This window comes from Manis pentadactyla, chromosome 16, assembly GCF_030020395.1.
Source record: "Manis pentadactyla isolate mManPen7 chromosome 16, mManPen7.hap1, whole genome shotgun sequence".
NCBI classification, from domain to species: domain Eukaryota; kingdom Metazoa; phylum Chordata; class Mammalia; order Pholidota; family Manidae; genus Manis; species Manis pentadactyla.
In genome coordinates this window covers 33755462-33826415 of record NC_080034.1, presented here as the reverse complement: position 1 = coordinate 33826415, position 70954 = coordinate 33755462, and the positions used below count along the sequence as shown (strand labels likewise).

The window sequence follows — 70954 nt, the reverse complement described above, 5'->3', positions numbered from 1 at the left end:
GTTGCTCTTTCACTAATTACATAATTTTCCACACTTGAATGAGGGAGACCTGGTGAGCATAAAAAAGCAAAAGATCAGGGACAAAATGGTTAAGCCAACTGAAGCTGGGAGAGAGGCAAAGTAATTTTTTCCTCCTCGGAATCAGTCCACATATTCTCATTTTGGTCTCGGCAAAACGAGCAATGAGATTTATACTTTCGTTGATTTAAAATGTTATTTTAGTTTGGACTTTGCATAAAAATCAGACCAAAAGAGAAGTGTCTCTAGATACATCTTCTAAATGAGACTGGTCTTGTGGGTGATGTTGTGTGAATGAGATCTCCTCTCTGCTGTTAGAGAGCTCAGATGAATAGGGGACGTACCTATAATACAAGCGCAACTCGGGGCCGTGAATGAAGTTCAAAAAAATGGTTAAAGAAACTCAGAAATGAGGGATGAACTTGGAGACAAGGCAGCATTTCAGTTGGGTCTTGGTCTCCATAGATCACACCAATATGGTACCAAGACAGCAGATGGATGTATTCTAGGGAAGGAGACAGCATGAAAGAGAAAATAGTGTAATGATGGGAAACTGCATGGAATATCCAGATATAGAGGCCAGATCCCATAGCCCCTCCTTCAGTGAGTCCATCACCTGGAATGCTGGCCTGAAATAAAATTGCTGCCTTGTGGCCCACCATCACTCAACACACTCAATGAGGATTATTTGATGTTCCCTGAACACTTTGATCCTCATGTTGTTTCCTCATCAAAGAAAACATCCAGAACAACTGGAACTTTCATATGCTGCTGGAGGCAATGTAAAATGGGGCAGCCATTTTGGAAAGCAGTCGACAGTTTCTTAGTGCTTGAGAAGTTTTCTAAAAGCTAAACTTGCATCCAATAAATGTTGACTAGACCAGCTACCATATGATCCAGGTGTTTCAATCCTAGCTATTTATCCTAGAGAAATAAAAGCATTGTTCATACAAAGACTTACACAGAAATGTTCACAGAAGCTTTGTTTCTAATAGTCAACATACAGAAACAACTCAAATGTCAATCTGTCAATCCACACCTGAATGGATAAACACACCACGGCACCCCCCCATTCAATAGAATACTACTCAGCAACGAAAAGGAACAAACTTTTGATATCATGATGACATGGATGAGTCTCAGAATCATTATGAGTGAAAGTAGCCAGAAAGAAAAAGAGTGCCTACTGAATGGTTCCGCTTATATAAAATTCTAGAAAATGCAAACTCATCTATAGCGGCAACAGATCAGCAGTTGCCTGGTGGGGATGGGGATGGAGGATTTGGAGAAAGAGACTGTGAGGGAGCAGGAGGAACCTTTGGGGGAGTGAGAGATGTGTTCATTCACTTAATTGCAGTAATGGTTTCACAAGTGTCAAATGTACCAAACAGTACACTTTAAATGTGCAGCTTATTGTATTCAGTTATACCTCAACAAAGCTGTAAAGGAAAGTTCTCCCTACACCACGCGGTCCTTTCTTTGCCTTCTGTGAGGACTTCCATGATTCCCGCACCCCTCCAACAGGTAGAATTTATTGCTCCTTTTGCAAACCAAATTTTGGTTGCAACTTAATTTAGCCATTTTAATCCTAGGAATTAATAACTTATGTCTGTCGCCCCACTCTATAGCAAGCTTCTTGAAAGCAGAGCCTGGCTTTTCATCACCCCAGTAAGTGATAAATAAATGAATAGTAAGTAACCCAACTGATTGGTAAGAGGACGGAGAACATGTCAGGTGGGAGCCGTGTGGGAACATCACGGAAGGACAGTGGGGGCCACTGATGGCTCTGGGCTGCCACAGGAATGGAGGTGAGTGATCAGTCAGGGGGCTATTGCTCTGGACCAAACGAGATGAAATGAGGGTTGGAACTAGATGAATAAGCAGGAAGGATTGAAAGATAAAATAGTTTACAGCCTGGAGAGCCCAGCTGGATGTTTCTCCTGTTGTTACACTTTGGGGAAAAGAGCTATTTTCTGAGTCTCTGAAGAAAGACTCCAAGATCTGTGTGTTCCCCATTTCTCACAATGAAGTCTGTGACTTAATAACATAGTGTTACTATATGCCAGGCACTGGTCTAAGCATTTGACTTGGATTAACCTATGCAATCCTTATACCAACCCGGTGAGGTCAGTACTGATATTATGTTCATTTCACAGATGAGGAAACTGAGAGGCTAAATCACTTTCCCAAGATCTCACAGCTTGTAAGTGACAGAGGATTTGAACCCAGGCTGAATGGTTTCCAGTGCATGCTCTGATGAACTTTGCAAGGCAATATTGGGTTTTTTAAAAGCAAGAGTCTAATGGCCTAAACCTCTAAAATTCATAATTGTGCCTAGAAAATAGTACATGTTTTTCTGACTTTTTGAGCCGCTTTCATTTTCTGGATGGAAAGGACAGCATGCATAGAAGAGAGGCTATCTGAAGCAAATATCAATCAGCATTTGTGTGGCATGCAAACAAATGCCCATTTAAAATTCAGGAATTTTGAAGGGAATTAGTAAGTTCATTTAACATGCTCTTTCTGGGCTTTCCTGAACATTTTAGACCAGCAGGTGCATTGTTAACTGGAAGGATCTAGAGAAATTAGCTCTAGATTCCAAGTGAGAAGACATGAGGTCTAGTCCTAGCACACAGTCCCCCTTGCTGGGTGGCTTCCTTATCCACATGCAAAAGAAGGAAAGGTAACTAAGATGTCATTTTTTAAAGAACACAATTCATCAAATGATAAAAGAAAGCAAAATTGTGAAATTTAATTCATTAACCTAAATTTTTTAAAAATCAGGAAACTGTAGAGATACTTCCCATTAAAAAAGCAAAAAGCCACTCACAAAGTAACTGAGTGACTTAATCCTAAGTGTCTAATAGAATCTCCATGTTTTTAAGGTTTTTAAAAAATAATCCTGCTTTAGATATAAAAAGATACCACATGACAACACACTAAGAATAGTTAGGACATAAATCCAGAAACATGCCTAATATTGAATGACTAATGAATCCACCAAACATCACCCAGGGCTGTGTAGACATTGGTTTATGAACCTTTTCTATATATTTGGTAAAAATTGTTCACCCATTAAAAGCACTAAAAATCGTGCCTCTCTCCCTCTCTTAGGTTCTCAGGAAACACACTGAGCTGGAAATCTGTGTTCAGGTTTCCTGGGAAGAGCTCCTGGAACAGCCCTGTGGGGCAGTGAAGGAGGCAGGGGTAGGACAAGGAGGAAGCCGGGCTGAGATTTTGCCTTAAAAAAAATGACTTTTGTACCTCAAGCATGTGAGAAAAAGTCAGCCCCATTGCTTCTTTCCCAGCACTGGGCTTTGGCCACAAGAAGGAACCATATTCTTTGAACATTCAAGTCTTGATTTACATACAACCTTCTGAGATGAATATAATACTTTGAAGTAATGTGCAAGTCATGAAAATGTTTTCAGCATGCCCTGAGTCAATACCGATTCTTTAGAAGCGGTTGGTTTATAGCGGTTTACCCTAACTGTTCCATTCTCCCCAAAAAGAGCCAGAGAGGGAGGGGCTCACAGTTGTTCCTATCCTCTGGGGCTTGTGAAATCACTCTCCTTGAGGATGTGGGGTGTGGCAGGGTGACAGTGTTACAGCTGTTTCTTTATTAACAGTTTTAATTGAACAGGTGTCCTCAGGGAATGGGGATATTCCTCTTGGCTTCACACGTGTTGCACTGGCAGCTCCCTGCCTTCCTGACAGAAGCCACTTCTCTTCACATTCGTACTGAGGCTGTGGCTGATTAATTAAAGCACCTCCTCTCTATTCCAGGCAAAATCCTCATTTGACTTGGTGCAGACATTCGGTGCTCGAGCCTCTAATTTCCTGGCACCTTCACAACAGCTTCAAGATGGTATTTGTGAATGTGGGGGCTCTTTACCAGTCTCCCAACTGACAAATTCAGGGGCATTTCTATCACTGGAGCCCCAGCCTCCCCAGACATGGGATCAGGGGCTTCACCCTGTGTCTGAGGGGACTGCACCCACCTGTTATTTGCTGTTACCAGGTATTTCTACCTGATTATGCAAATCCTCCCGCTTTCTATTGTTCCCCTTCTGTTGTCCCCCCCGAAAGGACACCCAGTGTCCATCATGGTAATAACCTGCCTGAGAGGTTGCCAGACATGTAGAAAATAGTCTTAATCTCTCTTTCCCTCTCTCTCTTTCTCTCTCTCTCCAGAGCTAAGAGCCAACTGTTTGGTGTTTAGCTAGCCCACGTCAGAAGCTTTGTCTCTTATGTGTCATCCCCTCTCCTGGGGGAAGCAGTCACTTTTAGTTTTTTTCCATGTTTATGGAATTCTTTTTAGAGAACAGACTTGCTCTTTCTGCCTGGTCTGCTTTCCCTGGAAGCCTAAGCCAGCCCGTGGCTGCCAGCAGCCAGCTGTGGAGTTCCCTGACGGGTCCCAGAGCCCACACTTCCCTCAGGTCGCTCCCCTGCCCACGGTCCCCTGGGCTGGGGAACAGCTGGCCCAGGGGATGAGCAATGAATCCCCTCACCCGGCTCTGCGCCTCTCATGCCCACTGCCTGCCCTGCCCAGCTCCTTGGAGGGCAGGGACCCGTGTCTGCAGGCGGGAGGCTGTGCCCATGCTTCCTTTGCTCACAGCGCTCTGGGAGCCATGCCAGGGTGCAGTAGGTGGTCGCTTGGGGCGGGAGGCCCTGAAAGCCCCAGAGGGCAGCACTCTCTGTGATGTTTCTCCACTCTCTTCCTCTCCTTTGGAGGAGGGCACAGGTGGGAAGTGGTCAAGGTGCTGACAAGCCTGTCTCCTGACCTCCTCCTAACAGCCACAGAAAGGCTCCAGAGCCAGTGTGGCAAGATGGCCCCAGCCTTCCATACCACGTGTCCCCCAAAACAAAGTGTGTGAGCATTTCCCCTCCTCTGCAGAGAAGTCTAGGCTCTTTTAGAGTTGTCTGGGTTAGAGTTACCTTGCCTCCAGCACCGTCTGGGAAACTGACTTGACTGACACAGAACGCGCAGACATCCACCACCACGTCCAGCCAGGAGAAGCCTGGGCAGCTCCTCACTCTGTCCCTGCTGACGGAAGTGTGTGTATGTGTCTCTAGGTCAATTTATGTATTAATCTGTCACTTGGTGCATAATATTTAGCACTACAATAAAAAACAAATGAGCCAATCCTATAAGGAATTGATTTTCCCTTCCACATCTGTTCACAGAGATATAAATCTAAAGTTTTGCTACTTTAAAAGCCTCCAATGCAAATATAATCTAAAATTGCTAGGCTTTGAAGTTGGACTTTTCTGTCAAAAGATGTTTACAGATCTGTTCCCTGGAGCCTGGCCACTCATCTGCCTCTGGGCCCCAAAGACATTGATTACCTCCTGAGGTCCCTTCTGATTCACTCCAACTTAATATGATGGTGTTGAGCACCTTTTGTGCACAAGCTCCAGGCTAACCCTCAGGTAAGATGCAAGAGTGACCCTGCCAGCAGGCACAGGGGAAGGCAGAGTGTGGAATCCCTCATGTCTAGGTGCAGTTTCCAAAGCTCTTTCTCCCTCGTTATCTCCTTTACTTTTGTAACAATCTTGTGAGCAGACAGTAGCTGGGATTCTTACATAGATGGCAGAACTGAGACTTGGAAACTTGAGGTGATCTGCTTTAGGGGACAAAGGAAAATAGCAGAAGAGCAAGGGTGAGTGCCCAGGTCTTCCCACACTCCGCACTGGGCCATTCCCCTAAGCCAGGTGGGAGTAGGGAGCCTGTAGGAGATCTTACTCCTTGGTACCTGCCATGCCGTATATTTGTGGGATTTTGTTTGTTGGTTTGCTGTCAGGTTTAAGGCACTGATGTTTCTTGTGTGAAAGTACCATGTGGTGGCCACCCCTGGATACTCTGGTGTGGGTCAGTGGATTCCTGATAGGGAGACATGGGGAACAGTCTCTTTCCAGAAGTCAGAGCCGTGGGTCTTGGATGTGACCTTAAAGTGGCACTGGCAAAGATGGCAGAGCTCATGAAGACCTGCAATCAGCAGCAGCTTCCTGGGCTCAGGGGCCGAGACAAAGGCAGGGGGACAGGAATGAGGCCCATTAGCACAGAGCCTTGGTGCTGTGCCACCCTGTGGGGCTTGCTGATATCAGTCCCTGAGTAGTCCCACGGGACTAGAATGATGGAGAGTGCAGCCAGGATGAAGGCCCTGAGGATGGCAGCAAGTACCAGCCTGGGCCACTTGCATCCAGACCGACATGACTGCTGTGGTCCCCAGTAGCTACAGTCACCTTGAATCTGGTCTGCTGGCCAACCTCAGTCTGCTTCTGCAACAGCATGTGCTTCAGAACCTTGTCCTTGAGGGGAATCCCTGGAAAAAGTTATGATCTTAAACCCCCTGATGGGCTGAGAGAAGAAGCAGATTTTCAGGGACCAGATCTTCAGTCCTGGACCTTGTCACCTGGCTTGACGATGGGGACACACTCCTTGTCTTCAATTTGCTGTCCTGAGTTCTAGTTTTGAACACAGCTGAGATTCCCATCCCTGGCTGTTGCTGCCAAAGCCTCCATAGCTTTCCGTTCTAGGACCCCGGGGGCTCCCAGCCCCTCCCACGGTGCCAGAGTTCATCAGCTTTTGTCTCAGAGAAAGACTTTTCATATGGCATTTGTATGTTTGTGCATTTTCATAAGGCAAATTTGCCATGCTTGGAATTAATTCTGTAAGCCCACTCTCCCAGCGCTACCCCCTGAGAGTATCTGGATGGTTGGGGGATGGGGCATCTGAGCCATTAGGTGCTGGGCAGGTTCATCAGCTTTGTTTGCCATCCGTTTGGCAAATGAGCCAGAAACCAGAGCATTGTTGAGTGCACTGGGGGGTTAGTACTTTCAGAAGAGCTCAAGAGTTGGCCTTGTGAGAAGGAAAAATGACACAGATTGGGTCCTTGGAAAATGTCAGCTGTGAAGCATTTCCACCCTAGGCTTATGAGGCCTGTGGCTAACTAAAGGATGCTAAGAGGGGAACAACTAGGGAGAGTCTCAGAGAAGGAGGCTGCTTGCTGGTGGGCCGGTTAGCATGTTAGTCTGAGGACATCTTTTATTTTAGACTCGGGTTGACGCTGGTTTCATTTCTCATTTTGATCACAGTGGGTTTCTCGGCCATGACAGAGGCGCTGAAAGGCAACAGTGAGAAGGCCCATGTGATGCTTCTTTTTCATTTGATTTCCAGTGGTGTGAAATTTGGCACATTTCCTCTTTTCCTACAGAGTCTTAATTCTGTGAGGGGACAGTGGCATGTTTGTCAGTAACCATCCCCTCCCTGGCCCCCTACCTTCTCTCCAGAGAAAAAGGCAGACAGGTGGGAATAGCCAGGCATGGAGGATAGAGAAGACAGACGGATAATAACAAATGGGCTGTAGGTCCAGGAGCCACAGCTACACAGACTCAGAATCCCCTTGCCCGTGTTGCCTTCCACTGACAGAGGAGGAGGAGGTGCGCCCAGGGTAAGAGTCCCATTCACCTAATGGAAGCTACAAAAAGTGGACTTTCAGAAGCCCTCTACTTGGACTAACTAGCCTGCCGCAGACTGATTCAGGGGTGCATGCCGGCTGTGTTTGTCAGGGTAGGCTAGCTGCGTGGCAAACAACTCTCAGATCCCAGTGGTTTAATAATCCAAAGCATGTCAGCAGGCAACTGCTCCACCCAGTCATTCAGGGACCCAGGCTTCTCATGGTTCCATGTCCCCTAGGGTCTTGGAGTTCTCCCCTGGATCATCTGTGTCTAGCTGCGGGGAGGAGAGGGTGTGGAAGATGTGCAGGAGGTTTTATGTGCCAAGCCTGGAGGTTGTCTTTACCACCTTCTTTCACATTCCATCGGCCTGCACTAAATATGAAGAGAGATGAGAGAATAGGCTCTTAATGTGTTATGGGTTGAATTCCCCCAAAAAGATATCTAGATATCCTAACTCTCAGTACCTTAGAATGTGACTTGTTCGGAAACAGGGTTTTACAAACCCTGTTTTTAGTTTATCCAGTTAAAATGAGGTTACTAGGGTGGGTCTTAATCCAGTGTAACTGGGAAATTTGGACCCAGAGAGGCACTCACAGAGGGAAGACCATGGGAAGACATGGGAAGGATGCCATCTACAAGCCAAGGAGTGTCTGAGGCTACCAGAAGCTAGGAGAGAGGCCTGGAAGAGACTCTTGTTCACAGCCCTCAGAAGGAGCCAGCCCTGCCAACACCTTGATTTCAGACTTTACGCCTCTGGAACAGTGAGACAATAAATTTCTGTAGTTGAAGCCACCCAGTTTGTAGTATTTTGTTATGGCAGTCCCAGGAAACTAACACTTGCTCTGTGCCCAGATTTGGGGAGCATAAAGCCAACTTGGCTACCTTCTCATCAGAAGGAAGAGAATTGGTGGCCCCTACAGCACCACCTTCCATCCTCCCTGGTTCTGCCACTCTTACCAAGCCCTTCTCCCCACAATTCCCTCCCTCCTCTGGGGTTTCTCTCACCTTCTCGCCATTGCTGACACTAATCCCTTGCAGGGGAGCCCCAGTCACTGCTGGCCACAGTCCCCATGTGGAGAAGAGAGAGGAACTTTGCTGTTCTCACCTGATTTTTTCTCTTCCTTGGTCCAGAGATGAACAAACCCTGCCAACTCCTTGCTAAGTGACCTCAGGCAAGTCCCCCTGACCCTTGTGGGACTCAGTTTCCCTCCCTGCAAAGTTGGAGGGATCCCACTGGCTTCTCTCTCAACAGAACGCTCAGTTATGAAACGACGCTGTGACACTTTGGAAATACAGTATGCTGCAACCACCCAAGAGAGCAATAATCACTGTAGCTCGAGAGGCTCTAAATCCTCCCCAGCAAACTGCCTGCAGCTGGACAGGACCCAGCACCTGTGAACCTCGGCTGGAAGGTGTGTGGGGAGCAGCGATAGTGGCACCACACAGTGGGGAGGTTCTCTGTCGTCCAGCCAGCCTCCTCCCTCACCCAGACCTGGGGGACTGGGCTGTTGCCACCTGGACTAGGAAGGGATGTACTAAGCTGGAGCCCTGGGCATTAGAAGCTGCCTACGGCCTTGCTGAGACCTGGCACAGCTGGTGCAACGACAGCCCAGAAGATGGAGGGCCACTGGGAAAAACAACCACGTTAATGCCGCCATTTGCCAAGGATGCCCTTGTGCCAGGTTCTAGGTAAGTACTCTTTCTGCAATGGATGAATGTGGGCTATGGAGTCAGTGTGTGTGGTCTGGGGGAGGGGGGCGCACCCAGGCTCTCTGGGGCTGTCTTGAGCCACCATAGGCTAGTTGGTTCACTGCTTTGTGCTTTAGAAATGATCTCACTTAACAACCCAGAATTACTCCCAGAAATGCTAGGTCAAGGGGCAGAGAGCAGGGTCACAGAAGAGAAGCGGGAGGCTAAGGGGAGAGCCCTGATCTGCAGGACCACCTGCCTGTGAGACACTCACTCATCCTGGGAAGCTACTGGCAGCCAGGCTTTCCTGGCTCCTGGCAGGAGACAGATTCCAGGCCCACTCCTGCAGCTGGCTTCCCTTTCTCCCAGCAGCAAATCTTCAGACTCCCCTGTCGAAGACTAGGGTGAGGGTGACAGCGAGCATTAAATGAAGTAACACTCACATGGCTCCCGGAAAAGTGCCAGGCTTGAGGCAAGTGCTCAGACAATGGTGGCCTCTGTTATTATCCCCATTATGCAGATTGTGAGACTGAGGCTCAGAGATGTTCAGTGAATGAGTGAGCTGCAGTTGACCCAGACTGATAGACTAAGATCTCTCTATAGGTGTGTGTGTGCACTATAGTACGCTAAGAGAGATTGGCTCCTTCCTCACCTGGTCCTGCAAAAAGGTCCTGCGAAAAAGTGGTTTTTCTCTTCGGAAAATAAATTTCTTATGGAACTTTTAGCTTGGAAAAGAACTTGAACTATACAGGTAAGAGACACCTGGTTTGGTTTTTTTTTTATTTAGTAGTTCCTTTTTCATTCCTCCAACTCCTCCCTTTTTCTCTCTGCCTGCCCTATCCCTTCCTCCCAACCTTTCCCCAAGTGAAAGATCCTGTCCTGCCCACTGCCAGGTCTCTTCATTAAGAAGAGGGTTTTCCTCAGCCAGAGATTTCAACCTATGAATTTGGTGGGGGAGCAAACATTGCAACCATAGCAAGGCCTGAGCAAGGGGCCCTGATAACAGAGTGGGAGAAGACAGACCTGTCCTCCCCAGTATACATAATCTGCTATCTCTCCCAGCCCATCCTTCTTCTGCTAAGTTTTTGAGCACCTCCTGTATGCCAGACACTTCCCTGCACACTTGAATTGACACATTACAATTGCAACAAACATAGCACCCACTAGGTGCTGGCCTGTGCTGCTGCTGAGTACCCAGAGATGAATGGGGAAGCATCCCTTCCCTCAAGGAGCTCGCAGTCTAATAAAGGGAAGTCATAATAAGGATGCGACAGAATGCGGTAAGCGCCTCAATTTATTCCAGTGGTTATTGTAAACAAGTACTGTGCTGTGCACTGTGGTCACAGAGATGAGCAATACAAGATGCCTGCCTCTGAGGGGCTCAGAGCCCACAGGGAAACCAAGAAATTCCACAGATAACATTTGACAAGGGCACCTATACTGCCTTGAAGGGTCTTTGAGAGTCAGCAGTGAGGAGAGGTTTCTTAGAAAGGGGACTGCCTGAGCTGGGTTCTGAAGCATGGGTAGGAGCTCGGGCAGCTGAGGTAGGTGAAGACAGAGAGAACTGAGTGTGTGAAAGCAGAGAGGTGGGAGGAAGCACTTGCAACAGGTCCAGTTAGGGGGTAAGCTGGGGGCAGTCTGAGCAGGCTTATTAAATGCTAAGAGTTTTGACATTTGGTCCTGAGTGATGGGGAGCCAATAGGTGGGCTCAAGGACAAGGCCAGATTATAGTTCGAGAAGGTTAATCCTCTGGAGATGGATGAGGAGGGAGGGAGAGAAGTCAACTTGTTTAAAAAAAGGAATCAGAACTTGGATCTACTCTGAAACTTACTTCCCTGACAAATTCCCCCGAATGTGCAATGCACTGTCTTGTAGCAGGTGCAAGGCACCTCCATGGAAACACCAGGACACAGCATAGGGTGCCACCATGCAGAGACGGAGCCAGGGAGGGGCTTGGAGCCCTGAGCACCCTCTAGGCAGTGCTGAAATACAGTGGGCAGGCCCTCTCAGAGGTCCGGTCTGATGAGGAGACAGTCACAGCCCAGGGCGGTACCGCAGGGATGCGAGGCCTCGTCAGAGCAAACGCAGAGGACTTGGCCCCCTGGGTGTTCAAAGGCTAGGCTGAGCGATCTGCCACCCAAAATGCTCCCGTCCCTGGGTACTCTTAAATGCCCACTGACTTCAACTGGGGTCTCCCAGGAGCCCATCTTGAGGAAAGGACGTAAGGACAAGCCGGGCTATCCCACTTTCCCACCCTCACTCCTCAAGGGCGTTATGAGGGTTAAGCCAGGGCCCTCTTGTCTCTCCCCCACAGGCTGGCGGTAGGAAGGGAATCCGAGGGTGGCCTGTGCACCCACTGCCCAGCACAGTGTTTGGGGGTGGGACTCCATAAAGCAGGAGACAGATAAAGGAAGCACAGCCAGCCGCGGGCCCGCGTTATCACACCGTCGCGCAGGTTCCCAGACCGCGGATGTGGAGGCCGCAGGAGCGGGGGATCCTCCGGGCTCTCCGGCAGCCAGGCCTCCACTGATACATTAGTCGTTGACCCCCGCCCCCACCCCACTGGAGCCCTCCCCTTAGCCCTCCCAGGGGTGCCTTCGGGACAGAGCCCAGGAATGAGAAGAGGACTTGTGGACGGCAGGTATTTCTTGGGGCTACACTTTCCGGGAGGGGTCTGGGGAGCTGTGTGGTCTTGGACAAGTCCCCTGCGCTCCACCGACCTCAGTTTCCTTTGGGGTACCCCGAACAGGTGGGGATGGCTTGGCTTTCCTGGCTGGGGGAGCCCGGGAGAAGGTTGGCGTGCCGGGGTGGGGGCGGCGCTCGCGGCTGGAGGCCGGGCTCCTGCGCTTTCTAGACCCAAGCGGCGCTCGCCCGGAGCGCAGTGCCCGGTACCTCCCGGCCCAGGACGGGCCCAGAGGCGCCTTCGCCTGCCGGGGCGGAAGACCCGGGACCCCGCCCGCCCTTCCCGCGGGCGGGGCGGCCCCCGCGCCGGCTCCTCCCCCGGCGCCGGCGCCCGCCCGGGACCAGTCGCCGAGCGCGGTGCCGCAGGTGGCAGCGATGGCCCGGTTCTGAGCGCCCCGCCATGGCCGGTGCCCCCGGCCCGCTCCCCCTCGCGCTCCTGCTGCTCGGGGCGGTGGGCAGGGCCGGCCCCCGCCCCCAGGTGAGACCCGTGGACCCGGGGACGGGGTGGCAGGTGCGCTGCGGGATGCAGGTTTAGTGTCCGGGCAGGGGCGGCCCGGACTTCAGCTAAACTCCGCGACCGCAGGCGGAGGAAAGCGAAGCCTCGGGGGAGTAGGGACTGGAGAGTTGGGCGCCCTGGGCTGGGTGGCCGAGGTGGGTGCCTGGATGGGGACGACTGTCCCACCCCGGCGAGGCGCCCGCTTCTCGCCTCCGGGGCCCCTCCACCAGCGCACAGCTGTCCGCGACCGCCCTGTGCCGACTTGTGCGCCACAGCTCACAGGCCACTTTCCCAACTCCTTCTCCTCCTGAACCCGTGCCAGCAGCCCTGGCACAGCGGGGGCTCGCCCCCTACCCCGACCTCATCTCTTCCACTATGGCCCAACCCTGTCCTGCAGTGCCCACCCGCCAACCACCGGGCTTACTCCTCAAAGACCCTGAGAGGCCGGGAGAGGGCCAGGGTATGGGCACCCAGTCCCATCGCCCCTCACCAGCCCCCTAGCACCAGTCACCCAGCCTCTGACTCATAGCCCCAGGGACCCTGCAGTGGCAGCTTGTTGTCCTTCCTCATGACCTCCCAGATGGAACTTGAGTGCCCCCCCAACCCCTGCAGCAAATGCGTAGGAGGCTCCCTGCTCCTCTGGAAGCAGCCAGGCCTGGCTCTTAACAGTCATCCGACCCTCCCTTGGTTGACAACACACACCTCAAGACATACAGGGAGACACATTCACACCTCGGCCCCCTTGATGACACAGGAGAACGGGCCACAGGTGGACCCCTGCGGTCCCATTCTCCAGCCTCACTGACCTCCCTGCCTTTCCTGCCTCCGGGCTCCTGCCCTGGCTGGGGGCTGCGGGTAGCCTGCTTTTGAAGAGGGGAGCTATCCAGAGATGCTGTACCATGCTTGAGCAGAGAGGAAGCACAGGGTGGGTGGCCTGTCTTATGTCAGGGAACTCTCTCCCCATCACCTCCCCCTCCTATTCCCAGACCTAAAGAACTGAGGGTTTTGGGGAGTGGGCCTAGACAGCCCTTGAAATTTGTTCCAGCAAGTGCGTGCAGGTGGGAAGCAGGATGTGAGGCCGTTGCCCTGGTGAGGGCTGACTCTGCCCCTGACTAATAACCCAGATATGGACAGCTGTGCCTCCCAGCTCAGGTGCCAGCCCATTTTCAGCCCCCATACTCTTTTCCAGACTACTTCCTTCCCTCTCTGTGTCCCCCAGACCCTGCCACCTAGTCACAGAAGACACCCTCCCCACCCACAGCACCTTCCCCAGCCCTCAGCCAGGCCTTAGCTTCCTGGTGTCTTTGGACTTCCCAGAGCCAGGGCTGGAGACCCATCACTCACCTCTCTCTCACCTTTACCTCCTCCTCCGGGTCCCTTCCTGCTCCAGTCCAAGTGTGCAGACTCAGTTCGTACCAAGGGAAAAGGAGAGTTTCAGAAACTGCCTGTCTTCTCCCCAGAGGTCTTGAACCTGCGCTTCTAAAATACCCTCATTCCTCAGCCTTGGGCCAGAGCAAAAGCTGAGTATCCTGGGGCCATAACCATAACAGTCCTGGGGCAGCACCGGGCTCTGAGTAGAAAGGGCAGCACTTCTGGGGATGCTGTTGTGGGGGCACTGAGTACCCCTGGGCACTTAGAGATTTGAGCGACAGGAGCTTTGAGTTTAGACTGCACTAATTGTGACACTCCCTCATGCCTGTGTTGAAGACTTCAAAAACAGTGAATATTGCATTTCATTTTCTGTTCATGTGGTCAATAAAGAACAGAGTTAATCCCTCTGTTTAACTGATGGGACAAAGGCTCAGAAAAAGAGTGTTCCCTGCATATGGTAACCCAATGGTTCAGGAAGAGATTGAAGAAAGGGGTGCAGGGCTGGGCTGGTGCCTAATACCTGCCTACTCAGGCAGACTGAAGGAAGAAGAGAATGAGCTGTCTGCCGTCAGGTCCGGCCAGGCTGGAAGAAACCTCCTTGCAGACAGGGGGATGGCCTACTTGACCTCTGAAGAAGGGGACCGAGGCCACTGCTTCATTGTTGCTGGAAAGGAACCCCCATTCCTTATCTCCCCAAGACCTTTTTGAGGGACCTACTGAGGAGACAGGCAAGCCTCTGACACCCAAAATTAGAACCAAACAAACCTGGGTCATATACTGGGTCTGCTATTCGCTGGTGATCTTGGGTAGAAAACTTGACCATCCAAACCTCAGTTTCCTCATCTATGAACAGGGATCACAGGTTCTACTCCATAGGGTTGTGGAGGGGATTGAGCCCCTGGCACCCTGAAACGGCAGCTTTAGTCACCTGGGGGAGCTGACCTGCTGTCGTTGGGTGTCTGGAAGCCTTCCCAGGGCAGCAGAACAAGGCTTGGAGCGGGGCTGCTGGAGGCCCGCACCTTCTGCGCTCCTGTGAAGGGTAGTGGAGTCCCCGGTGCGCAGCGGTCAGCATGGACTTTGTTCTGAGCTGGGCTCCCTCCCGGACATGGACTCCAGGTGGGGGCCAGGGCGGGAACAACCACGAAACCACATCCTGCCCTCTAATACCTTGCTCTGAGGAGACAGGCCCTTCCTTAGCTGCAGCCTCCCCCTAAGCAGATTCCTGTGTGTGTGTGTGTGTGTGTGTGTGTGTGTGTGTGTGTGTGTGTGTGTGTGTGTGAGCGAGACAGAGAGACAGAGAGATAGAGAGACAGAAAAACAGAAAGAGACAGAGAGACAGAGATACAGAGTTAGAGATAGGTGGAGAGAGACAGACCAGGGGGAGAGAGGTGTGGGCTGTGTGAGTCATTTCTGGGTGTATTTGTACGTGGACCTGTGTGTCAATCTGCCTGTGTGTGACTCCGTGTGTGTGAAGCATCTCAGCATGTAATTGTGTGTCCGACAGTGTATATGTCTTTGTGACTCCATGTGTGATGGGAAGGTCTCTGTGCATGTGAGACATCTTAGTGTGTGAATGGGTGTTTTCTAGTACGTGCCCGTGTGTTGGTAGGGAGAATGGGCTCAGGACAGAACGCGTGGCTGTTTCTCTGCATGTACATGTGTGACAGTGGGAGCTGAGTATGTCAGTCAAGGCGTCTGTATGCATGTATGCTTGTGTGTGTTGGCGGGCAGTGTCTCAGCATGTGAGCATGTACCTAACTGTGTGTGTGTGTGAGCTCCATATGGGTCATGTCTCAGTATGTAAGCATGTGCTGTGTGATGAGTGTGGAACTGTATGTGACTGTTTCCATGTGAGTGTTCCTGTTCATGGAGAACGTGTGTGCGGTGTTCCTCTCCCAGCCCTTCTGCTCACATATCTGGGGCCCTTAGGGGAAAAGAAGGGGTCAGAGCCAGGGGTCCAGCAGCCCCACCCCACCAGAGCACAGGGGCAGGTGGTGATGGTTCTGGGAGGGTGCCAGTGGGGAAGGAGGGTGGGGCCTGGAAGGAGCTGCTGGGGAAGAGGAAGGGCCGCATCAGTTGGGAGGCCCCAGAGTTTGTCCTTGGGAGCCCTTCTCCCATTTTTCCCACCTCAGTGGCCCAGAGAGGCCAAGGTCTCTTTCCCCCTTCCCCTTAATCAAAAAGGTTCCCAGAAAGATGAACTTATTCACACTGAAAAATAAACCTGCAGGAGGGATTTTTCAGGCTAGCAGCTGGTCTCTGGAGAGGGATTGCCTTTGCGGGGCGTGGGGAAGCCCCATCACCTTGACAGTGACCACTGCATCCGCATCCTTCTCTGCCTGTGCTGTTCTTCCTTCTAACACTACCCGATTGTATAGGGCTTGATAATCCATAAAGATGCTTCATCTTGCTGGATCTGTTCAATAATTCTTTGGGAAGAATGGGAAGTCCATTTTGCAGATGAGGAAACTGGGGCCCCTGTGAAAGTGTGTCCCATCAGCCCCACATTAAAAGAGCTGGGATATAATCTGAGGGCTTGTGACTCTCTGCCCAGCGTGTTCTCCTGCACACCACTCCTTCCTGGCATCCTTTTTTCACCTGCTTCCTCCCCAAACCGAAGCTGAGAGATGCCCCCTCCATCCCAGGCAGTGTCTACATTTGCCTTCATCCCCTTCAGAGAGAGCCCATGAATCTTGGCAGGTACAAGTTCTAAAACCTGCCAAGCTGCCCTCACCCCAGCCCTGTAGGCCCCCCACCAATGCCCTGCGCCATTGGCTGGCTTTGCTGCCCTGCAAGGGAAGGGCCTCCACCACTGCCTGCTCCCCACCACCCAGCAGCCTCAGCCCCAGCCCTCCAGGCTTGCAGCCCAGCCTCACGCAGAGGAGGATGAGACGGGGTGCGGGTCTGGTGGGCTGGGTCCTGCCCATGGGCACAGAGTCCTCAGAATCCCCACTTGGCTTTGCCACCAGCTATGGCTGCTGATGGAAGATGTCACAAATGAAGCGAAGTGATTGGTCCTTGGTGTGAAAATATGTTCATTTCCTCCTTCTGGGAGCTTTTGGATAACAGAAGTGAGGCGGGATGGGGCCCAGACTTCCCAGGAAGCCAGGCTGCCTGGTCCAGTCTGCCCTGTCCTGTGAGCAGCAGACACCATGAGGACGGCTGCCATTGGCTGCATTCTCCGTGCACCAGCGGCCCTGCTAAGCACTAACTCACTGAATCCTCACAATGCTCCTGGGCTGGTAGGGACTGTTTTTCCACCTGAGGCTAGAAGTTAAAACTCTCATACAATGTCCCAAACCTCATTTACAGGGGATCCAGCCCAAATCCACCCCAGATCTGAGCCCAAAGTCGGGGCTATTCACCCTCACTGTACTACTGTGGCCACCTGAACACCAGGTGCTGATGCACAGGGTGGCCGCCAGCCCCTTCCCAGACCATCCATCCGTCTTGTCTGTCCCAGGTCCTACCCACTGCTGTCCTCCTGCCCCAGAAAATCCTCCTGAACACCGCTCCAGGGCTCTCCTCTGCTCACTGGAGCATCGAGGTCAGCACCTGTGCACCTTTGTCCCTGCTGGGCCCCCTGCTGAAATGCCCACCGTCCACCCTTGCTAGCTCAGGCTCTTGAGTCTCACTGAGCCCTGCCCCACCCACTCCCTGAGCACTGTCACCCACTGCTGCCTCTGTCACATCCTGCAAAGCACTTGACCGCACCACTAGGTAGCCTGGGGACTGTCAGGCCAGAGCTCTGTCCTCATCTCTTTGTTCCCCAAGTCACCCCATCCTCCGCCACCACCCAGAGCCGGCACAATATGGTCTCCATCAACACAGGTCAGGGAGAGGCTGGCGGTCTGGGTAGTGTGTGCTGTGTGTGTTTGGCGAGGCTGCAGTGCACACTATTTGGAGACCCTGAACTGGTACAGGGAGAAGACACAGCACCCCTCTTGCCAGGAAGTCCTGAAGGGAGAGACACAGCCCTGTCCTCAGGCAGCCCCAGTCTAGTTTCATGTGAGAGGCTCTGCTCCCAGCAGGTGACAGCTGCCTTTGTCTTGAAGCTCCTTGGGGTGTTCGTGGCCAGGCTGGCCTTCATAGTGGTGTCCTTAGCCTTTACCCCCACCCCGAGACTCCCTGCCCCAGACGCGCACCTTCTGCCCCAGTTCCTAGGAGTGACCTTGCTTCCTGGCCGTTTACCTCCTGGAGAGCTCAAGAGGGAGTTCTCCCCCGTGTCTCCGCCTTCCCACCCCCAGCAGCTGCCGCTTCAGGGGCAACGAGGAGAAGGAAATGCGGGTCGCGTGGGGTTGATCCCCCAGGACTGGCTCTAGTGCCAGCCCCTCAGTTGTAGCAAAAATCATGACACTGCCTTTGCTGTTGTGTTTGATGTTTTATTCTTTTTATTTATTTTTCAAGCAAGTACAACTTGCCCTTTGTCCTCAGAAGAACTCTGTCCTTCAGAGAGCCCCACCTGTGGCCTCAGCACACTCACTCCAAGAATGTGGCTGGGGTTCAAGCAAGCTCGGGCCCTGCCTGGGGCTTCCTGGTGGGCAGGACTGAGCACAGGACAACCAGTGTCTTTGTGGGAGGTGTCTTATAAACTACAATTCGGCTTACACCGGGGCAGTGCCAGGGAGGAAGAAATCTCCTCTGCCCCTCGAGGTTTTTCCAGCTGGTCTAAGAATCAAATTGATGTAAGACAGATTAACAGGAGGAAAAAAGTAATCATGTATGCCTGGGGAAGCCATAGACAGGAGTTCCGAGAAGGTCCCGGAGAAGGAGGTATGTAATCATCCTGAACCAAGGAGAAGGGGCAGGGGTCTGAGACTTCAAAGGAAAAGGGAAGTAATTCACAGGAATATGGAAAGAGTAAATATTTAGTAAACAAAATACTTGATGGGCCACACAGAAACAATGGGGTACAGAGAGGAATTTTAACACGTCACCTTCCTTTCGAACACCCCTAGTTTACCCTATAATATAGCTTCTATGGTGACAGCTGCCTCCTGGAGCAGTTCCTCCACCTCAGTTATTTTTATGCAGTTGCGGGTGGGAGGTCAAAGCTGCTCTCCGAGTCTTTTGGGGCTTGATTGTTCTCAACTGTGAAATAATCTGCCCGTCACTACGGAACATTCTGGGGTGCCCTGCCTTGGTGCCTACAGCAGGATCACCCAGAAACGAGAGCCAGCATATGCTTAGGACACCACCAGTCAAAGGGACAAGCTTCCAAAAGGAAGTTACTTTAATTTCAGCAAACGTGTATATTTTTGTGGTTTTGAAAAATGAAATTTTGTTTTAAATTATGTATAAGCCCTACATGTTATACAAGGGGCTCTCTGGTCATTTCAGCATCTGCAGCCTCTAAATGAAGAATATTTATAAAACCGTCTCGGAAAAAATACAAATAAAAAAGACACACAGTCCTGAGGCATATCTACAGGAAGTGCACAAAAAAGTTTTGAAGGGAGAGTCCTCACCTGGGTGGGTCTGTTTGGGCCTCTGTGTTAAAAAGGCAGTTCTGTTATCTTATCTGAAAATTAAGGTTCATATCCCCCTACTCACAGATAGGGGGACCCCTTCCATTGTGGGCCTGATTTCTGTGTTCTAGAACTTTCTAGTCCCTTCACCCCATGTCCTCAGGAATTCTCCAGTTGATAGAAGCTGGGCTGAATATTGGATCTGTATTGTGTTATCAGAAGGGTCACTGAGGGATGCCCTTGGCCTTCAGGTACATGATTGCATTCTGAGGAAGGGATGCTAATGGGGTATCCTTCCCAGGCTCTGTAGCATTGAGTCCCACGTGCCACACACCCTCAGTACTCCATCACAGTCTCCGACCTGGGACACTCTGGGTCCTAGCTCTGGTCTTTGGGCTCTGTGCGATCTTGAATGAGCCCCCCTCCCACTCTGGGCCTGCATGTCCTTTTCTAGAATGGTTGAAAGTGTGAGAACCTTGCAGGCAGGCTGACTGGGCATTGGAAAGGAGCAGGGTGAGTGAGTGGCAGTCTCGAAGCCTAGGCCTCAGGTTCTCTCCTAGGTGAGGTCAGATGAGACCATGAATGAGACACACACTCTCCCTTACCCCCTCCTCCACTCGCCCCTTGCAAGGATCACTTCAGTAGACGTTTGCTGGCCACTTGCGACACATCAAGTTACGCACCAGCACTCTGGGAGGGATAAAGATGGGAGAACATCCACTGGAGTCCCTGTCATGTACCCCCCATGGCAGAGACTTGTTCTCTCCCGCTTTCAGAGGTGCTAATGCCCCATGGAGTTTGGGGCTCTAAGATCCCCTGGAGGTCAAGAAACAAAGTATACAGGGTGGGGTGAGGGGTATACGAGAAGTTGGCAGGACCCAAGAGGCCCCATTTCTGCTCCCCTGCAGGGTGCCTCTGTATCCCTCTCAGAGACGGTGCAGAAATGGCGAGAATACCGACGCCAGTGCCAGCGCTTCCTGACTGAGGCTCCACCCCCAGCCACAGGTGAGTCCAGGTGGGACCCTCACCCAACCAACTCCCCAGGGGCTTTTAAGGCACCCCCCCCCCAAGCCATGCTGGGGCATCATTTGCCTCTGTTAAGATGCCGCATCTGCCCGAGGCCTCGGGGTGCATCTTGTTGCTGCTGTATTACCTCCCCTCTCCCCTCCCCCCAGCCTCGGGCTCCTCAGGAGCAGGAACCTGGCCTTTCCATTCTGTGCCCTCCTCAGCTCTTTGGGTCTGTGCAGGGGCTGGAAGAGCGACCAACAAATGTATAGGAATAGATGTTTCAGGGGAGTTCGTGGGGTGGCTTAAAGAGCACAGGGAGCCAGGTAGGCCTGGGTTCAAAATCCTGATCCTGCAGTCCTAACACAGGGACCTTAGGAAACTGTTTCAGCCTCATGAGCTACATCCCCCCCTTCTCTGTGATGTCGAATGTAAGACTAGACCTATAGGGATCACTTACTGAGCACTTCTGTGCTCAGGTATCTATGTAACATACACTGTTTGTCCCCAAGGCTCTGTGGGTCTAGGGTTACCCCCATTTTACAAATGAGGAACAGAGACATTACGGAACTTGCTCTAAGTCCCAGTGCTGGTAAGTGGCTGAGTCCCCTTGATTGGCACCTGGTGGGTAGAGAAGGGCTTGGCATCGAGTAAGTGCTCAGCAGAGGTTAGCAGAGCACAGGTTTCTGCCACACCTGCGCGCGTGGTGGAGAGCGGAGGGCAAGTGCCACTGCCGGGCCAGGCTGGGACTCAGAGACTGCTCCCCTGCACCAGGCCTGTTCTGCAACCGGACCTTTGACGACTATGTCTGCTGGCCAGATGGGCTGCCTGGCTCCTTCGTGAATGTCAGCTGCCCCTGGTACCTGCCCTGGGCCAGCAGTGGTGAGTCTCCTTCCCCAGCACAGACCTCCCTTCCCCCGTGTCCAGATGGCTGGGGTAGGGGTGGAGTTGGCTCAGGGTGCACGCTGCTCCTTTCCAAAGCGCAGCCCACCTGGGAAGGTCTTCAGGCCTCCGAGCGGGGGGTCTGTCTGTCTTTCCTGGGATGGGGGGAGGGTATCAGGTGTAACCTGGGCCTGAGGCCTGTGCTGGCAGGTGACGCGGGTGGGGTGGAGGGTCTGGCGTAAGAGAGAAACATGAGTCCCCCCACCTCACTGAGCACTTGGGGGAGGAGCCAGGGAAGCAGATCCTGGAGACTAGGGGTGTCATTGTTCTGGTGTATGTGTATATGTTCATATGTTCTCATAGATGCCCCTGCCTGGTAGATGCCCCTGGCCACCTCCTGATTCTTCAGGGGTTCACTAGTCAGATGAACCCAGCTGGGAGGAGGGATCAGGGCACTGATGGGGCTGTCCCTCCGGCCCTCCCCAGTTCACTGCTGCCTACAGGGGACACCCTGCCCTCGGAAAGGAGTGATTGGGCAGGAGAGGGGGTCCTGGAGGAGAGGCCGACGGAACCTGTGGGGGTGCTCTGACTGTAAGGGTGGTTAATGCATGCTTCTCCCCCTGTCTGTCCCAGCCATCAGAAAAGCCAACAGGAGACCAGCACCCTTGCCTCAAGGAGATCAGTCTCCATGAGGGGAGAAAAGACACTTTCTTCTAGTCTTTTCTAGAAGCTAGAAGCTTCTATTTTTTCTGAGTACTTACTGTGTGCCAAGTTCTACCCTAAAAGTAGGGTTTTGATTTAATCTTTTCAACTACCCGTTGGTTATGCTTGGGTACAGATGAGGCTGCACAAAATTTAAGCCACTTGCTCCAGATGATGTTGTAAATGGCAGAGCCAGGGTTTGAATCCAGCCTGTGCTCTTAACCACTGTGCCTTGAGACTAAGCAGAATTCAGCCCAGAAGCAAGGATGAGAATGAAGTCATACTGTGGGAAGCCAGGGGTCTTCCTGGAGGAGGTGGTCCCTCAGCAGAACATCAGGGCACCAGGAAGGGTGAGATTCATCTCAGAACTTGGGACTGAGGTCAGATGAAGCCCAGGGTACACCCACCCCACCCTGAGGTGCCCAGGGCGAGCCTGGGCCTGGAAGGAGGCAGACACCTGGGTAAGACACACAGCGGATCAGTGACCCTCCACACAGTGCCTCTACAGCCTGTAGGGTGCACCTGACATACTGTGCTCATTTAACCCTCACAACAACCCAAGGGGCAGTACTCTATTACCCAGCTGTTTTACGGAGGAGGAGACAGCACCCAGATGCTAAGTGACTTTTCCAAACTCACTTAGCTGTGAGTGGCAAACCGAGGAATCAGTCAAGCAGTCTGGTTTAGAGTAAATGTGTTTAACTGCTACGCCAGCCTTTCTTGAGTGTGTGTACACACGTGTGCATACATGCACGTTCCTGTGTGTGTGGCCCTGGGCATGGAGGCAGGTGAGTGGCCAGGGCCTCTGCTGGCTGGGCATGCCTGAGAGACGGCTGCGAGCTGCCTGCCCTCTCCCTGTAGGTGAGAAGGCTGTGAGTCCTACAGTCTAATGGTTCTCCTTGTCGGTGTTCCAAGTGGCCGTGTGTGCATCTCCAGAGTTCTCTGTGCCTCATCTCATTCACCTGGGAGATGGGGTAAAGCCAGGTGGTGGGGGCATTGGAGAGATCGCAGGTTCTTCAGAAATGGTTGCTGTTAATTTTTTCCACTCACCCTGCTTACCTCCCTGACCTCCCACAATGCACACACTTTCCCTGCCTCCCAAAGCTTTGGGACTGGCCACTTAGCCAGCCTGGGCTGGGCCTCTGGACCCCAGGGAGCCAGGCACAAGCCAGAGCCCATCACTCAGCACTAAGCCACCCTCAGCTCTGCCCGCCACTGTGACTCCATCCATCACCTTTAATTTTATTTGAGCAGGAAATAGGTCCTGGTGGTGCCCATTTATGAGCGAACACAGTTTTATTGCTTTCTCCACGAAGATAATGGCTGCTGCACAGGGCCCCCCGCCAGCTTTGCCCCACTGCCCTGACTCCACAAACTAATTTGCTCCCTTTTTTGACACTTGGAATCACCTACTCTGCCTCCCTCTCCTTTCTCCCTGAGTTAGGGACCTGCAGAGACACCCGCCGTGGGCTCCCACAGCACAGCTGCTATCTCTGGCCTGTTCTGGTAGTCCCCGGGCAGAGGCTGGCACTGGGGGCTTCCCTCATCCCCACGCAGGGCACATGGGAACAGGAAGGGGGCAGTTCTGGAGCTTTCTTGGGCTAATCAATGGAGTAGCTTATGGAGAAACTTCATTGTGAGTTAGGGGTGGGGACAAGGAAGAGGTCCTGGCAGAAAACACAATCAGCTGGGAAATCGACAAGGATTTAACGGCGGGGCCACTTACAGAGGCCGGGCAGGAGTAAGGGGCAGTAAGGTATACAAAGCGCCTAGGACTACAAAAGGGGGAAGATTTAGCACCAGTAGACCCACGTGGGGCAGGAATGGGGCCAATGGGACCCCCCATGACAACTGGAGGTCATGGTGATGGAGAGGCTACCAGCAGGACTGTGGCTGCAGAAGAGCAAAGCTACTACCAGAACCTCAGCATCAAGGCAGGAAACGGGCAAAGGATATATACCCCAACCTCTCTCTCTGCCCTTTTGCCCTCTGCTGGTGTCTCCCATTGGCCAAACCCGTAGAGGGCAGACAGCCCAAGTGTTGCTTGGGGTCAGCCTTCTGGGGGGCAGGGCAGGGCAGAGGAATGAGCGACTGGAGAAAGAATTAAATTCTAAACAATTGCCAGACATCTGGGTTAGTTCTGTGTCAGGGCTAGCAGAGCCAGTGAGACCTTAGATGTGAGTGGGTTGTGTGTTAGGGAGAAGGAGTGACCCCTCACCTCGGGGCTGATGAGGTCAGTTCAGCGGCCCAGGACGTGGTGCTGAGGGGGTTCAGGGCCACTTCTTCGGGGGGTGTGGCATCAGGAAGGCTTCCAGAGAGAGGCTACATTGGAGCCCCGCCTGAAAGAACAGGCGGGTGGAGAAGGGGGAGGGAGGACATCCAGGCACCACCTTGGAGGCGGGGCCAGGCCTCGCGCCTCAGGGCTACACACCTCCTCAGGGGAGCCTGCCAGGCCCTTGAATTCTGACCCCTCTAATGCAGAATCCAGGACTCCAGATTGCAGAGAGAGAGAGAGAGAGAGCAGGAGCAGATGAGCCAAGGAAGGAAGGTGCTCAGAGGAGATACCTGGTATCAACAGGACTTCTCTGTAAGCCAGGAGGCTGGAGTGGCTTCAGAGAGCCTGTTGTGCCTGAGGGCCATCCACTTGCCTCGTTTACCCACAAAGAGCCGATTTGTTCATCACAAATCATTCTGGTCTCATTAGCTGCACCCCCTCCTGATCTCTACCTGTTTGTTAGCGTAGTTCTAATTATACAAGAGTCATAAAATGCTTTTAAAATAGTCTGTAATTCACAATTCTCAGGAACTCTGGCAGGTGCCCCCCTTGAGTAATGGTGAGCCTGGGAGCCTTCGTGGCAGGCTGGCACTGCTGGAGGGAGACAGAGGCCCGATTTGGGCCCTGGGAGAGTCTGGCTGAGGCGGTGTGATGAGCTGCAGCCCCAGGCTCAGTAAAGGAGTGCCCTTCTGGGAAACGGGTGGGGACAGCAGCAGGGCTTCTGATCTGACCAGGGTTTGAAGCCTACTATGCACTTCACACTATCTCCTAAAGAAATCTGGGAAGTCATTATGGTTCCCACTTTACAGATAAGGAAAACTGAGACTCACGGAGGTCTGCCCAAGGTCCCATAGCTGGTTGAGGGCAGAACCAGGATTCTGAACTCAAGTCTGCGTAGTGGAGAACCTGAGCTCCTCCTCGTACACCATGAGTGTTCATACCACCCAGGCTGATGCCTTCAGTTAGAGCTCTGCCTTTGACCCTAGTCCACCAGTTTGCAGGAGGGCCTGTGACAGCCCTCTCTGAATCTCCGCTTCCAGGTCTATGAGATAGGCTGGTAGTGCTTGCTGGCCACTGTTGCTGCCAGGGTGCAGGAGCTAATGGATTCATGAGCACCTCAGCCCTGAGTGCCTGCATCTGCGTAGAAGGACGGCTGTTAGCTTGATTACAGAAGCTGTTGCAGTTTCCGGGAGGGGAAGTGTTTAATTGGGGGTTTTATTTCCAGCACCAGGGTCTGACTTATGAAGTATCCCTGGGCCTCCTGGCATGCAGCCCGCTGCCTCCTGGTGTTGACAAGACGGGAGCCAAGCCCCTGGCTGTGATTTACCACAGCTCCTGGGCCTGATAAAGCTAGGCTGATAAGCAGGGCTGTGCTCAGACCCACCCCACCTCCAGCCAAGATGGGCATCTGGGGACCACAGGCCCAGCCAGGAACCAGCCCTGGCTTTTAATATTTGCCACAAATGAAGAATAATTGACAGACACGTTCTCATGGGCTCACAGAGCTTCTCAGGGACGCAGCGATCCTGACACTGTGCCAGTAACATGCACATTTGTGCACACTCCACCCCCCCATCCTCCCATCTGGCCCTGGGAATGATGGGCCTGGGAACCGCACAGGCTGCCAGGGGTCAGCACTGGCAAGAGCACGTGCTGGGAGGACATTGAATGGTTTGTGAATTCAGGGCCAGGCCCAGGGAAAGCAGAGGAAGAAATGGCACATGGCCATTGTTGACTGTTAACTGTTGGCTGCTGACTTTTGGCCTCTGGTGGCAAAGATCCGACAGGTGGAATCTTGACTGTGCTACTTCCTGGCTCAATGATCTTGGGCAAGTCATTTGGCCTCTTAGAGGCTGAGCTTCTTCATCTGTAAAATGGGATTAGCCATGCCTACCTTGTAAGGTGGCTGTGATGTTCAAAGGTGTCACGCATTCAGCAGGTGTTTAAAGAACAATTCTGTGATTGTGCAGTCCACAGAAAAGGTGTGTAAGGGGCATGTAGGGAGTGAATGGGCAATTGTGAGTACCTGTGTACACCAGGCCCTGTACCAGCTATGACAAGGGGGTGTTAACTAGGGTTGCACTGCTGTGGGTAGTAAATGGGTGGCTCAGTAGCTTGTGCCCCATCACCATGGCCTCTCACCTCTCCTGACCCCTGTCTCCTTTTTTCCCCACTTTCACCCACCAAAACGGGCAGCCATAGAAGGCTCCAGCATCAGTCTTCCCCCGTGGAGTCAGCCCAGATCCCCATCACTGCTCAGGGTTATCTGCCACTAGAGACTGGTTTGGCCTCATAGCAGAAGACTTGAGCCCTGGTTAAGCATTCCAGGCATCCGTGCAGCAGATAAGAGAGGCATTCAGGGGCCTGAGAGGAGCTGAGGAGCCCTTCGGTTGCTAACATCAGACCGCATACCCCCCACTTCTCTGCCTTTGTCCTTGCCCGATTTTGCTCATAAATGCATTAGAGGGGTCTTAGGACTAGGCTCTCCCCCCACTGCTGGAAGTCCCACCATTAGATCTTCCAGTATTTGTTTCTCCTGAAGGTAAAATCTCTTATAATTCAGGTTCTTCTAAAAATAGTGATGCTGCAAGTTGATTGACTGCCCCCCTGTATTACCAGATACTTCTGTCTCCTGAGAGGGACTTGGCTCAGGTTTGTTTATGAAAGGGAGGGGGCCAAAGGAGAAGAGCAAGAACTAAGGCAGCACAGGTGACCAGAGGTCAGTGACAAGGAAAACAAGGGTCTGAAGGACAGGCCCTGCAGGTCCCCGACAGTGCTGGAGGAGGGCTGTCACTGCACCCTGAGTTAGAGGTCTCCCTGCACAAAACAACAGCGGGCTCATCGATGGATGGTTTGTGAACTGTAAATAGAGGCCCAGTCTTAGCTGAGTCCCTCTGGGCCCTTGTGGGGCTGGCATTGCTCCTGCCACACACACATTAATGAGCCTCTTCCCATAGACACAGTTCTAACCCCACCTCCACCCGGAAATTTCTTAATAGCCATTGCCAGCCAGGGCCTCGGTGGCTTCTCTATCCCTCCCTCCCTCTCTCACCCTGTGCCTTCCTCCCACAGCTGGGAGAGCTGGTCTTTAAAATCACTTTTGAATTCTAGAGTCTTTCAAAATTTGTCCTGGCTTCAGCTTCCCTCCTTGATCCCCCTGTGCCAACCCTTCCCCACTTTTTGTCCCTGGTTTCCTGGCCCTGGGGTCAGACTTAACATTCTGCAGAGAGATAAGGAGGCATTTCCTCCCAAGGCACAGGGAAGCCACTTTCCCCTCTGGTCACCTCACAGCAAACCTGGGGGTCACAAATCACCTCCCCCCGGGGTAGGCAGGCAGTGGAGCATGGCAGGGGGGCTGCCTCCATGCCCGGATGCCAGACACGAGGTGCACGGGCTCAGGCAGGGGTCCCACCCCAGCTCGGTGGGCCTGTGCTGGGCCCCTCTCGGTTCGCATTTAGGCTGCTCCTTTCTGAGGATGTCTTTGATTCCCTGAAACCAGGAACTGTGCTTCCTCCTCCAGACTGGGGGCTCCCTGGGCGTGGGCTGGGATCTCCCTCTGGTCAGACGAGGGGGTCTCTGTGGGTGGGCCCCATCTCCAGCATCTGACCAGGGGCAACCTGAAGGGAGGAGCAGGGTCTCCCACCTTCTGAAAGGAGGGTCTCCACGGGCTGTGTCTCTTACCAACTGTAAAGTCCTTTTAGGTGAGGTGGTCTTTGAAGACAGGATTGTGTATTTTCCTCAGATTAGGACTTCTTCAGGGCCAGGCTGTGTACCCCCCTCAGACTGGGGCTCCCCAAGGGCAGGGCTGTGTCTCCCCTAAGACTGGGGCTCCCTGAGGGCAGGGCCGTGCTCTGTCTCAGAAGCTCTGCACCCCTTTGTTTCCAAGGTCTGCTCTGCGCAGGGAGGGAGGCGGGTGCCGAGAACTGGAAGTCGCAGCGGGTGGCTATGGAGTGGGCAGGGCCACTGCTGGTCAGCTCCAGACCTTGTCAGTGGTGTGACTGGAGGCTAGAGGCTGGGACATGGAATTGGCTAGAGTCTTCTCGTCTAAGAGGCATGGCTTCGTCGAACTGCATCCCAGTGTGGCCAAGAGAAAAGGCTGAGGGTGGGTCTGGGTGGCCATCACCTCAGTGACCACCTTCCCTGTCCCTGGGCCCAATGGGCAAACAGGAGGAAGTTGTGTATGTGTGTGTGAGAGAGAGGTGTTACTAACCCTGAGGGTCAGATCTGGGGGAGCAGGGGTGGCCCAGGGTGGGAGGCAAGAGGGGCATGCAGCCCTGGGCTTGGCCCTGTGTCTCCGCCCCAGTGCTGCAGGGTCATGTGTACCGGTTCTGCACCGCTGATGGCCTGTGGCTGCACCAGGACAACTCCAGCATGCCCTGGAGGAACCTGTCCGAGTGTGAGGAGTCCAAGCGAGGGGAGAGAGTGAGTTGAAGACAGGGGCTCTGAGCCCGCAAGGGGTAGCAGAGACCCAGCTTTACTGGAGCAGGGATGCTGGGCACCTGGTCTGCAGCCACTTGGTCCATCCCTCTGCCTCTGGGGTCTCTGCACACTATTTCTGGACAGAGGTGGTGTGTGTTCACCTCTCTGGCCTGAGAGCAGGCCCTAGAAGTCCAAGGACCATTACTATAGGTTATTCTCTTTCTTTGTTCTGGGGTTCCCAGTGCAGCCTGACTTGGGACCCTGCTTTTGCCCCAATCGCATGGGAAAGAGGGATGTGGGAGAGGGAGGCACAGGCTGCCCCACATACACAGATTCCTCCCTGTGCACGCAGAGCTTCCCGGAGGAGCAGCTGCTGTCACTGTCCGTCATCTACACGGTGGGCTATGCTCTCTCCTTCTCTGCCCTGGTCATCGCCTCGGCCATCCTCCTGAGCTTCAGGTAAGGGGGCTGGGGCCTGGGAGGGGGCTGCTTAACCCTAACGCCCCACTCTGTCCCCAGATAGAGGAGGGGGCACCAAACCAAAGAACAATGCATCACGCCCTTAATAGATCTCCAGAGAGCCCACGCCGTCGACAGGCTGAGCACACAGGATGCGACGCTGTGTACGTAGTCTAATCGCCACGATATAAATTGCGTGTGTAATATTGCAAAGAAGGAAAAAAACCCACCACACACCCACCTAACCCCAAACCTTAACAAGGGTTGGTAGGCTAAGGGGAAATCCTCTCCAGTGAGCATGTAGGACTGAAGTCATCAGGAACTTGGTACGATTTTAGACAAGATCCCAGGAGTTCAAAGATTCAGCTCTCTTTGGAGCTTCCATCCTTCAGGGGAAAGGTCTCCTTAGGGCTGACTCAACAAGCCTTTCCTCCAACGGACCAGGTCCTTCCCACTCCCTGTGCCCTTGGTGGGAGTGAGCCAGGGGGCTGGGTTCAAGGCTGGGAGGGATCCTAAGGGCAGGGACCTCGGGATACCAGCCAGCAGAAACAGAGAGGCGGCTCTCCTCCTGTTGCCCCCCCGGCAACCAGCACAGTCAGTGCCAGGCCCACAGCCTCTGCTCAGGAAATGCATTCACTCAATGAATGTTCTCTCATTTTCTTATGAAGCATTTCAGAGATGGGAAAATCCAGGGGCTGATACTGTGATCACCTGTGCACACACCCTGCAGTCTAAGAACTAAAGCCTACCACACAGTTACAGGCTCTGGTACCCCTCCCTGCCCCCACCCCCCAGAGGGAACCCCGGAGGGCGCCGCTTGTCATTCGTGTACCTCTCTCTCTCTCCTTGTACTACATTTGTCAGTATCTGTAAAAAATGTATGGCATGGGCTTCGCATATTTTTAACGGTCTATTGTACATACTCTTCTGTGGTGTTCTTCTTGGACCGACATTCTGTTTTTGTTGGATTCATTCATGTTGATGCAGGCAGTTCTGTTTTGTTCATTTTAAATGTCACTCAGTAGTACTATGTGTGATACATCACAGGTTATCTGTTATCTATTTTAATGGACATTCGAGGTGTTTCTTTTCTTTCTTCTCTCAGTGATAAACCTCGCTACCACAAACACTCGTACTGCTCCCCCTGGTGCATTTCTCCAGGGGCACATACCTCCCAGGAGAAACGCCTAGTCTGAGTACCGCATGCTTTTGCGATTTATTAGATGGTGTTAAATTGCTCTCCGAAGTGGTCATACCCGTTTGCCCTCTCACCAGTAATGAATGAGAGTTCCCTTTGCTTAATGTTCTCACCCATATTTAGTATTTTCAAACCTAATTGGTGCTAATCTGAAGTATGTGAAATATCTCATTATGATTTGAATTTGCATATCCCTGACTCAGAGGGAGATCAAGCAATTTTTAATGTTTTAATCTGTGAATTGCTTATTCATATCCTTAGCTTACTGTTTTATTGGCTTATTTAGCTTTTTCTTCTTTGTCTTAGGCATTCATCATATATTCTGTATGCTAATTCAGGATATATCCTCTCATAATCACTTTATGGTGACTTTTATACACTGAAGTCCTTGATTTTAATGGAATGAAATATCATCTTACCTTTTATTGACAATTTGTCAAATGTTAGCAACTGATAAAAATTAATTTTGACAATTGATTTAAAAAATTACCAATTTTTTTGTCCCATAACCAAATTTCTTTATGGTCTTACAAAAACTTTTCTTACCCTTCAGTCTTAATTTTCATGCGCCCATATGATTCTTCAATCCATCTGGGGTTTATTTATTTATTTATTTTTGTATTTAAAAAAATTTTTGTTATTAAGGTATGATTGATACACACTCTTATTAAGGTTTCACATGAAAAAGCAGTGTGGTTACTACATTTACCCATATTATCAAGTCCCCCTACCCATACCCCAATGCAGTCACTGTCCATCAGTGCAGCAAGTTGCCAGAGATCCACTCTGTCCGTTCTCTGTGCTACACTGTTCTCCCCGTGATCCCCCACACCATTGTACTAAACATAATACCCCTCAGTCCCCTTCTCCCTCCCTCCCCACCCACCCTCCCACGGCCCTCCCCTTTGGTAACCACTAGTTCATTCTTGGAGTCTCTGAGTCTGCTGTGTGGTTTATTTTTGTATGTAGTGAAAATAGGAGATTTAATTTGATTTTTCCATATTTATATAACAATTACTGCTTTGGTACCATGTACTGATAGCCCATGCTTTCCCCCTCGATTAGCAGTGCCTAAGGGCTGTGCAGCCAAGGTCTTCTACACCTGGGTTGGTCTCTGTCATCCATATTCTTGTGAGTTGGTATAGTCATCTATCCTTTCACAATGCCATGATGCCTTAACTACTGCAGATTCATTGAAAGTCTTGGTTCTCTTACAGTGACTCCTACTTTGTGGTTCTTTAGGAATGTCTAGACTATTCTAGGACTTGGCCCTTCATAATTTTAAAAGTTCCATGAAAACAAGAAACCCAACACTACTAGAATTTTTCTTATAGGCTATATTGAATTTATTAATGTAGGGAGAATCAACTCCTTCAAAATAGTGAGTCTTTCTATCCATGAACATGGTGTATCTTCCATTAACTTAAGTCTTCTCTAATGATTTTAAGCAAGTTTTCTTATGTTCTCCATAGAGATCTTATCCTTCTTCTGTTAAACTTAGTTCTAGGTAGCCAATTAAAAATACTGTAAGTGAATTTTTAAAACTTGACTTTATAGTTTATAGCTGATATGTAAACATACATATCAGCAACCCTGCTGAACGAACTCTTTTTTATTAGTTCTAGCAATTTATGTGTGAATTCTCTTGGATTTTCTATGAAGATAATCTATTATCTGCAAATTGTGACAATTTTGTTTATTTCCAATTATTACACATTTTTCCCCCTTGCCTTTTTACAATGGCTAGGATCTGTATAGTGCAATGATAAATAGATGTGATGATATTTCTTAAAGCTAGAGGATCCTTATTTTCCTGTTTGCTATTATTTCCTGTTTCCTTGAAAAGGAATCCTTCCTAAATTTCTCACTTAAGAATGCTGTTTGCTCCTGGTTTGGTAGATAGCCCTTATCAGGTAAAGAAATGCCCTCATATTTCCAGTGTGCTATTTGTTTTTATGTGAAAAGGTATTGAAAGTGTATCTGATACTTTTTAAATTTTTCCATGTGCTTAGCCCCAGTCTGCCTCTGTAAGGAAGCCCAGAGGCATGTAAGACATGGCCTTGTCATCAAGAGGCAAAGCAAAAGTTCCCATGGGGAGAGTGCGCCTTACACATAAATCACTTGAGTTATATGTGGCTTTGTAGAAAAGAAGTTGCCACAGAGAGAAGGCTAGGATGTGGATGGGGAGGGGGTCGGGGTGGGCAGTACCCACACAGTTGAAGACTTTGTGGAGAGTCAGGACTTAAGTTGGACACCAAGGATTTTCAAGGTTATGGGAAGGAAGGGTATGCTCAAAGGAAGGAAGTCCAAAGCCTAGTCCGAGCCCCAGAAAAATGTCTGAGGTGTGTGTTAGCCTGAGTACCCGGGTTGTGGAGCAGAACTGTTGGCCATCTCACCAGAGAAGGGCCCTGCTTTCTCCCACAGACACCTGCGCTGCACCCGAAACTACATCCACCTGAACCTGTTTTTATCCTTCATCCTCCGAGCACTGTCGGTCTTCATCAAGGACGCGGCCCTCAAATGGATGTATAGCACGGCCGCCCAGCAGCACCAGTGGGATGGGCTCCTCTCCTACCAGGTGTGTGGTGTGTCCAGGAAGGGCCTGGGGAGGGATGGATGGACAGTAAGGCCGGCCTCCCACCCCACCCAGATCTAGCACAAAGAAAGGCAAGAGGTGCCCAGGCCAGGTCCTCAGGGAGCCCCTGGTCTGATGGGAGAGGCAGTCCTCCGTGGGGAGCCCCCAGTCTAAGGAGACAGACCCAGCCCCTGTCCTTAGGGGGTTCGCAGTAGGACGCAGGTGGTCTTTGGAGACAGACCAGGGTTTGACTCCTGGCTCTGCCATTTACTAGCTGTATAGTTTTGGGCAAGTCATTTAACTTTTCTGAGCCTCAGTTTTCTGCCCTGTATGGGAATAATAACAGTTTCTCCCTTGCAGGATAGTGAGGATTCAGTGAGCTAGAGCAGGTCAGATTCTTAGCACTGGCTGTGACCAGAAGTGTTAACACCCTCATCCTGCATTCTCCGTGGCAGGAGGGCAGCTGGGACAGGGCGGGGAGGGGGGCCCCCCCCCGAGAAGCAGGGGGCAGAGCTGTTGTCCCCCGGCCCCTCCCTCTGCCCCCAGGACTCTCTGGGCTGCCGCCTGGTGTTCCTGCTCATGCAGTACTGCGTGGCGGCCAACTACTACTGGCTCCTGGTGGAGGGCGTGTACCTGTACACGCTGCTGGCCCTGTCAGTCTTCTCTGAGCAGCGCGTCTTCAGGCGCTATCTGAGCATAGGCTGGGGTAAGGCACCATTCACCTCGCCCCCACCCCAACCTGTGCATGGGGGATGGGAGACCAAAGGCTCCTTCTGGCTACCCCCAGGAAGCCCCTTGGTCCTCAGAACACTGCAGGGCCCAGGGCAGGGCCCATGGGTAACTCACTGCAGATGGGGCTGTCAGGACCTGCAGCAGGTTATGGTGACCCTCCCCTCTCTGCAAAGTTCTCTTCCCTTAAGGGAAGCAGAGGCCTCCCCCTATCCGGCCAAGCATACCACACACACTATTGGCGCTCACGGCACTGTCCTCAAATACTCCTGCTCCTAAACCCTTTGTGGATGGAGCCCTGCACCGGGTCCTGGGAAGCCCAGGCCCTGAGGGAAATGGAGAGTCCTGCACCTCAGGGCCGGGGGGCCACTGGGGATGGGCCTGAGGGGCCATGGCTTTGTCACACCATGATGAAGAGAAGGGCTCCCAGTTGAGCAGAGCAGGGTGGGGTGGCCAGAGGCCAGTGAGGAGAGGGCGGTCCGTGGATGTGCCTGGAGCCCAGCTGGAAATGTTCTAGCCAAAAAAGTTTACTGAGAACTATTGTGTCTTTTTTTTACTGGAACATTTCTGGTTGTGCTTCTGCCTCTTGCCACGTGGGATTCCAATGAGGACAGGTGGGATGGGCAGGGGCTGGGACCCCTACCCACAGCCTCCCAGCCCCCCCACCCCCCACTACTGGGAAAGCAGATGCAGCAGCGCTTACTCTGCAGGGGCCCACGGGCGTCCACCTGCAGTGGAGCCAGAGAACAGGCCCTGCCCTCTGGCCCAGACACCACAGAACCCTGTCCTCTGCCTCGAGCTTGCTGTTCATTCATTCATTCCATTCATTCATTCACCTACCTCGGATGCTCTGACCACTGCTGCCCCCTGACCTCCGGGGACTTCCTGCCTCAGTCACAGACATACTCCTACCTCGATGTCCCCCCTCCCATGCTGGCTCCCAACCCCTGAGCCTTTGCAAGGCTGTCCTGGTCCAACGCCCTCCTCAAGTCTCCTGGCCCCTCGGCCTCCCTGCTGTTGTTTTCACACTTCATTCCTTTCTGCTGGTGTTTCCCGGGCATGCGGCTCTATAAAGCCCTGTTGTAGAAGAGTACCTCTAAGGGGGATTTAATGTGGTCAGTGTCTGGAGGACACGGAGGCCCAGAGAGGGGGCTCCTGATTCCGGGCTCCAGGCCCTGCCGCCTGGCCTGCAGAGTTCTCTGGCCTGCGCTGAGCAGCATCTCTTCAGTTTGCTGAGGACGCATCTGAGCCAGCTCCAGCCTCTGCAAAGGTGGGCAGGTGGCCTGGTCTCTGCACACAGCTCCGTGCTCCCACCCTTCCCCCCTCTTCCTCTGGGGCCCAGCCCCTCCTACTTTGCTTTCCTCGCCCCCAGGCCTCTTCTTCATGCTTAGGCAGGCCAGCTGGTAGCGGGCAGCTAGAGCTCCCTGCTGCTAACTAGCGGTGGAGGCAGAGTGGGTCATCAAGGGGTGCACTGGGAAGGCCGTCTTCAGGGCAGATGGTGTCTGTCCCTTCTGGGAAACAGCATCAGCTCTGTTAGTGCCTGTCACCATGGTGACCCTAGAGCGGGAACAGTCATAGGGTGGGTGTGATTCATGCAGAAGAGTGGGGCGCTGGGTGGAGGGCTGGTGGTGCCCTGAGGTCTCTGGGAAATGGAGGAGGCAGTGCCAGTCCTTTCCCACCACCTCCTGCCCCAGCTCAGGGCTCAGAGCCTGAGGAAGCACAAGAGCAGGACCCAGAGGATGCCAGCCACCCCCAAATGAGAACACCCTTTTCTTGAGGAATTGGGATGGGGAGAGAGAGAGAGAGGGACAAAGACAGAAGGACAGAGAGATTCACAGAGAGCCAAGAGTTCTGTTGTGCTGCCAGGGGGCCTAGGCCAAGTTGGGATGCTTAGGAAACAACTCTCAGCCTTGTGTGCAAGAAGAATGAAAACTAGGACCCTGACAGTTGGGGGAGTCCCCAGAAGGCATGTCAGCTTGTGCTGCTGTCTTCCAGCAGACAGGTGCCCCCGTTACCCACTACAGGGAGGCTGCAGAAGAGGGAGGCAAGTGATGGACGGAGCAGCCATTACTTCTCAGAGCCGGTGGTTTGTTGTCTTAATTCAAGCCTTTTTCTCCAGCCTGTCTTGATGATTTTCAAAATGGGAGAAAGATGACGCCAGCCAAGGAGTGTGTGATGTTTGTGTACAGCAGAGCTGTGTTTGCATTTCTTAAAAGGCTTTGTTAAAGAGATGCTGGTGAATGAATCAAGTTTGCCAGGTCTGGCTGATAACATGAATGAGCCCTTGATTCTGGATTCGGTCTCAGAAAGGACAGCAGGTGGCTGGGGATGCACAAGGAGGAGGTGTCCGTACATGTGTGTGACTCTGGGAATGGGTGTGTTCTTGCCTGGAGAGCTTCCCTTCTCTCATTGATATATTTGACTCCCTCATTATTCATTCATTCATTCATTCCATTCTCACTGAGCATCTTCTACGTGGCAGGCTCCGTGCTACCTGCTGGGGGCCCTTGATCCCTTACCCAGTCTCACAAAGGCCTGTTACTAAAGCATGTGGTTGATGAGAGGTCTGGTTTGTGTAAAAATAAATGGCCAAGGAAAGAGATACCAGATGAAGAATGCTGGACAGCTGTGAACTTCCTGCTTCCCCCGTCCCTGTCTGCCACCATCCAGCACGGCAGCTCCAGCTCCAGGTGTGTGAGCTGCTCAGCTGCCACTGAGTGGACAGCCAGCTGTTCAGGTTATGGATGAAAGTGACAGGAAGGGCTGTGAAGTGGGTTCTGCCCTGGAAAAGTGCTACTGGGGCAGATCCCCCCAAAGCCACATAGATGCATGGACCCCTCCACCATCAACGCACGCCTGTGTCTACACACTTTAATATGCACTCTATCTCAGGCACATACCCCTCCAACTTTGAGAGCAATGCCAACAGGCAGGCATGGAGAGAGGTGCTGCAGAAGCCATTTAGGGTGGTTGACATGAGCATAGGATTGCAGCCTTGCATTCTAGAACCAACTGTACTCTCCTAAGTGCCTGACCCATCTCCATCTGTTATGTGAACATAGACAGTCCAATTTTAAGTCAGCAAACACACATGGAGCTCTCAGTGTGCTAAGATGAGCTGAGATGAGACAATGAGGCTCTGAAGATGAATGAGGTTCTACCCTTAAGGAACTGGAAACCAGCTGAATTAGTATCTATTGCTTCATAAAAAATGACCCCACAACTTAGAAGCTTCAAGCAAGTGTATCCCACAGTTTCTGTGGTCAGGAATCTGGGTTCAACTTTGCTGTGTGCCTCTGGCTCAGGATTTCTAACAGATGTCAAGCTGTTAGCTGGGGCTGTTGACATCTCAAGGCTTCACTGGGGATGGCCACTCGGGATTGTTGGCAGGACGCTTAGGTCCCTGCTGGTTCTTGGAAGTGGCAACTGGTGTCCCACAGCACAAGTGATCAGATGAGGGAGCCCAAGACAAGCTTTTTATAACCTTTAAGACTGTCTTTGAGAAGTGGCATGCCATCACGTCCATCACTGGTCACACGGACCAATCCTGATACAATGGGGGCTGCACCAGGGTGTGAATACCAGGAGGTGGGATCATTGGGGGCCACCTAGAAGCTGCCCGGTGCACCAGTTGGGTCTCACCTGGGCGGAAAGGGAGGCTGTTGAAGCTGTTTTCACTGTGGGCCACCGCCCATTTGCTGCACTTTCGGCATCATGGATAGGGCTCCTGCCTCAGTTCCAGGCTTCTGCCCGGCGGCTTGCAGGTGCTCACAGGCAGGGGACAGATAATTGGAGGGGCTTCCAGTGCCCAAAGGAGTGAACTGAGATGGGCGTGTGGGCTGGGCAGCAAGGACATCAGAGTTGGCCTGTTCCCACCTCATCCAGCACATTCCCCCCACCCTGTGACCCTGTCCCTGTGCTCCTGGGGTGTCTGAGCCCTCCTGTCTCAGCTAGGACCCTGGGACAAGCCCTGACTGTGTGCCTGGCCCATGGGAGGGGGCCGCCTGGGGAGGACTGTAACCCAGCTGCAGTGTGGTGGGACCTCTAAGGAGGAGTCGGGGGAATCGGGGAGGGGGCTCCTCCCACCTCTGCTCTCCCAGGCATCCAGACCAACGTAGGTCCATACATGCTGGAAAGCGTGGTTTGGGGCCAGGAGGGCAAAGGGGTGGAGGTGGGAGAAGCATCTGGGTGTGCACGGTGGTGGTTCTGGCCTGCCAGCCCCTTCCCTCCCTCCCTGTCTCTCCTCTCAGGTGTCCCCCTGCTGTTTGTTGTCCCCTGGGGCATTGTCAAGCACCTCTATGAGGACGAAGGGTGAGTTTCCTGCTCTGATGCATCAGTGTGCTGAGGTCGCCATCCTCAAACCCTATGGGAATCCTTGGCCCCTGGGGCGCTGGGCCACGACCTGTTGAGAGGATAAGTGGATGGACCAGGAGCTTAATGTGCTTTCTCTACCCACCACCACCACCTGTCCCCCACCTGCTGCCTCCCCAGAGTTGTATGATGACAAATGCCATGTTGGTGGGATACATGCCCCTGCAGGTTCCTCTGTAAAATCTGGGTGAAATGTTTCATTTTTGTGTGATGTACACACGATTGTAGTGGTAGGTTCGTAAAGGAGCCATGTCTGTCTATGTGTGTGTGACCATGTGTTTGGGGCTGTGTATGTGCATGTGTGTGTGGCTTGAAGGACTGTGTGGGTATGTGTGGGACTGGTTGTTGAGTAGCTCCTGGTCATCTGGCTCTGCGTGTCACTTAGGTTGCCCCTGTGCCTGCACTGGGAGCTGGGGTCTCTGTGGGTCCCACTGGCCGCCTGTGTGTGTCTCTCTCCCCTCTCCAGCTGCTGGACCAGGAACTCAAACATGAACATCTGGCTCATTATCCGGCTGCCCATTCTCTTTGCCATTGGGGTGAGTGACAGTGTGTCAGAGAGCAGCAGTTAGGGTGCACCTGGCAGTGCTGGGGAAAGAAGTGGGGAGAGAGGGCATCTTGGGAGGGCCTCCAGCCGTCCACCTGTCTGCCCTGCAGATGAACTTCCTCATCTTTGTCCGGGTCATCTGCATCGTGGTGTCCAAACTGAAAGCCAATCTCATGTGCAAAACTGACATCAAGTGCAGGTGATGCAACTGAGCTGGCTGTGCTGGGCACCCTCAGCTCTCCCTTCCAGCAGACACGGGCTGCTCAGCTTGGAACCCTACATGACCTTCTCCGGCCCAGCCTGGTCTGGTGCCCAAGCTTTGCTCTCTCCCCTGGACCTGGGCAGTTTTGGGCTTCTAGGGGGTCTCAACCTCTACTACTTCCCCTCCAGGCAGCCTGTCCTAGGGTACTTGGGGTGGGAAGGTGTCTGCGCCCCAGATGCCATGTCTTGGTGGGGGATGGAGGCACCAGAAGGGGAGAAGAGTCCATGGGAGAGGTCTAGAATGACATCTTCACCCCACCCCAGACTTGCCAGGTCCACACTGACGCTCATCCCTCTGCTGGGGACCCATGAGGTCATCTTTGCCTTCGTGATGGACGAGCATGCCCGGGGGATGCTGCGTTTCATCAAGCTGTTCACAGAGCTCTCCTTCACTTCCTTCCAGGTGACCTCACACTGGGGGTCCTCTCCTGCCAAGTCCCAGAGTTGGGGGGGGTGCACAGACCAACCTGCATCATGCAGATGGGCAGCCTACGGCCTGGGGAGGACAGTAGCCCTTGCCCAAAATCACATGGTTGGAGCAGACCCAGAGCTCGAACCCCCAGATTGTCCTGACACCAGGCCAGTCTTCTCTATGAGCACAGTGGACAAGAAACCTTCCTGGATGTAGCTGTGAGCACCCAGCTTGGTGCTACGATTGTCATCTACTGCTGCTACTGGGTGGTGGGCACCTGTCGGGTGCTTTACACACATTGTGCATTTAATCCTCACAGAACCCCAGGAGGTATACAGAATTGTCCCCATTTTATAGAGGAGGAAATGGAGGCTCAGAGATGTTACAAGACTTTCCAGGTTACATAGTTTCCAAAGCCAAGAATTGATCTTCTCTACTAGTTTTAGGTGGCCAGAGGTGGGGTACTGCCTCGGGTCAGGCCTTCTCAAGGAGGGGGTGGTTGAAGAGCTTCTGCAGTACCTGAGCAAAGGGACTTTTGTTCCTCCAGAAAGTAAAGGAGAAGGAACTCACCACCTCCTCTCTGGGTCTGTCTGGGCTGCCCAGTCTGAGGAGGGGGGTGTTGGGGCTGGAGCCCCAAGGAGCTTCAGACTAGGGCCTGCCTGATGGGCACCTCTCTCCCACCTCCCTGCTGACGTGACTCTTGTTTCCAGGGGCTGATGGTGGCCGTATTGTACTGCTTTGTCAACAATGAGGTAAGGCCAGAGGAGGGACAGTAGGGTTCTGGGGGCTGCTGCCAGTGGCTCTTCTGCAGTTGTGTGTGTGTTTCTCACACACACACACACATGTGTGTATATACATACCCTAACTGTGTATGAACTTGGGGAAGACCCAGCCTCGTGGTAAGAGGGTCCTGAGTGAACCAGTGACCTTTACAAGGTGATTCAACACAGATGCCTTGGGGCTTTAATAATCACTGTCTCATTTAATTGTCACTGCCTCCCCTCAAAAATAATCCCTACTAAAATTCTGGTTTCAATATTCCCATTTCTCACACCTGAGATCATTGAAGATCAGAGAGAGTAGGAAACATGCCCTGGGTTTGCTGCTAGGTTTGTAAATAGTGGCAGAACCAGGATTCGAATGCATTCTGACTGAGAGAGGAGTGCCCGCTCCTTGTGTGTGGCCAAGCGCCCTGGCCCACAACAGGAAGGAGGTGCGTCCCTCTCGTGGCTTTCTGGTTGCTGCGGTGGAAGAAGGAGGTCCTCACAGACCCCACACCCACTCCTGCAGACCCTGCAGGGCCACAGCCCTCCCCTGTCCAAGATGGTCAGCTCCTGGGAGGAGGCCCATCTGTGTCTTGAGTGCCTAGGGAAGGCCCTCGCTCCAGAGTACGCAGATTTGTGCAGGAGGAACCCCAGGCCATCAAACTGGGTGTCACAGTTGCCACAGCACTCCCACCGCTGATTCCTTCCAGAGGGGACAAAAATAATAGTCCCAGAGGTGGCACCAGGGCCACCTAGGGAAGTATCCAAAACAGGGCTAACTCCGCAGGGAAGGGAGTGCAGGCATCCCCCACCCCACAGACCGGGGGAAACTGAGGACTCTGTTTGGGCACAGGTGAGGGTTGATGTTAGTGGGCTGGGGCTCTTGGGACCCCAGAACAGTGCTCCTCCAAGACCTGGTGCTTTTTATGTGGCTTCTTTGTCACTGAATCTGGAATCTGGAGCTCAGAGATCTGAAGAGTCAGCACGTTCATACAGATTTTACTTTTGCTTCGAGTGTGGAGGATCCAAGGGGAGCAGTGGGTGGCAGCCGTGATATTTCAGGGAGCTGTGCAATGGCTCAAAGAAGAGATGTCATGCAGCAGTGGTGGGCTGTGTGACTTCGGGCAAGTCACATGCCCGCTCTGAACCTCAGATTCCTCATCTACGAAGTGGAGGTGCACATGGAGCAGACTTGAGATCTCTAAAACGGTGGGGAAGCAACATTTCTTGAGTGCTTACTGTGTAGAAGGTGCTCAACTATTTTATTAAATCTGGTGCTATAGGCAGATGTTATCCCCATTTTACAGATGAGAAATCAAGGTTCAGCAATGTGAAATAAACAGCCCAGTTCACAGCTAGTAGACCCCAGGAGGGGTCCCCACTGATGCCTCAGGGCTACTGGGGCTTGGAAGTGGAGGCAAGGCCAGGCTTAGCATGGGGTGGGCCAGGGAAGGCAGATGTGTATAGAGGACACTCAGAGGGACGTTGTCCTACAGGTCCTTGATCTGCAGGAGGCACCAGGACATTCCAGACCTGGTTCTCATAAAGAACTTCCTGAGAAACGGAAGTAAATGTTGAGATACTAGGAACCACAAGCTCTTGGGGTGGCATTGCCCTCAGGAACGGTTTGGGCCGGAGGGCTGATGTGCTCCCTGGCCCTAAGCTCTGCTTTATTTTCTGGGGCACAGGGCAGGGTGGCAGGCATCCCTGTGTGGATGGGGAGCAGAGGCACATGAGGAGAGAGTGAGGCTCCCTCTGCACTTTGTGCCTCCTTGCCACCCCCAGCCCTGCCACCCCACCCAGTCATTTCCTTCTCCGTCCTCTTTCCCCAGAGCCATGCTGGCAGCACCTGCTCACTGCCCGACTTCTGCATGCACATGCGGGTGTGTGTGGCTTGTGGCTTACCCACCACTGCTCTAGTCACCCCATTACTCCCCATCTCTCCTGCTCCCCACCTCGGCTGCTCCCCCAAGGCTGGCCCACCTTTTTCAGGAGGGAGGGATGGGCACACATCCTCCCTCTGCCCTTGGCTAGTAACTTGACCTCTGAATCACTGATTCCCATTTGGCCTCTCCCCTGGGCTCTCCCGGGCTCAGGCTGTGGGGTCCAGGAGATCTTGCCCAGAGGGCCAGGAGAGCCTGCCGGCAATGCCTCCTTCCCTGGCTCCTCCAGGCACAAGGACACGCACACAAGTCCGCACTGGGCCACGAAAACATGTGGCTCCTGGGCTGAGGTCTCAGTCCACCAGAGCTGTTCTCCAGACCCAGTTGCCATGGCAATACCAGGTACTTGTGATCGAGAGAGAAAAGGTGTGGCCTGGACATTGGTCCTGCCTGGCTGCTGAGGTCTGGGCCAGCTGCCAGTGAGTGGGGAGTGGGACCCGGGGAGGGGAGGTCTGGGGGTGGTTTTGCTGTGGCTCATGTCCTCTCACCATGGCTCGTGACTCAGGAGCCTGAGTGCTGGTCCCAGGTCTGCCACCACCCAGCTGTGTGACCCAGGTAGACACTGTCCCTGGTGTAAATGGTGGTGCATGAGCTTACCGATTCATCCCAAATCCCTGAGCCTGGCACAGTGCCTGGCCAGGGAGGACCCTGGAAATGAGGGCACATCTGACATACGAGAAAGCACACCTGCTAGGATGGGTGTCCAGAATTCACGATATCTTCTTTGTTGTTTCATTGTAATAACTCAGTAACAGAAGGAACCCACCATCAGATGCCCATTTAGTTATATTCAGTGACCTAATGCCGTCCTCCCCTTTAAACAGGACACATTAACAAGAGCTACTTCATGGGGTTGCTGTGAGAGTCAACTAAAATAACCCATGGAAAATGCTGGGTGTGCAGTAAGCTCCCACTGAATGATGGTTTTTGTAACTGTCATTACAGAGATTGCAGCAGAGGTTCAGAAAAAATGCTGAAGGAGATGTGGGCAGGAGGGGCACTGTGTGTCAGCACTGAGAAGTCAGGTCCTGCCCACTTCCTACTGGTACTCACAGAACCTCTTCAGTCCCTGAGGTGGCTTCCCATGGATGTGCCTTGGTTTACCATCTTTATCCATGTCTTGTGAGACAAATTCTTAACTTGGTGCACAAGCCTCAGGTGTGCTTATCCCAGCTGTTAGCACACATATCACATATGCAGGACCAGGCAGTGAGGTGGCACATGGCAGGGTGGCTGGCCATGGTGGCGTCTGCTTGGCCTACCTTCCTGCACCCAGGCCTGGGCTCCATGACACTGCCAAGATATTAGTGCCATCCTGGTGGGCAGCCTTGGGCCACCTCAGCTCTGCTCAGTGCAGAAAAGTTCTATTAAGGGGTGGCATGCATGTGGTCATGGCAGGCATCTTGCTGGGCTTAGCCAGACAGTTAATAGCCCTTGCAGGTAGAGAAAAGGGCTGTTTGCACAGGGACTGATGGGGTCATTGGCAGTGAGCCACTTACCCATGGCTGCTGGCAGCCAGTCCCTCCTGGTCACCTCCTGGTGGCTGGGGCCTGAGAGGGGAGTCCAGGTCCCAGACATTCAGGCACGAGAAGGCCTGGGAACAAGGGTGGGAGACATCAGAGAAGCTCCAGAAAGCCCACTTATGGGAACGTGCCCCAGAAGGGAACCCCAGACCTCTCGGACTAGATGTGCAGGTTCCAGCAGTCCCTCTGGGAGACCAAAATCACACACACCATCCCAAGGAGCCATGGAATCGCCACAAGTTCTCAAGTGACTGGCGCTCTGCAGTGTCAGTTGGATTTGTAACTTTCTGCCCCAACAACCTGGTCTCCAAGCCTTAGCCCTCTTGAGAAGACTTCTGATGAGGAGACCTGAGCTCAGCACGGCAGGGATCCTAGCTGAGTGGGCTGCACCCACTGTGGGTTGGACTAGTTCCCGGTTGAAATCAGTTCAAATCCAGGCCGAGAAGCCCCTGTCCGCAGGGCCCACCTCACAGCTCCCAGTCTCAGGCTCGTTCCTCTTCCTCCCCGGGAGGCCCTGGGCCGGGATAAAAGCCTGGTGTGGAAACCTGGCGTAGTCATCGTAGGGGTAGGAGTGTGATGTCCCTCTTCTCAGCCATCCTGGCTGAAGTCAGATTCTCCCTCCTCCTTGTCTTCACTCTCCCGTCACCCGTCTCCCGTCATTTCTCTTGCTGTACTTCTCTAAAGTTAAGTGATCCTGTGATGGACTATAAAAGGTACTTAGCTGAGTCGGAGTTTAGAGATGGAAGAGACCAATTAGATCATCAAGCCCAGCTCTCTCCTGGGGCGAGGCAGAAAATAGGAGACAATAAACAATTTTATTGGGATATTAATTTAGGCGCCTGAAGGCCTTGACTTGTGTCTCAATATAATGCAGTGGATTTTTTTCCCTTCCCTACAAATGTAATAATGGAGCTATTTTGTGGGCAGTTGGTTTGTCTGATGGTTTTTCTGTTTCCCTCCTTTTCCCACGGAAGGTCCAGACGGAGTTTCGGAGGGGCTGGGAGCGCTGGCGGCTCAAGCACTTGCACATCCAGAGGGACAGCAGCATGAAGCCCCTCAAGTGTCCCACCAGCAGCCTGAGCAGCGGGGGCCCGGTGGGCAGCAGCGTGTATGCGGCCACCTGCCAGATCTCCTGCAGCTAGGACTCCAGCTCCCGCCCCCCTTGGTCTCTCTGCTGGTTGGGTGGCCTTCCCAGGTGGGAGAAGACCCTCCTGGGGCTGGGAAGGGAGGGACATGTGCCCACATACAGCCCTGCTTTCTCTTCCCAAACCCATCAGACAGGCAAATGGGCAGTGCCTCCTGGGACCTGTGGACACATTTTCTCGGAGGAAAAGCAGCCTGCTAATTTGATCACTGTGGCAGAAGGAGAGGAAAAACGATTGCTGGTAAAATAAGGAGGATTTCTTCTTGTTAAGCCACAAGGCCCCTGGGCTTCCCTTCGACAGAGCAGCAAATCAGCCCAGACTCAAACTCAAGGTCAATGGCTTATTAGTAGGACTGGGGCTTGCAAGGAGAGGTGGTTCTGAAAGAGACTGGCATAACTGCAGCCAAACACAGCTTAGGTAATGCGAGCCAGCCTGCTTGCCTCTGCTTGGGGTCGCCACCCCTGCCTGCCTCCTCAGTAAGGGGCACTGCTCCTTGTGAGGGCAGCTTGTTTCCCTCATCTTGCTGCCTCATCTACCACCACCAGCTTCTCTTTGGGGCCTTTGGCCACTGTCTGCAACTGTTTCTAGAATGGCTGTAGGTGGGACTAAGAATGAATGCTGAGAAGGCGCCTGAAGGTTTCCGCTGCCAGTGCCCGCTTCTCCCCGAGTATTGGGCTCGCTCTGGTGGCTGCTCCTACTATTCCCAGGGAACCGGGGCAGGCTCACTGCCAAGGAGTCCAGCCCTGGGGTATGAGCTCTGGATTCTGGAGATGCACCCAAATCCTCTTGGGCTCACCTAGGGAGCCTTAGGAATGCCCACAGTGTAAGCATAGATTACCTGCCCCTTCTGGGAACCCAGAGGGCAGAGAGAGCTTTGCCTCCACCTCTGCATGGAAATACTTTTCTTTGTGACCAGATTATGTATCTTGCATGGGAGTTTTGGTACGCCCTCTAGTTCTAGGTCACTAAGAAGACTCTTCCGGGGACACTACCAAGTTGCCATTGTTACCTTGGAGCGAGACTTCCCCTGCCCTTGGTTTCTTCCCTGTGAAATATCCTCACTTGGGAGCATGTATATACTTTATTCATTTATTGCTGTGAATAGTCTGTATATGCAAATGTGCAGTTCTGACTTCTCCCACCTGATGGAAACAAGAGCTAAATCATTATGGTGGTTGTGGTGTTGTTTTGGGGAAGTGGGGCAGTGATCGATTTGACATACCACACTTTGAGCTAATTAATGTTTGCCCTGCCTCTGTTCTCATCCCGAGAATAATGAGCAGCAGAGAGGCTAGCTGGGGGAAACTGATCAGTCCTGCTCCAGCCATAGTGACAAAGCAGACACATAGCAGCACTGTGGAGACCCAGAGAGGAGAGGAACAGCCATCCCAGGGAGGCTGGCAATTGAGTTCATGGATGCAAAGGAAGTTTCTAGAGCAGGAAGGAACTCTGAAGAGTCAGGACCTCCTGGGAAGGTAAAGGCTTTGCATGAATTCCTTTATGAGTCCACCTCTCTCTCTCTCCTTTTTAAGTAGTGGGGGGCCCTCCCTGAAGTTTTGCACCAGACACATTCTCCTGTGCCTCTCAAAGAGGCATGTGATGTGCAGGGAGAATAATAATGGGACATAAAACACATCAAGCAGAAAATTTCTTATACTCCAGCTTCAGTGAAGTGTTGTGTCTATGTTAATAGGGAAGTTGAACCTCAGGCTAAAGAAAGGAATTATGTAGACTACCTCCTTGACTTAGAAAATGCAGAGGTGGGGAACAGCGACATTCCTGCTTCTCCAGTATAAGGGCAGACTTCCCAGTAGGTGTCACTCATTTGGCTTTCTCTGGAGTGGGGAGATGAGCACCCGTGAGTTGATGAGGGGTACAGTTCTGGAGCAAGTGTTTTGGATAAACTGGGGAAGATTTTGAGAATCATTAGTATACTACACAGCAACAAAGAAAGAGACAGATTACTATAATCTATGAGAAGTGAATTGTTGAGGCGGGAATTGTGGGGAGAAAGTATTTGGCTAGGCACCTGGGAAGCTCAGACAATTTGGTTTAAACTGCAAGTAGAATTTGTTTCCCAAGTGGAATGGTGATTCCTGTTTCCAGAGGGCTCATCACAGCCTCATGCCCTAAGTCTTGCTGCACTGAGGAACTTTGTCCTTCATGGGTACATACTAAAAACTGAAGAAATATTTTCTTTGCTCCAAGACCTGAACTATTAATATTTATTTGAATGGCAGTGCACTCCCTCCAAGCTATTCCCAAACTCTCCTAAGCTAAATATAGCTGTAACAGGTCTGGGAACTGTCGAATGCAATGTACTCCAAAATTCCACTAGCTGTTTACATGCCCGATGCCGTAAGTCTGGAGCCTGCTGAGAACCCTTGTCTGCCGCTGTCTTGGGGGTAGCAATGCTGACCAGCACAGTGTGGTGCTGTGCATGAGAGCTGGGGCGCTAGTGAGGTCTGATGACTGTTGCAAACAGAGGCTGACTTCAGCACTCTGGCCAGCTCCCCTGATCTTGTTAGGGGCTCAGAGCTTGACAACCAGCCTTTGCCATTTCAATCTTTGGAGCAGCTAAATCACAGAACTGATACAAACCACTTACATTGCAAACTTGCCTTCCCTTCAGAAAGTCTGTCTAGACTGCAGGCATGATTTTCAGTTGCCTCAGTTCAGTTCTCTGTGAGCTGAAGCCCACACCAGTGGAGTCATCAGAGATGCAGAGCAGGGGAAGACTGGAGCGCCCTCCTGCCCTCATCTAGAGCAGTGAGGAGGGAGCCTTGCAGAGGTGAGTGGACCAAGGTCACAGTGCTAGATGATGGCTGAGCTGGGCTAGGAGTCAGGCTGACTCCCACCTGCCAGTTAGTGAGGCCTCTGGGAAGAACAAGTGAGAAGTATAAATGGCCATTCAGATAAAAATGGTCATTCTAAGTTGGCAGTGTTATTGGAGGAAACACATCAGCAAAGGTGGACACATCAGATGGGGAAGGTGCCATCTCCCCATTGATTTATAATGCCAAGAGGGGAGGGATGTACTTCACTGTCTCTGCTACAGTACCTCATTCAGCCTTAATGTTAAGAAATGAAATGCATCAGAGCATATGTATGCATAGAAACAGCAAGTGACCCATTTCGCATAGCAAATCCAGCACTCTTTTTCATGGTCTGGCTTAATGTTTTCCTGATGCATCTGTGCCTGAGTTGTACTGACAGCCACACAGAATGGGCTAAAAGAACCTAAAAAATGGTCCTGAACCTTCCCTTTGCCTCTCTAATATTCCCTGAAGTTCGAGGAGACTAGTAAACCGGGCAATGTTAGCCTAGCAACGATGGCACTCCTGCCACCAAAGGCAACCAGAGTCGTCTCCCATCATGCCCCGAAAGCCTCAGTCACCTCATCAGGTTTCAGCAGCTCCTGTCTCTGTTTCCTCCCTGCCTCTCTCTTCCACAAGGGAAGAACACTGGTTGTGGGTGTGTGTCTGACCTGAGCACAGCAGCATCAAGGAAGGAGATGATGAATCCAGAATCATCGCACCCACCGTGAAGGTCACAGGACTGCACACCCCGGGGCGAGGGTAGGCGGGAGCCTGAGCGGTAGATGCTTCCTCTCCATGCACAGACAGGGCTCCCATTATTGCTAATGCCTGCGACGTGCTCAGGGAAGGCAAAACATATTCCAAACGTTTGTTTTCGGTCCACCGAATTGATTCTAATCTACAATGCTGACCCTGCTTTTGGCTCCTACAAGGAGCCCAACTCTAAAGACCCTCAAATTAAATATGTCGACTTACTCCGCTAAGACAGCTGTATGAATGCCATGCTTAATATTCAACAGAGACCAAATTAGTATCAGCACGAGCCTTTGTTGCCTTTTCATAGCTGGAGTGAGTTTCTTGAGAAAGAAAAATGTGAGAAACCTGTGCAAACAACCTCACCATGCTTTACAGTGTTACCTGCTGGCTCAAACCAGCTCTCTGGCCCCTGGCGGAGGGCCATTTCAGGAAGCGTTGTTAAGCAGCACAATTTGAAACAATTAATGCCACAGTGTGTCTACAGTATCTGTAATTACTTCTGCTCTGTCAGTGGATACGGACTGGCAGGAAGCAGATAAGTGGAATTGTTTTCCCATTAACTCCCTGAAGTCTCCTGGACTTCACCTCTATCTGAATCTTCCCTTCAGCCAATTCAGCCAGTTTTTCAACTGACCCTGGGTCAGTGTGGGGCATTTTCCCCCTCGCACACCCCCCATTGCTGCCCATCGTCCTCACAGTGAGCTCCCCAGCACTCCGCTCTCTGCCGGCCATGCTGTGAATGCCCTTGTTCCCTCAGATGTGACCGATTTGCCAGGAGTGAGGCGCTGCCAGGGCCAAAGATGATGCACCACTCGCCATACTCCTGGTGCAGCGAGGAACGTTGCAACCAGCGGCTTGGATCCTAATGCACTGGGGTTATGCAACCCTTCCAGAGGGGGCCTTGTCAAAGCAGTCAGTAATTAGGCAGCCCAGGCGATCCATGATGACTAATTAGCCTACTGCCAAAACAATGCAGGAGCAAATTTACATAAGTGAGAATGCTTGGATGTGGGGGAAGAGGGCTCCCAGCAAAGTTTGGAACAGGTAACAAGTTATGTTCTTGGTTTCTTTGCAGGGGAGCCAGTGGCGGTAATTAGGAAGGGGCAAGACTCCTCCCAGACAGACAGGGCTGGAGCTTGCCAGACCCTTCATGTGTTCCTTCCCCATCTGCAGTTCTGAGCTCCTCCATTAAAAATAATCACATCCTCAAAGCAGATAAACCTCAAGCATCCCTTTGGTTTGGGAGGGGGATTTAGGTGCACAGCTTTAAATACACTGAGGGAGAGATGAGCCAGGCTCTCAGGAGGGACAAGGCTGAACATGAGTGCTCTTGGGAGTTCTCTGGTGTTCATGAATGTCTAAACAAGACAATATGTGATTTCTTAATGTATAAATTCATGTAAAATATGACTGCATCTATAGGTAGCAAATGTGTGGTATATAACTCCTAATACAGTTGTGAATGGAGTCAGGTTCTTTCCTAATTTGCTTGTAAATCAAACAAAAGCATGTTGCTGTGTCTCTCTTGCTCTCCTTTGGGAGAGGTTTTCTAGTGTCAACCTAGGTGACTCACGGTGCAGTGGGAAAACACAAAAGATGCCATTTCCAGCCCAAGAAAAAAAACCTTTGCTCATTACTCCTATCGTGATTTTCATCTTCAAAGCACTTACAAGTACTAATTTATCCATCGCAGCCTTTATACAGGGACTGCAATGCCATCTAATTAGAGAAGTTGGGTGGTTCAGGGGCTTAAACAATGACTGACCGCCAAATGGATGTATATTCTGATCCCACTCACTCATTTGATCTCTCCTGTCTAAATGAACTCAGTCCATTAAATCCGTTTTTTAAAAAAAGTCATAAAAGCACGAGCCTTGTTTGCAAAGCAGCTACAGAATTTGAATGGAGCTGCTGTTCAGAGATTCACCTTCAGAAAAATGAAGTTTTCTCCAATTTAAATAATCACTAGCTGTCTGGATTTGCAACTGTCTTACAGAAGAGCCAAGGAATTGCAGACTTATCCTAATTCCTCTGATGTTTCGGTTACCCTTGTTGGCAGATCAATGCATTTCTCTGAAGGTCTCCTTAAGCACACCTATTTTCTAGACAAGCTATGGGAATTGTCCCTTTCAAACAATAATTCTTACTCCGGAAGCAAACAAATACCGAATGCTCCTGATACCTGCAGACAGACTATCTGTATTTCTGTTTGTGCCAGTTCTTGCTTTCTAGGTTATTCACTCCTCTCGATTTTCTCTTCTTTCTGTGTCTTTACTCTGCCACTCAGCAGGAGCAAGGTGGAACTCAGTTTTCCTCCCTTCCCCACCCCCAGGAAAACACCTGCCAAACCCACAGTGACCACCACATTGTGGGATATGTAAGACAGATGCAACCCAGGAAGAGAGGGTGGGCTTTGCCTTAACAGGGCTGGACCTCCACCTAGATAGAGAAAGGGTGGGAGAGCAGCCCTGCTCTGCTGAGGCCCAGCCAGGGAGGAAGCCAACAATTCTTGGCCTCCAGACTCACCCATGTTCACATAAAAAGCCACATTTTGGTGACTGATGCCCCACAGCTGGGGACAACTGAGTTAGCTCCACATAGAATTTGTGAAGGATCTCACCCATCTGCCTGCGTACCACCATGCCCAAGGGGTGGGAATCTCCCCCCCAGATCTTCTCTCGCTCTCCTTGCAGAAGCCGAGGCCATAACACACGTGCAGTTGAGCATCTTTCAGGCCCTCTCCTTTCCCCTCCCTCCCTCCCTCTCTCTCTCACACATGACACATGATAAAGAGAAATCATGAAAACAGTAGATTCTCCTTTACCAGAAATAGTAGGAAGGAATCCCCAGCAGTACAAACTGGAATAGATAACAAATGTAGTCAGATAGTTGGAGAAGATGGGAAAATAGAACCAATACTGGGGCAAGGAAGAAATCGAAATTGAGCGACTCCAAAGGTAGGCAAGGTAAGCGGGAAAGAGATGATGAAGAGGCCGGAACATAACAGCAGTAAATAAAGAAAAACACTATAAGAAAATCAAAGAGCTGTAATAAAAAAGAAGAAATCGCAGAGGTGGAAAAAATGAGAATTCCAAGCAGCAAGCTAGGAGCCACGTTAAAGGCCCGCCTCTCATCACCATTATTAACGCTTTCTCCAGTAAGTCTAAGCTCTCTCCCTGCAGCGTTCTCTAATCCCAAACTGTAATCTATACCTTCTTTGGTGCAAGGGCTCATTTTAACTAACAGTACTTTTCAAAAGAGAAAGGCCCACAGCCTAGAGTAAATCCAACAATTAAAAAACAAATTTTTTTTTCCCCACTGATACGGGGCACCCGTGTTAGAATGAATTACTGTGGCTCTTCCTCATGTAGGACCAATAGGCCTCAGAATTTATCTGTGTTACATCCTCTAGGAATAAAATCAATAGCTGAGAACTATAAACACTGAGCAGCCCCATGCCAAGAGATGGACTGCTTTGACGCTGAAGCAGGCTGGTAATACCTAGAAGGGATTTGCAAGCAATTTTTTAAAACTTACCAAGTCTCTAGGGTGAAAGAGCAAGAACCTGAAATAATAAATAATGTTTGTAGGAGACTTCAGTTCCAGCAACCTAGGGTCATTGACCTAAGGAGTGAGAAACACAGGTCAGGACTTGGTAACACAACCACACAAATTTAATAGCTACAACAAAAAGACAGTTACTTTACCTTTTAGATCCAATCTTCATCAATCTATAACCATGTATGTAAATTTTTTGCTTGAAGAGACAGGTGTCTTACCACCATATACTTTGCCCTCTGGAAAGCTTCAGAGTCTTCAAAATACCCAGGAAACTGAATTTATAGTTTTATTGAACTCCACTGGTGCCCACCAGTTAGATGCCACTTTACAATGAAACCACCTTCAAACTCTTTCATGTGTCAAATCCTGGTAATAGGAAGCAGAGACTAGAGACTGAAATTCAGGAGACACACACCAAAGTAGGCATCTTACTCTGGTTAAGCTAAACCAATGTCCTTCCAACAAAAACCTTTGGAAAGGTACAGTTAAAAATACAAATGAAAAGACATCTTATGTATACGCATAAACAAGAATCATGTTACATGAATAATTACACTGCTGGAATATTCTTAGCAATCTAGAACAGCATCTGCAACACCGCACCTCACATAAGGTATTTGTGAGAGCAGCTGCTTTTAAAAAGAGGTAAAATCATGAGCCTGCCAGCCAAAGCATAAAAGGGGCCCAAGTCCAGAAAAGATGTCACACATGCAGGCTTAGCGTGGGCTGCAACCACAGTTTCCTCACGTTCCCCTGGCCTTAGACTCTACCTGCTTCTCAGTTAGCCCCTCTTCTAGTGGGAAGGGTCCTTTGTTAGTTTTGGTGTCACTCCTCACACGAGAAATGCAACAGCCCTTGAGAAATTCTACACCCTTGGTGAAGACCCCCTGAGAGTATGCCAAACCACCCGAGCCTCAGTAGCGACCCCAAATTGGAGTTACCTTCCTAATGGCGTGGGGGCTCATGCACCCTCTGCATCAGCCGCCCACATGGGCAGACTTTTGGCTTTCTTCATCTGCGCTCAAAATGATGCATTGATATAGATTGCCAAAGACTTCAGCAGAGAGGTCATGGACACTCTGTGTGGATTCTCCAGAATCCGACCTCTCTCTCCTCTCCCTGGGGTTACCCCTGTCCGTCCTTATATGAATTTCCTACTTGATCATCTTCCCTCAGGAAATGGAAATGTTCCTCCCTGTTCCCCTACTCACCTGCCACCCAGCCTTTCATTAGGCCATAAGGCTTCCTCTGCTTTTGGAAAACTCATAAATTTTATAGGAAATTCTCCTCTTTCCATAAATAGTTCTTATGTAGGGGCAGAACCTGGAGGTATATAGCCCAGAATAGCCAAAGACATTACTTTTTCACTGGTAAGGGTATAGATGAAAGCAATCCTTCCTATCACCCTAGGCCATTTTACCATATGATGCGTTTAATACTGTCAAACTCAGTCTAAATCACATAGAAAAGTCATTAGAAGGAATATAATTGAAACAAATTCTGCACATGTCCACAGAGATGGTCCACTGCAAATTAACTGTTACACATATAAAAAGTATCCTGCCTATAAACACATATGCTTTTCTCTAGGAATTATCAAAATATGTTGCTGTTACTAGTGAAGCGACCAAATGAAGTATTTACCATAGGAGAGGGGAAAAAAAAAAAAGACACGGGGAAATGGGAGAGAGGTGCTGTTTTATACTGGGTGGCACCTGAGAGACCTGAACAGGGTAAGGGAACAAATCCTAGGATCATCTAGGGGAAGTGAGTGCTAAGCAAAGGGAGCAACTGGTGCAAAGACCCCAGAGTAGCAGCTTCTTCGATGTGTTGGAGCAGAGTTCGGGAAACTGAGGCCCACTGCTTGGTTTTATAAATGTGGTTTTATTGCATACTGTTCACATATTATCTATGGCTGCTTTTGCTCACAGTAGCAAAGCTGAGAAATTCTGACAGGACAGTATGGTCAATGAAACTATTTACTGTCTGGTTGTTTAGAGAAAAGTTTGCCAAGCCCATGTTGGATGAACATGAAGGAAGTGAATGTAACTAGGAGAAGCAGGCCCCTGCCCAATCACTAAGGGACTGGTGGGATAAAACCCCCTAACCACCCACCCACCCAACAAAAGACATGTCTCAAAGGGTCAGGAGTGCAGAAATGATTTACAAAGTGGGGTTCAAAGGTTTCTGTCTACCAACTCCAGGGTGCTTGTCTGAACTCTGTTTTAGTGCTGGCTCACAGGTTCTCAGCGTTTTTCCCATTGAAAGCAATGTGCACATCTGATAGGCTCTCATGGGCACATCCACAGTAGTCCCTGGCAAGTGAGGAGATTTATACATAAGGGTAACCCAGCAGGCACACTAATAAAATCACAAAGTGGACATTCACAGATAATTATGACTTGGTACAAACTGCTTTGATACAAGCCTACTATTTTAAAGTGTTCCACAAAACACAGTAAGAACCAATGATTCTAGCATTTTATTTTTTTCATTCAAGCAAAATTTCAGGTACACAAGATGTATCCAAAGACCTGGATATTCAAAGTGTGTCTTCAGACCAGTAGGATCACCATCATCTGGGAGTTTGTTTGAAATGCACAAATCTCAGGTCCTGGCCCAGATGCACAGAATCAAAATCTGCATTTTAACAAGATCCCTGGGATAGCTGAATGGGCACTAAAGTTTGAGACTGCTGTCCTGATAGGAATTGGCCTCTAGTTACTCTTTTCCAAGAGTTAGAAATCTAGTGTTTTAAATTTCAAAGAGGCTAGCCTGGTTTATACTATTCATATTAGTGAAAACTAGATAAAACTTAAACTCTCAATAATAGGGGATTGGCTAAATAAATAATGGAATCATCCATACAGAAATATTATGCAGCTGTCAATGCTATAGAAGAACGATGATAGGATATATCCACAGTTTACCATTAAGTGAAAAAGATCAATTACAGATAGGACTAAGACTAAACCAAATGTAGAAATTATGATTACAGAACAGAATGTAGATGTTCTAAATCTTAACAATATAGTAGTGATATAACTAATAAAATGAGGAAAGGTGTAGGAAGAGGAGGTATAAAGCAGTGTAGGTGTGTTGATTTCCTCATCTTTCATAGCCATTAGTAAAAATATGTTAATTTAAAGATATATACATAATAAATCAAGTAACAGGTTATATTTAAAAATGTGAAGTCAACGAATTAATCAGCCAATAGAATTGAGTACTGAAGAATGAGGAGAAATAGGGAGGAGGCAGAAATACATATTTATTACATTTAGTTTTTTACAAGATATAAATAAATACTGCTTAAAAATATGAAGGATTAAACAATTAAATTTAAGAATGTTACTTTGGAACAGAAATTTAAATTTTCCAAGTTATCAAAAGACACACATGAAAGGAAACTTTTAAACAAAACACAGAGACCATATGGTAAAAGAAGCAATATAAACAGAAAGCACTGCAGAAAATGTGATGGGATACACAAGACTTTAATAAATATAAATGAGGGACTGGGGCGGAAGATGGCGGCGTGAGTAGAGCAGCGGAAATCTCCTCCCAAAACAACATATATCTATGAAAATATAACAAAGACAACCCTTCCTAGAATAAAGACCAGAGGACACAGGACAATATCCAGACCACATCCACACCTGAGAGAACCCAGCGCCTCGCGAAGGGGGTAAGATACAAGCCCCAGCCCCGCGGGAGCCGAGCGCCCCTACCCCCAGCTGCCGGCGGGAGAAGAGCAGGCAGAGCGGGAGGGAGACGGAGCCCAGGGCTGCCGAACACCCAGCCCCAGCCATCCGGGCCAGAGTGCAGGGCCCTCGATACTGGGAAAACAGGGCAGCAAGAACAGTGAGCAGGCACTGGAGGCTGGGCGACAGAGGACATAAGAAAAGCGCGCGACCATTTTTTTTTTTTTTGCTTTTTTGCTGCTTTGTTTTGGCGAGCGCTTTTTGGAAGTCTTAAAGGGACAGGGACCCCAATATTAGGGAAACAGGGCAGAAAGACCGGTGAGCAGAGGCCTGAGGCTGGCACCGGAGAATAAAGAAAAACGAACGACCACCTTTTTTTTTTTAATTAAAAATTTTTTTTTTTTTTAATTAAAAAAATTTTTTTTCTTGTTTTTTTTTGTGGTCGTTGTTTTGTTTTGGCGGGTGCTTTTTGGAAGTCTTAAAGGGGCAGGGCGGGCCACTTAATCCAGAGGTAGGGAATCCGGGATCTCTGGGCACCCTAACCCCTGGGCTGCAGGGAGCAGGGAGGCCCCTTACGGAGATAAATAGCCTCCCAGCAGCTCCTGCTCCAACGCGACTCCACCATTTTGGAGTAGCTGCCCGAGCCAGGCCACGCCCACAGCAACAGCGGAGATTAACTCCATAGCAGCCGGGCAGGAAGCAGAAACCCTGTCTGCGCGCAGCTGCGCAGCACAAGCCACTAGAGGCCGCTGTTCTCCCAGGAGAGGAGGGCCACAAACCAACAAGAAAGGAAGTCCTTCCAGCCGTCACTCGTCCCAGTTCTGCAGACTATTCCTATCACCATGAAAAGGCAAAGCTACAGGCAGACAAAGATCACAGAGACAACACCAGAGAAGGAGACAGACCTAACCAGTCTTCCTGACAAAGAATTCAAAATAAGAATCATAAACATGCTGACAGAGATGCAGAGAAACACGCAAGAAAAATGGGATGAAGTCCGGAAAGAGATCACAGATGCCAGAAAGGAGATCGCAGAAATGAAACAAACTCTGGAAGGGTTTATAAGCAGAATGGATAGAATGCAAGAGGCCATTGATGGAATTGAAATCATAGAACAGGAACGCATAGAAGCTGACATAGAGAGAGACAAAAGGATCTCCAGGAATGAAACAATATTAAGAGAACTGTGTGACCAATCTAAAAGGAGCAATATCCGTATTATAGGGGTCCCAGAAGAAGAAGAGAGAGGCAAAGAGATGGAAAGTATCTTAGAAGAAATAATTGCTGAAAACTTCCCCACACTGGGGGAGGAAGTAATCAAACAGACCACGGAAATACACAGAACCCCCAACAGAAAGGATCCAAGAAGGGCAACACCAAGACACATAATAATTAAAATGGCAAAGATCAAGGACAAGGAAAGAGTGTTAAAGGCAGCTAGAGAGAAAAAGGTCACCTATAAAGGGAAACCCATCAGGCTAACGTCAGATTTCTCAACAGAAACCCTACAGGCCAGAAGAGAATGGCATGATATATTTCATACAATGAAACAGAAGGGCCTTGAACCAAGGATACTGTATCCAGCACGACTATCATTCAAATATGACGGTGGGATTAAACAATTCCCAGACAAACAAAAGCTGAGGGAATTTGCTTTCCACAAACCACCTCTACAGAACATCTTACAGGGACTGCTCTAGATGGGAGCACTCCTAGAAAGAGCACAGCACAAAACACCCAACATATGAAGAATCGAGGAGGAGGAACAAGAAGGGAGAGAAGAAAAGAATCTCCAGACAGTGTATATAACAGCTCAATAAGCGAGCTAAGTTAGGCAGTAAGATACTAAAGAGGCTAACCTTGAACCTTTGGTAACCACGAATTTAAAGCCTGCAATGGCAATAAGTACATATCTTTCAATAGTCACCCTAAATGTTAATGGGTTGAATGCACCAATCAAAAGACACAGAGTAACAGAATGGATAAAAAAGCAAGACCCATCTATATGCTGCTTACAAGAAACTCACCTCAAACCCAAAGACATGTACAGACTAAAAGTCAAGGGATGGAAAAACATATTTCAAGCAAACAACAGTGAGAAGAAAGCAGGGGTTGCAGTACTAATATCAGACAAAATAGACTTCAAAACAAAGAAAGTAACAAGAGATAAAGAAGGACACTACATAATGATAAAGGGCTCAGTCAAACAAGAGGATATAACCATTCTAAATATATATGCACCCAACACAGGAGCACCAGCATATGTGAAACAAATACTAACAGAACTAAAGGGGGATATAGACTGCAATGCATTCATTCTAGGAGACTTCAACACACCACTCACCCCAAAGGATAGATCCACTGGGCAGAAAATAAGTAAGGACACGGAAGCACTGAACAACACAGTAGAGCAGATGGACCTAATAGACATCTATAGAACTCTACATCCAAAAGCAGCGGGATATACATTCTTCTCAAGTGCACATGGAACATTCTCCAGAATAGACCACATACTAGGCCACAAAAAGAGCCTCAGAAAATTCCAAAAGATTGAAATCCTACCAACCAACTTTTCAGACCACAAAGGCATAAAACTAGAAATAAACTGTACAAAGAAAGCAAAGAGGCTCACGAACACATGGAGGCTTAACAACACGCTCCTAAATAATCAATGGATCAATGACCAAATCAAAATGGAGATCCAGCAATATATGGAAACAAATGACAACAACAACACTAAGCCCCAACTTCTGTGGGACACAGCAAAAGCAGTCTTAAGAGGAAAGTATATAGCAATCCAAGCATATTTAAAAAAGGAAGAGCAATCCCAAATGAATGGTCTAATGTCACAATTATCGAAATTGGAAAAAGAAGAACAGATGAGGCCTAAGGTCAGCAGAAGGAGGGACATAATAAAGATCAGAGAAGAAATAAATAAAATTGAGAAGAATAAAACAATAGCAAAAATCAATGAAACCAAGAGCTGGTTCTTCGAGAAAATAAACAAAATAGATAAGCCTCTAGCCAGACTTATTAAGAAGAAAAGAGAGTCAACACAAATCAACAGTATCAGAAACGAGAAAGGAAAAATCACGACGGACCCCACGGAAATGCAAAGAATTATTGGAGAATACTATGAAAACCTATATGCTAACAAGCTGGGAAACCTAGGAGAAATGGACAACTTCCTAGAAAAATATAACCTTCCAAGATTGACCCAGGAAGAAACAGAAAATCTAAACAGACCAATTACCAGCAACGAAATTGAAGAGGTAATCAAAAAACTACCAAAGAACAAAACCCCCGGGCCAGATGGATTTACCTCGGAATTTTATCAGACATACAGGGAAGACATAATACCCATTCTCCTTAAAGTTTTCCAAAAAATAGAGGAGGAGGGGATACTCCCAAACTCATTCTATGAAGCTAACATCACCCTAATACCAAAACCAGGCAAAGACCCCACCAAAAAAGAAAACTACAGACCAATATCCCTGATGAACGTAGATGCAAAAATACTCAACAAAATATTAGCAAACCGAATTCAAAAATACATCAAAAGGATCATACACCATGACCAAGTGGGATTCATTCCAGGGATGCAAGGATGGTACAACATTCGAAAGTCCATCAACATCATCCACCACATCAACAAAAAGAAAGACAAAAACCACATGATCATCTCCATAGATGCTGAAAAAGCATTTGACAAAGTTCAACATCCATTCATGTTAAAAACTCTCAGCAAAATGGGAATAGAGGGCAAGTACCTCAACATAATAAAGGCCATCTATGATAAACCCACAGCCAACATTATATTGAACAGCGAGAAGCTGAAAGCATTTCCTCTGAGATCGGGAACTAGACAGGGATGCCCACTCTCTCCACTGTTATTTAACATAGTACTGGAGGTCCTAGCCACGGCAATCAGACAAAATAAAGAAATACAAGGAATCCAGATTGGTAAAGAAGAAGTTAAACTGTCACTATTTGCAGATGACATGATACTGTACATAAAAAACCCTAAAGACTCCACCCCAAAACTACTAGAACTGATATCGGAATACAGCAAAGTTGCAGGATACAAAATCAACACACAGAAATCTGTGGCTTTCCTATATACTAACAATGAACCAACAGAGAGAGAAATCAGGAAAACAACTCCATTCACAATTGCATCAAAAAAAAATAAAATACCTAGGAATAAACCTAACCAAAGAAGTGAAAGACTTATACTCTGAAAACTAAAAGTCACTCTTAAGAGAAATTAAAGGGGACACTAACAGATGGAAACTCATCCCATGCTCGTGGCTAGGAAGAATTAATATCGTTAAAATGGCCATCCTGCCCAAAGCAATATACAGATTTGATGCAATCCCTATGAAACTACCAGCAACATTCTTCAATGAACTGGAACAAATAATTCAAAAATTCATATGGAAACAACAAAGACCCCGAATAGCCAAAGCAATCCTGAGAAAGAAGAATAAAGTAGGGGGGATCTCACTCCCCAACTTCAAGCTCTACTATAAAGCCATAGTAATCAAGACAATTTGGTACTGGCACAAGAGCAGAGCCACAGACCAATGGAACAGACTAGAGAATCCAGACATTAACCCAGACATATATGGTCAATTAATATTTGATAAAGGAGCCATGGACATACAATGGCGAAATGACAGTCTCTTCAACAGGTGGTGCTGGCAAAACTGGACAGCTACATGTAGGAGAATGAAACTGGACCATTGTCTAACCCCATATACAAAAGTAAACTCAAAATGGATCAAAGACCTGAATGTAAGCCATGAAACCATTAAACTCTTGGAAGAAAACATAGGCGAAAACCTCTTAGACATAAACATGAGTGACCTCTTCTTGAACATATCTCCCCGGGCAAGGAAAACAACAGCAAAAATGAGTAAGTGGGACTATATTAAGCTGAAAAGCTTCTGTACAGCAAAAGACACCATCAATAGAACAAGAAGGATCCCTACAGTATGGGAGAATATATTTGAAAATGACACATCCAATAAAGGCTTGACGTCCAGAATATATAAGGAGCTCTCACGCCTCAACAAACAAAAAACAAATAACCCAATTAAAAAATGGGCAGAGGAACTGAACAGACAGTTCTCCAAAAAAGAAATACAGATGGCCAACAGACACATGAAAAGATGCTCCACATCGCTAATTATCAGAGAAATGCAAATTAAAACTACAATGAGGTATCACCTCACACCAGTAAGGATGGCTGCCATCCAAAAGACAAACAACAACAAATGTTGGCGAGGCTGTGGAGAAAGGGGAACCCTCCTACACTGCTGGTGGGAATGTAAGTTAGTTCAACCATTGTGGAAAGCAGTATGGAGGTACATCAAAATGCTCAAAACAGACTTACCATTTGACCCAGGAATTGCACTCCTAGGAATTTACCCTAAGAATGCAGCAATCAAGTTTGAGAAAGACAGATGCACCCCTATGTTTATTGCAGCACTATTTACAATAGCCAAGAATTGGAAGCAACCTAAATGTCCATCAATAGATGAATGGATAAAGAAGATGTGGTACATATACACAATGGAATACTACTCAGCTATAAGAAAAGGGCAAATCCAATCATTTGCAGCAACATGGATGGAGCTGGAGGGTATTATGCTCAGTGAAACAAGCCAAGCGGAGAAAGAGAAATACCAAATGATTTCACTTATCTGTGGAATATAAGAACAAAGGAAAAACTGAAGGAACAAAACAGCAGCAGAATCACAGAACTCAAGAATGGACTAACAGGTACCAAAGGGAAAGGGACTGGGGAGGATGGGTGGGTAGGGAGGGATAAGGGGGGGAGAAGTACGGGGGTATTAAGATTAACATGCATGGGGGGGTAGGAGAAAAGGGAGGGCTGTACAACACAGAGAAGGCAAGTAGTGATTCTACAACATTTTGCTATGCTGATGGACAGTGACTGTAAAGGGGTTTATAGGGGAGACCTGGTATAGGGGAGAGCCTAGTAAACATAATATTCGTCATGTAAGTGTAGATTAGTGATAGCAAAAAAAAAAAAAAAAAAAAAAAAGGGCAGTTCCTGTGTGGTAACCTCCAACGAGTTCTACACAAGGGTATAAAGGGCATATAAAAGTGTAGGCAAAGGGTCTGTTTGTGTTTATACAGAGGATCAAAGCCTAATTGGGCTACCCCGAAAATGAACTAAGATACGATATGAAAAAGAACTTCCAACATCTGCACCCTCTGGAAGACTCATGCCAGAAGATGATCATCAAAAAACCCCAACAAAGATCCACGCACTGCTACAGCTGTGGATGCACTCATCCCACCAGTTCCTGGACCTGCCATGGGAATGAGGAAGGAGATATCTAAGCTGGCCTGTGCATACAGTAAAACAACAAAATTGGACTGGATCTATACTGTTGGAACTCAACCAAGAATTTGGAGAAGTGCAAATTGTAGCGCTCCAAAGTCTTACAACTACAAACTATTTATTGTTAAAAGAACATATGGCATGTGAACAGTCCCCAGGAATGGGTTGTTTTAATTTGTCTGATTTCTCTCAGACTGTTCAAGTTCATTTGGACAATATCCACCATATCATAGATAAGTTTTCACAAATGCCTAAGGTGCCTAACTGGTTTTCTTGGTTACACTGCAGATGGCTGGTAATTACAGATATGCTTTGGTTATGTAACTATACTCCTATTATGTTAATGTGTGTGTGCAATTTAAGTAGTAGCTTAAAACCTATACATGCTGAAGTTACTCTACAAGAAGATATATCAAAGAAATAATCAATCTTCCCATGTTTTCTTCCGCCTGCTACTTCTATAGCTTTTCTTCTTCCTTCCTAATTACAACCCTTAAATAGAATTCGTGCCTCATATCAAATTTACCGAGTATCATAATTCTTCCAAGTGGTAAAGATACCTCAAGACAAATGCTGGGCATAGAAGCCACAGGGCATAAATATGCAAAGAAGTAAAAAGCTAACCTTTTCAAACAATAAGGCTTCTCTCTCACTTACCAACTTCACATTTCCCTGTATGGCCCCGGAAGATGACTGGTTAGCCAGAGACGGGTAAGATTCCTCAAGGGAGGAACAACCTAAGACAGGCACAGTCGCAGGGGGGCCATCAGGTGAGAAATTGGGGATCAACAGAGGTGAGGCTTAGAACCTCACCCCCCCGTTCTGAGAGAAATCTTCTGCATACGTGGATGTTTTATTGCCCTGGTCTAGCTTGGATTAACACATAGTCTACAGGCACACACCTGATCATCTACATGTGCTCTCTTACAACACTAAACTATGTTTTCTACCTTTATCTTGTATCTACCTACCACTTCAGCATTTTATTAAAAATAATAATAATAAAGAGAGAAATGTGGTATCCACATATAAATCAAGTATAAAAACCAAATGAGTATTCATATTTGAACTGACTGTTTATAGTTCATAATGCATGAGCAAAACCGAAAGTTTCTGTGATGACTGCCCTTGTACTGTTCACTATGTAACTTATTCATTATGTAAGAATTTGTTCTACATGTAAAAACTTGTTTGTTATGCCTCAGAAGATTGGAGACTGACAAAAATTAGGCTTGGGGTGGAATAATGATTGTGCATTGAGCATTGACTCCCCTATACAGAATTTTATTGTCGTTAACAACCATTTGATCAATAAATATGAGAGATGCCCTCACAAAAAAAAAAAAAAAAAAAAAAAGGACAGACTTCCAATGGTAAAATAAATTAGTAACCGGGATGTAATGTATAGCATAAGGAATATAGTCAAGATATTGTAACAGCCTGGTAGGGTGATAGCTGGAACCTAGAATTATGTATATAAATGTTCTACCACTGTGTTGTACACTTGAAACTCATGTAATGTAATACTGTGTGTCAACTACCCTTCAATAAAAAATAATTATTAAAAAAAATAATAATAAATAAATAAATAAATAAATAAATAAATATAAATGAGCTAAACTCACCTATTAAAACAAATATATTCTCATAATGGATATATGAAGCAAAACCCACTACTGTATTCTCTACATACAAGAACACACCTAATAAATGTGACTTGGGCTGAAAATCAAGGTATGAACAGAGGCATACTTGGCAAATGAAAACCAAAAGTAAGCAGGAGTCCCAATCTTAATATCAGACAAGGATGAATTCAGGGCAAAAAGCATAAAGAAAACAAAGATGGCTTTTTATAATGATAAAAGGGGACAATGTGTAATGAAAACCTAAAAATATGCTTTCAGATATTCCAAACATTGAAAAAAATACTCAAAAAATTACTGTAACCTCATGAAAATTACTAAACATATAAATAAAATACTAACAAACAGAACCTATCAGCACATTAAAAGAATAGTACCTTACAGAACAAAATAGCAGTAGACTCATAGACACTGAGAAGGGGCTAGTGGTTACCAAAGGGGAGGGATTGGGGAGTGTGGGGAGAGATAAATGGATTAAGGGGCACAATGATTGACCATCATGATACAGTTTGGTCATGGGGACAGTAGTACGCAGGAAGAAGACAATTAATGGTTCTGTAACATTACGTTGACAGAAAGTGACTGCACTGGAGGGGGTGAGGGCTTGATAATGTGGGTGAATGTTGAACCACTGTGTTGTGTATCTGAAACCATCAAAAGATTGTTTATCAATGATACTTAAATAAAAAATAACTAATGGAAAAAAAAACAATAGTACCTTACAATCAAGGATCATTTATTCCAGGAATAAAAAGATGGTTTGATATATGAGTAAATCTATAACATGACTGATTATATTAAATGATCAGAAAGAAAAAACACATAATCGCTACTATATTAAAAGATTTTGTGAAATTCAACAGAAAAACCTTTTAATAATGTAATTAAAGATGAATAATTCCTTAAGATATCTAGTCTGTCTTCCTTTCCATCCACTTACCCCAAAGCCAGCATCATGCTTAATGGGGAAATACTAAAGCATGCTCATTCAAGTCAAGAATAAGATAAAGGCATTACTGACTGAGTCTAATTTTTCTAGATGTTCTAGCCATGCAGTCAGACCAAGAAAAAAACAAGAAGTATAAAAATTGGAAAAAGAGGGGCTAAACTTTAAATTATCTGAAAAGAAAATACTTATTTATGTGGAAAATCCAGGAGAATCAAGTGAGAAACCATTATGATTAGTTGGAGAATTCAGTAAAGGTGGTGCAAAATTAATATACCAAAGTCAGTCTTTCATGGTTACGTGTAACAACTGGATGGAAAAAATAATAGAAGGTCTTAGAATGAATCACTTTTTCCCAAGCATGCTAGTCTCCCTCATAATCATTTTATTCCCAGGCAGTTTCCTGTGACTGAAATGCTACCTCCTTACCTACCTGGCAGTTCCCTGACTTCTTCCCCAGGGAGTACCAGATGCTCTTTCAGACTCAGCACAATGTCATCACCTCCTGGAAGCCCTCCCTGACCCCGTGTTTTGATATCCCTTCTCTCTGCTCTGGCCTTCATTTCAACATCGCATTCACATAGTGCTTACCACACTGTGCCATAACTGATTTTTAGCTGCCTCCCCCATTTGACTGTGTGCTTCTTGAAAAAAGGACCTCATGTGCATTACCTACGTTTAGAACCCAGCACCGCACCTGGCAAAGAGTAGGCGCTCCGTCCAAGGTCACAGTAGACACTGTGTTGGGCTTTCCATTCTCTTCACAAGAAATAATGACCTAAACGCAAAGACACACAGATGAATAGATGAATATGGACAGATAGACAAATAGGGAGAAATAGGATAGACTCATATAAGTTGCAAAAGGAAGTGCTGGTTAGTAGATTATTATGCCTCATTTGGTCACATTTATGGATTATAATTCTTTCATTGATGAAAGAATGGATTCGGTAAAAAAACTTATTCAGTAAAATGTTATCTGAAACATTGTTAAATTGATGGATGGTGGAAGGGAGACTGTGTCACTATATATCCTATGTACCTCTTGGATAATGAAATATATGCATATTAGTACAAAAATAAAATACTTACATTAATAGTTTCTCCAGTTGCAAAATGTTCTAAAATGAGCATGTGCTTCTTCTTATAATAATTGGTTTTAAAGAAAACTTCAGAAAGAAAGCACCTTTAATTACATTTTGGGGGGTTAGTTCCTCATTATTTTAAAGCCATATATGTATCCTTTTTCTCTAGCTTTCTTGTTCAGTGTGTCCTGAACAAACAGTTTGAAAAACAACAAACGTTAATGCTCCCTTTTAAAATAGGCTTTTGTTCACTTGGATCTAATACACACTATTTTCTTCCTATTCTAACATTTGTGATTTATACCGGTGGCTGTTGCTCCGCCGGAGCTGGAGATTACCCAGGGAGGTGTGGTTAAATGCAGATCCAACCCCCAGACATTCTGAGGCCGTGGGTCTGGGCGGGGCCCTGGAATCTGCATTTTAACTTACCATAGGAAAGTCCAGTGCAGGTGGTCGGTCTACAGACCACACTTTTCAAAATATTTGTCCATGACTTAAGGAAACTTAGTATTTTTTATATAAAAGTGACAATCGTATCTAGTATAGGACTTAGATTTGACAGTGATTGATCTGATGACTCTTTGCCCAACACACATACATACACACGCTTATATCTTTATAAACATCTGTTTACGGTATATGCCTTATAATGTGCTGCTCTGCGCTCTCACCTGGTCTTCTTTCTCGGCTATTTGAGTGTGAGATCCAAATCTGTATCCAGTGCTCCAGTGCTAGGAAATAGGAGTATGTGTGACAAAAACCAAAGCATACAGTTCCCAGTTTTACTTTCTTTGGCTTAGGGATCAAATTTCTCTGCCAGCTGCATAAGTTCCTACTCTTTTTTTTTCCCCCTCAGATGTGGACAAGCTCAGGGCTACCCTCCTCAACTGCAATACTGGCTGCTAAGGCCAGGGAGGGGCTGTCGTTTTATAAAATATGTACATAAATCACTTCTGGCAGCTTTCTATGCCTTTCCCAGGACCTCTAACAAGCCCTTTCCTGTGAATCTTAAAATGAAAAGAGCTACTGAAAAAGCAGCACAAGTAGCTCAGATAAACATCCTAGTGGGTTTTCCATATTACATAAATTACCAAGTCTGATGGGAAAGGACCCACTGTGTAGAGTGGCAGCTCCATGCTACCCCCTGGTGGCAAGATGCTCCATGGCGCCCCTGCACACCTTGCATCCTGGGCTCAGGGAACTGGGGCTGCAGCCTCTCAGTCTGTCCCAAGCAGGGCCAAGCCTGCACCTACAAGTATTTGCTGGGAAACAGGTAAGAGCGTGAGAGGCAGGAAACAAAAATGCATAGAATTGTACTTTCCTCTGCCTAACTAAGGATCACCGGTTCTGCCAATTGTGTACTTTCTAATATATATATATATATATATATATTTTAGCACACAGCTTGTGAGCCTAATCTTCAGGCACATATCAGTCAAAGGGCAAATACAGTCCTCTTGGACTCAAAGCACAAGTCTAATAGCACAAAATATACATGCCTAAATCATCACTGGTAAAACTCCAGACAGTCACCCCTGCCCAGACCGGGAATCCTCAGAACAGACTAGGTTGACAGTGACTGTCCCAGAGGTATAATGTGGATGACTGAGCCTGAAGAACACAGAGGGACTGAGAGAGAACTGAGCAATGGTCTGCCCGTACCAGGGATGTTCTGTGTCCCCTGACCTGAGGAAGCAGTGGGAGGGTGGCTCAGGTTCTTTCAGTGAAGAACTTCCTAGGAAGTGCCTGAATCTGGATTAGTCTTCTTTACAGGTCACTAGGAAAAAAACAGCCAGGAGTAAATGTGGCCCTGCCAACGGCAGGGGGGATGCATTTGATGGCATCTGGGCTTCCTTCCAGCTCTACAAGTAAAAGTTCATTTAACAGCCTCTAGGAATAAGCAAGGTGGGATGATGTGAATAAAAGCAAAAACCAATTCATTTGTAAGACTCAGACAGAAACGACCTCACCCGTGTGCTAGCTATCACAGGGACTGAACACATCTCTGGGATTTCAAGTTCCCTGATGACAGAAGCAGCCTCTAATGGAAGCTGCTTGCTGGGCTAATGGTCAGGCCCTGAGTGGAAATTCTGAGATCAATAGGCCTTTCTAAATCCAGAAAATCAGGACTGTACCTAAAGCTTAATGGTCTGATAAGAACAGCAAATACAATCTGTCCTTTCCTCTCTTCCCAGGCAGGCATTTAATTAGTTCACTCCCCACTCTGCCTAGAAGTTAATACTGTCATTACATTCAACCTTTGGGAAGAGGTGAGCAAGGAGGGATGGATGACAAATCGTTCACAGAAAATTCCATGAAAGATGGGCTTAAGGCAATCTGGGTTTCACCTCATTATGAAGAGTGACATTTTCAACAAATACTAGTGAGGTCCACTCAAAAGTTGCCTCTGTGTTTAAGAGAAGTCTCTGGTTTGCTGGGATTACTAATTGGATCAAATGTTCTTAATGGAGATTTCAGGCACTTTGTTTTGGGTGAAAGTTTGAATGATACATTTTAAAAAGCAAATTAATTCTTTTCTAGAACAATGCTTATTGTCCTTGGCAGCAGTGAATCTTTGATCAGGGATACTTCTTCTTTATATTTGGCTTTGCATGAAAAGGAAAAGTAAAATATCAGGGAAACGAAGAAAGCCTTAAGAAAATAAATCAGGAAACAAAAACCATGTATCTTGGATACAATCAAAACTTTTATATTTAATAGGGATTCATCTGTTTGCCATACTTTCTATAGGTCCAGTTCAGACAGAAGTTACAGAAGAAAATACTTCTTTGTGAGCTAAAGGGTACTTCTGTAACTGGATGACCTGAGGACAGCCAAACTCCCAGTAGCAAAGGGCTAGATAGGGAGCAATGCATACCAGAAGAATTTCCAAGGGCTGAAACACACAGGGTTAGCAGGCCACCAAGTGTTGTTAATGGGAACAGCCCCTCTGTACTCCTACAACTAAAACTTGTCTCACTCTATCATTGATATTGCTTATTTTATTCATCACCCCACTCCCAGCCTAGGCCTTATGCTTGGAGAACTGGGCCAACATCTGCTCTTGTCATTACCGTATCTCGAGCACCTAATTATTTAATATTTTCATAGGTATTAAAGTTATTTTCATAATATAAGAATTTGTAACTGAATTCTGCAGTTGAAAACCCACTGAAGGATCACTCATGTCTTAAAATCTTAAGTTTGGAAAAAACTATTGCTTTAAAACTAGAGTCCTCTTACTCATCAGTATGCTCCATAAAGAAAGTATATAATGGTTTCCTTTGTCCAATTTTGGTGAATTCAAACTTTAAAGTTTGTCCTGGAAGAGGGTGGAACAATGGCAGCTTGCCCAGTTACTATTCTTTACATAATCTCTCACCGCAGGCCCGCAGGCCCAGGGACAGCTTCCTCTAAGGCCCTTAGTACAGAAGAAGAAACCCAAGTGGCCATTAAGTGTGGTCCTCCATCCAGGGCCCCTTTGTCCACACTGAAGGATTGCTTCTTGCTGAGCTTTTATTACTAACCACTCATCAAATCACCAATATTGACTTTGGGAAATCCCTCCCCATACCTGTTACTTAGGACTTTGTATTCTTTTCTTCCTTCACTGAGTGGGGACAGAATAACAGAGGAGAGTGGAAGATGTGATGGGCATTGGAGATCTGTTTCTGAAAAGTAGATGTTTTAATGGTATTTTATTTTTCAATATCATTAATGACCAGAAAAGCAAAACTCAAAGCAGGAAGAAAAACAAAAAACCCAAAACAAAACTTGCAACAAAGAAAATGCTATAAATATGAAAGACTTAAAGTGAACATGTACTTTTAATAGAGTCCTAATGCATCTAACCACTGCCCTTCAAGTGCTCTAAAATCACCTCTCTGAAATGAGACAAACAGGTCTCCTTTCTTGAGTATGTAATTTTTATAAACTTCATCAGACCCACATTGATTGTCCTTTAAGGGAGTTTCACCAAAACCACAGAGAAGTTCAAAGGTAAAATCACAGCAGATCAGGGAGTGAGCATGGAACTGTGGTCACAAACCAACTTGTAAGCTGTCCTGAGTCCTGTGCCTGAAATCACACCCACAAATCCGAGCCCAGGAGTTAAGAGGACCATGTGGGAGGCTAGTGCATGAGAGCGGAGCTGGGCCCTATGTCCCCTCCAGGGGTCTGAACTGTAACTCGCGCTCAAGCTGCTCTGCAGTCAGGGTGCCCTGGATGGCTTCGCAGCCTGGGTTGAACACGGAGTAGGCGCTCTTCTCTCCTTCCTTCTTCTCCTCAGGGCTGCGTGTCCCGACATACATCCAGTAGAACAAGGACAGGACGAAATAAGCCAGGCCAAATTCCAGTTCCACAAATAGTCCCAGCAGGACCAGCCAGAGAAGAACCTTCAAGAAGGTGATTTTGGTCAGGACAGACTGGTCCCGAGGTGATGGCGGGGGAATGGCTAGATCCCGTGGTGGCGGCCGTGCCGTGCTGCTCCTGGGCTGAACCACTTCCTAGCATAAACAAACAAACCAAGGTAAGAATAAAGGGTAATGGGGCTGAGAGGGTCAAAAGCAATCTGGAGAGGCAGCTCTCATTGCTCCAGCAAGGCTTCCAGCTCACTGATCTCTATTTTCTTGCCCTGCTCTCCAAAATAATCATCTCCAAAGAGTTCATGTGCCCTGCTCCAACTGAATCGAAACTGCAGCACATCGTGAGACATGACCCGGTGAAAACCTTACAGCATTCAGATGGATTCCCATCATGGAGACGGTTCCTCAGATGAGTCTGCTGCTAACAAGAGCTAATCTGTGCCTCATACAGAGACTCCCCAGCAAATGGAAATGCCACAGCCCTGCCTATGCTTTGCACACAGAATCAATGTGTTTGTTGATTACATTAGTGAGCTAAAATTTTGTGGCATGATTCTAAAATGAGGACTATACCAAACTGGAAACAAAAATCCCACCCACTTATTAAAAAAAAAATCTCTGTTATAGCCACAACCCTTCCATCCCCTGTGACTATCCTACACACCTCCAGGCTCAGGCAGTGTCTACTAGCTGGACTCCCCAACTATTTCTCCCTCCCCAAACTGTATGCACAGCTGCTGAATGAATCTCCTACAACACCCATCAACTACCTCCTCACAAACCTTCAACAAATTTTTATTGCCTACAGATGAAAATTTAAACTCCTTGGGCTGGAATTCAAGGCCTCCCTTTTTTTCAACAGATAGGAATGCCAGTATACAGGCCCCTGCACTGGGTGCTCATGGGAGGCACAGGTATTTAGGCGGCTTTAAGGGAGCTTGATCTCTAGTCCAGTATTTCCAAACATTTTTGGGAAAGACCTAAGAAATACTTTTTGTACTGCAACCCAGCATATACATGTTACATAAAAAAAGTTTCACAAATCAACACCTTCACTATATATGAAGCTCTTGTTTACTAATCTATTTTAAAATTTTTATTTTTAACAGAGGACTAGATCCTCTAAATTGATTTCACAACCCACTGATGGGTCACAACTCGCAACTTGAAAAACACTGGTCTAAAAAATTTCTTGTATGACATAATCCTCCATCAATCCTCTGTGAATGAACCTCTACTCCAGTTCAACTGGTATTAAGGCCCAAAGAAGCTGCCTGGCTGTGGGCCAAAATAGCCTTATTTCCTCTTCAT

General features: G+C 48.8%; 2 protein-coding genes across 4 annotated transcripts in view; one reads left to right on the top strand and one right to left on the bottom strand.

The window, feature by feature from the left end:
• Window positions 1-12070: 12070 nt before the first annotated feature.
• On the top strand, window positions 12071-48590 carry GLP1R (glucagon like peptide 1 receptor). Of its 3 annotated transcripts, XR_005029194.2 has the most exons (15): window positions 12072-12328; window positions 20091-20187; window positions 20962-21069; window positions 28350-28468; window positions 28818-28924; window positions 29035-29088; window positions 32547-32700; window positions 33244-33403; window positions 37677-37737; window positions 38264-38333; window positions 38452-38540; window positions 38867-39005; window positions 39725-39766; window positions 44219-44439; window positions 44522-48590. XR_005029194.2 is itself a non-coding variant. In XM_036907145.2 (14 exons), the coding sequence occupies exons 1-14, from the start codon at window positions 12251-12253 to the stop codon at window positions 44384-44386; spliced, it is 1446 nt and encodes a 481-aa protein (XP_036763040.1). In that variant the 5' UTR covers window positions 12071-12250; the 3' UTR covers window positions 44387-48590. The 3 variants fall into 3 exon arrangements, 2 of the variants coding, with proteins under 2 accessions (XP_036763040.1, XP_036763041.1); XM_036907145.2 differs by having other exon boundaries at window positions 12071-12328; window positions 44219-48590; XM_036907146.2 differs by lacking the exon at window positions 29035-29088 and having other exon boundaries at window positions 12075-12328; window positions 44219-48590.
• Window positions 48591-67961: 19371 nt separating this feature from the next.
• Window positions 67962-70954, bottom strand: part of SAYSD1 (SAYSVFN motif domain containing 1) — a 6968-nt gene continuing 3975 nt past the window's right edge. Inside the window, exon 2 of the mRNA XM_036907147.2 lies at window positions 67962-69784. Within this exon, the coding sequence (XP_036763042.2) occupies window positions 69437-69784 (348 nt within the window). The 3' untranslated portion in view covers window positions 67962-69436. The remainder of the gene's footprint in view (window positions 69785-70954) is intronic.

Coding starts and splice junctions, on each gene's coding strand:
- GLP1R (XM_036907145.2), top strand. CDS start 12,251: ATGGCCGGTGCCCCCGGCCCGCTCCCCCTCGCGCTCCTGCTGCTCGGG. Junction 12,329..20,090: donor GGGCCGGCCCCCGCCCCCAG/GTGAGACCCGTG, acceptor GCTCCCCTGCAG/GGTGCCTCTGTATCCCTCTC. Junction 29,089..32,546: donor CACACAGGATGCGACGCTGT/GTACGTAGTCTA, acceptor TTTCTCCCACAG/ACACCTGCGCTGCACCCGAA.